Below are 72089 nucleotides of genomic sequence, written 5' to 3' on the forward strand. Positions count from 1 at the left end.
TGTTATTACTATCCCCATTAGTTATACAACTATGTGTAAGTCTTTGAAAAATGGAACACAGGATCCTAGGATTGCCTTGCTGTGGACGAGTCCACACCCCATCAGTGGATATGAGATGTCTTCTGGAAGGTAGAGGGTTTCCCTTGGCCAAACTTTTATCCAGGACAGAAAATGAGTCACTCTTTGACCTTATCTTCATAAAAGAGGACTCTTCCTTCTACTCGGGAATGAGGTGAGGTTTGGGGGGAGAACACAGTCAGTCCTCCTGTGAACAGAGGTTAGGGGTCCCTTCTTGGCAGGATGTAGGGAGCTAAGGAATGACACAGCCTATGAAAGAGCCAGGTGGAAAACCCCAGGAAGGTCTTCTAGGATACATCCTCTCCAGAGTTTTTATTATTTTCTTTTTGCATTTTAATCGTCTCCTCTTATGCTCAGCACCTCAATAACCCTTTACTAAACATAGTCTTAACTGGTAGTTCAAGGCATTGCCAGTGTCCATATGGGACAGCCAATACCTATACCTCAGGAGGGAGCAAGTTATGAGGTGGCAGTGACTCTTGAATGATGTCTCTTCTTTTTCCCAAATGTTTTTTCATGGGGAAAGATTCAAAACTTTCAACCGGCATTAAGAAAATCTTTTGGAAAGCAAGAAGCTGAGGTGCGATTCCTTTATTTTTGACTAAATCTAGAAAAGGGGCATCAGTCCAGAGTGAGAAAGCTGGCTGAGGGGTCCAGGGATGGCTGAGTCATTTAATGGAACATAAAAGCATTCCTACAAGAATTCTCCAAAATAGACTAGGGAGAGTGAGAGGGCCTAGGAAAACTTGGCAATCCCAAATCTCTATGTCACACAGAATGGAACTGTTACTGTGTTTGTTTGTTTGCTTGTTGTCATTCTTGTTTGAATTAAAAGGAAAAATTATCCAGAAAGCTCAAGAAAGAGTTTGTTGACATTAGAGCTTAATTCGTTTTCTAGGGCTATCATAAGAAGTACCACAGTCAGTGGCTTAAACAACAGGCATTTATCTGCTCACAGTCCAGGTGGCCAAGGAGTCCAAGATCAAGGTGTCAGCAGGTTTGGTCTTCCTGAGACCTCCATGGCTGTGGATGGCCACCTCCTTGCTGTGTCCTCCTCACGTGTGGCCTTTTCTCTGTGTGTGCAACCTTGGTGTTTCTTCCTCCTCATGGAAACACCAGCCATGTTGAATTAGAGCTGACCCTGATGGCCTTACAGCCACCTCTTTAAAGACCTTATCTCCCAACACAGTTACATTCCAAGGTACTGAGGGTCAGTGCTTCAACACACAAATTTGGTGAGGGTTACAATTCAGTCCATTAATAAGGGTTAATGCATATGTCAAAAAACGATAACATTTTGGCCCTAAAGTCTAGAAAATATGACAAGAAGATGGGGCTGACAGCCTCTTTCTTCCACCTTATTCAGAGCCTCCCTCTCCCCCATCACTCTCAAAGCATGACGTCATCTCGAACTGGCTGCCTTTCTGGGAATGAAGTCTGTCTCCTAGAGCTAACAGTTCAGAAGATTTTAATAGAAAGATCTCCATTAAGGATCAGTAGCGGGGTCTGATGGAAAAGACTGCAGGGTTAACATCCGGAAAGCTTCCAGTCGCTGAGAGTGCGGTTAGGAGATGACAGGTCGAGCCCCGGGCAAGTCTGCTTCCCACACCCGACTGCCTCCGGGGCAGCCCATACTCCCTTCAGATGCACTCAAGGCAAAGCACTCAACCCGTTGCCGAACATTTCTCTGGCAGGTTTCCAGCACTTCATTCTTCTTGTTAATGGTGACAGAAAAAATTACACAAAGCATCCAGGGCATTGACGTGCCATTTGCCTTACAGTTGACTTCAAAGTCCCCTCAGAGTTTTAGGACCTTACTGGCATAAGCATCAATATGCCGACACAGTCTTAGTGTGCCTGGCAAGCACATTCTGGATTTTGGGGTCAGAAGCAATCTCTCTTTTAGCAAGTAAAAGCCAATGGTCCTGGAGTCACAAGCGTAACTGGCCCAGACTTATTTCTCCAACTCACTCATTCTCCTGCATCAACAACAGCAGCAAATAGTTTAAAAACGAACATTTTGCTATTGAGACATCTCCCTGGGTTGTAACTGCACTGTCACCGTTATCACCCCACGTTCTCCTCTAGTCTCCTTGGGTGAAGTTGACATCCAGGGAGACCTATCTGATTCATCTAATCATAAGCGAGACAGGACCACATGAGATTGTTCAGTTAAATCTGCCAGGAAGGCTTCAACGTGGCACAGCCGGCAGAGCTTTTGCAGGGAAGAAAGGCAGCATTTCCTGGACAGTTAGATGTAGGAAAGCTTTTCCTGTGTCAAAATGTGAATTAACTCTAAATCTTATAAGATTCCCTGTCCCACATCCAGTCGCAGGGAAAAGGCTTGGTATTCCAGTATTTTCCTACAAAATACACAAACTGAACTCTCAACTGTGGCCCTGGGTCACTGGTGGAATCGAGATTTCCAGCAGTGGTCATGCCACAGCTAGAAGGGCACTTAGGCTGCGACTGATTCAAACACTCTTGCTTAATGATGACTCATACGGTCAATCCTCGCCATCTGGAGGTTAATACTGGAGATCATAAATCTGCATTTCCAGGGGAAAACCCTCTGTAATTTTTGTCTGAAGCCCAGTTAGACTTTGTGAGAAACTTGGCTAGTTGCTTATTTCAGGCTATTTGCTTATCGCTTTACTGTGCCTCTGCTTGGGGGATCAAAGCACACTTTGCTGTACACCCTCCTTCTGTAGCCTCTCTGCTATCTCTCTCAGCCTTCAGCAAGGATCCACGTTCTCGAGAATATATCCACCCAAGAGTGCCCTCTGCCTCCCATTTGGCAACTTGGCAACTTGGCAGTGGAATCAGTCAGTCCTGGCTCTGGACTCCCAGCTTGCGCTATTGGACTAAACAGCTAGTGAGATTTGCTCAGTAACATGCTGTCTGCAAACAAAGAAACTAAGGCACATGATGGCTTAGTGGCCCTGGTTAAGGAGGGACTTGGACTGTGCCATGTTGTCTGTTACAAGCATTGCTATCAACCCAGAAAGCCAGGGTTCCTGAGCCTACAGCCCCAGTGAAAATGCTTCAGGAACCATCATCACAGCTGATCTGCATCCCACATCACTGCCAAACCTGGCTCAGCGCAGACCCCATTTCACAGGTGGGGAAACTAAGACCCAGAGACACCTGGTGCTTTGCCCAGGATCATACAGTTTAGTTCATTGCTACGAAGCTGGACGTAACGCCTGGGTCCCCTGACTTCAGCCCCAAGTTCATCACACTGTACTGTGTGGCTGTCAAGGACTTCTTTACAATTCTACCTCTGCCACCCTCGTCGTACAGCCACTGAAGCTCTCTGTGCAGCAAAAAAAGCCCCGGGGCACTCCTCTCTTCCAACCTTAAGCATTGTCAATGTTCTTTACCAGCCAGTCCCTAAAATAGCTGAATGGCACTGTGGTGGCTTTGCACACACATTCTACAGAGAACAAAAGAATACAGATGACATCGTCTTGGTGGCCTCCTCAAATCCCACTGTTATTTTCCTACAGATGTTCACACATCTTGGCTTAATACCAGCGAAGCTTCTTAGCCTGTTCCAAACCTTCCTGCCTTCTTTCTCCCTGGTTGCACTTAAGCCATTCATTCTTGGAGCTGTATTTTTGGCCCCTTGTATACAGAGTACAATCCCCACACTCTTCTTCACTCAATTGTAGTCAGAACTCCAAGATCCAGATTCTTTTCCCTAAGCTTTGCTCAAGAGTGACCCCCTCATCCTATTCTGGGGTCATCTAGGCCCTCAGTAGACAATAAATATGTAGGGTCAGGCATGGTTTTATGTACATGCCTTCCAGGTTTCTCCTTTTCTAAAGGCGTCCATGCTTTTTAATATTTTTAAAACTGTGGCCTTGATGCTTTCTTACTTGAAAATGCCTTTTTCATCTCCGCCTATGAGAATCCTATCTATATATCAAGGTTCAGCTGAAATACTGCGTCCATGAAGCTTTCTCTCTAACATAGCGTATTCTGTGGTGGCTGTAACAAATTACTATATATTCAGTAGCCTAAAACAACACAAATTTGTCATCTTACAGTTCTGGATGTCAGCAGTCTGAAAGGGTTTCAATGGCTAAACTCAAAGTTTAGACAGGGCTGGTTCCTTCTGGAGGCTCCAGAGGAGAATCTATGACCTTGCCTTTCCTTCCTCGAGAGGCCACCTGCTTTGTTGACTTGTGGCCCCTTTTCCCGTCTTCAAGACCAGCTGGGTAGCATCTTTCAATCTCTCATCATTTGCCTTCTCTGTCTCTCCCGCCTCCCTCTTTCAAGGACCCCGGTGATAACATTGGGTCACTCAAGTATTCTAAGACATCTTCCCATCTCAAGATTCTTAACACAATCATATCTACAAGGTCCCATTTACCGTGTAAAGTAACATACTCGCTTTCCGAGAACTAAAGCCTCGGTGCCTGTCTACCCCATCTCTTGGTAGGGAATCTATCTTTTTCATTTCTACTACTTCATAACATCCTGTTGAGCACCTATAGTTTAGCATTTACAAGGAACAGTTCTGAGGCTGTCTTTACCCCTATATTCGGATAAAATCTGTGAGACTAAGAGTTATGTGTTATTATCTTTATATCCCTACCATATTAAGCCTGATGCCTTGAACATAGCAGGTTCCCACGTTTGTTGAATTGCTAATAGCCAATAATTTTTTCTGTTTCATCTTGCACCTCCAAAGATGATTCTGGAAGGCAAAATGCTTATAAAGCAGACAGTTAAAAGGGATGTGTAGAGAATAATGGTTCTGGAGAATTAACATGCTCAGTGGGCACTACAGACGCGCTCGCAGCATCATTTTAGCCACAAGCCTTGCTCCCCACTCACTCCCTCTTCAGCTAGCACAGTGCCCGGCACAGAGAAGCTTAGTGAGGGTTTGCCAGACAGATGGGAATGGCGGAATGAATAATGTGCTTCCTAGGTCACAGATGCGTAGGTGTGGATGTGCGTGTGCACATGTGTCTGTATGAGAGGGTGATATCTTGACGTTTGAAAGCTAATAAAGCTAAGATGCTCTTAGGTTGCTCCTTAATGAAACTCAACAATGAAAAAAACGAAGTAGAACAGAAGCTTCGGTTTGCTTAAGGAAACCACACCCTGCTCTATTCTGCTTCCCTTTCAGACCAGCCTCCTGAGACTTCAGGCTTAGTATTTCACCAGTAACTTGTACGTGGGTACAGAAGCTCTGAGTCAAAGATCCAAGCTTAGCCAGTAAAATGCCACTCCTGAGCAGGGTGGTGGTGGCTGAGCCAGGGAGTAGAAATACCTACCCTCCTGCCAGCGAACTCGTTTGTATTCCAGAGCAATTAGGCTGCACCTGTGGCCCTGTGAACTCTGCAGGGGACAAGTATGTAGTTCCATACGGCATCAGGTGCCTGTGATTTAGTATCACACTGTCTGCAACGGCGCTCACACATAACAAATATACCTGAACCCTCATATTCGCTGTTGGTGGTTGTATAAATTAATGCAACTATTTATGCAGGGAGTTAGGCAAAAGGTCTGAAAACTTGAATTTTGCCTCTCCTTTTTCCTTACAATTTCACTTTTAGGAATACACTAACCTCCCTTCCCACCATAACACCCACATGTGGGCATAAAGGTAATTTATGAAAGTGTATTCATTGCAGAATCATCTACAATTATGAATGACTGGAAATAACTAAGTCTATCAGTATGGTACTAGTTAAATTATAGTATACTCAAGAGAACGAATACTAAGCAGACATTCAAAACAAGAGAGAGATGCGTAAACTAGCATAAAAATGTTCATAATATGTTAAGTTAAAATACTGTCAGTTGCACACAGCACCTCTAAAACAATTTGACTTTTGAAATCAAAGTCGTAATATTTGTGTAGTACGTTATATATGCAAATAGAACGATCAGGAAGATAAAGATTATCTCTTGGTTATGTGATTTGGGGACATTTTCACCTTTGAACATTCACACTTGTTTTCCCAGTTATGTTTTGCTTTTATAGTTAAAAGAGAGAGAGAAAAAAAAACAAGCCAGCTTCTGAGAAGCATAGTAACAGATGCTATGTGAATTCTGGAAATGAGAGAGGTCGATCCTGGGCATTTGGTAAGAGACTGAAATACAAGACACTCTTCTTTTAGAGAAAACTAAAAGCCAAAAAGGACATAGCAACCTCATGTTTACTTTATTAAAATAAACTACTTTGAATTTGCTTTCACGTGCACAAAGTGACAGCAGTCAATAAAAGTATTTCTCAATGACATAAGAGAGTCAGGCCTCCACTGCTGTCCACCCTCCCCTTTACGGGTGCTGCCCCAGCTTGACAAGGAAATCTCCCAGAATCCTCAGGGAGAGAAGGGAGGGGGGAAAGCCTCTCTGTCATTGAACTGAACACGGGATTACAAGTAATATGAAACAAAAGGATATTTTGAAAGGAGATGTCATTAGAGTGTTTTAAATTTCATTTAAAAGTTTCCATTCATGAATTTAGGGAGGTTCTAGGGACTTCTCACTTTTGTTTTAAGCCCTTGTATCTCAATTTATTTTCTTCTATTCTCCAGAACCTAATCAATTCAGAATATTTTACACATGTCAATTCTTAAATTGAGTTTGGCCTACAAAATAGTAACATGCCCTCAGCCTTATTTTTGTGCATGATTTTATCCATTTAAAAGTCAACGTGCAAACACTGTATGTACAAAATTTCTAGTTGTTTGTTTGTTTGCTTGCTTGTTTTTTTATGAGAAGAAACATCCCCCTGAACTTGAAATCAGGCCTATGGGTGGTTCCAGGTGTTACAAAGTGAGGTAACTCACATACCTGTGTGGGCAAGGAGCGGTAGGCTCCACCTTCATCCTCTCCTTTAGAGCTGCTAAAAATCAAATCTCCAGGAGACGAAGAGTCATTCAGTGGGTTCTCAACAATGATTTTTTAATTCATAGTTTTGTATTGATGCTTTTTCAATGAACATAGTTTCATTGACTTTGGTCAACAATGCTTCCACTGTTATCCCTGGAATGAGAACCACAGACTTACACCTTTATGCTCTGTCTAGTAATACAATTCCTCTAGTACAGACTGCTAAGTCCAATTATCCATTTATTCAGAATTTCCACTTAATTCAAAATTCGGAAATGCTGCTGCCTTTTCTCTGGGTCTCATTTCCAGCCTTTCCATCGTTGGCATCTTTTGTATACAAAGTTTTCTGCGATCATGAGGCTAGAATTTCAAGACCTCGAAAAATTCTCTGTTCTCTGTCACAGGGAGGGTACAAAAACCTGGCGCCACTTTTCCTCCAGAATCAGAGAACTCTTATCAGTGAACCAAGCAAAGACTCCAAGCTTAAGGGAGAAAAGAAGGAAGAAACTTTACGTGGTTGGCTTGCAAACCATGACAGGCCAGAGAATTCTAATAGGTTTGACTTGGCTATAGGTGCCCTCCCTGCTCTGGGCAGGCCCTCGTGTCCAGAGCGCCATGCACACTGTCACCTCCTACTCCCACATGTTCCCGCCTTCCACCCAGGCACCCCGCTTCCTCTGATGCATGCACTTTCCCACCCCCTACCACCCCCCTCTCACCACCTGTCCATTCATCTATGAAGGTGAGCTGGTACACGTGATTCAGACTGCAAATTGAACTGCTTTGGGGATACGATCTCAATTCATTGTTTACTTTTTGGCACATTCTATGATAAAAAGTGACCAGGATGAAACTCAAACGTCCCCTGTTCATCAGAGCAGGGGATTGAGTGATTACATGTTTGACTAAGACCTACTCACATTGGTGAAGTGGAGTCAGTATTTTTGATGGTGAGGATTTGGGCTCATGTTTAAAGTACAATCAAGTCCTTTACTGATATGATATTAAGGTCTTTAGTGAGAGGAAATTTTTTTTTTTTTTTTTTTTTGTAGAGACAGAGTTTCACTTCATGGCCCTCGGTAGAGTGCCGTGGCCTCACACAGCTCACAGCAACCTCCAACTCCTGGGCTTAAGCGATTCTCTTGCCTCAGCCTCCCAAGTAGCTGGGACTACAGGCGCCCGCCACAACGCCCGGCTATTTTTTGGTTGCAGTTTGGCCGGGGCCGGGTTTGAACCCGTCACCCTTGGCATATGGGGCCGGTGCCTTACCGACTGAGCCACAGGCGCCGCCCGAGAGGAAATTTTTTAAAATGAGCTTTTAGATAAAGCAGAAGTTGAAGTAAAGTCAGGCAGGCTGGGAAGAAAAGGAAAGGAAGAGAGAGTGGAGCTCTGAACCGAGAAGATGCTATCGCTGTTGGGGTACCAGGCAGGGGCCCAGAAGAGGACCCGATTGAAAAGATGACCGTTCCTGTTGTTTTGTAAAATGCGTCTGTCTATCCAGCCCCACGCATTATGTGTGCAAATGAACCTTAATACATACTGTAGGGGTGTTAATTAGCATATGAAACACCCTAATCAGAAATCCACATATGAGCAATAGCTCCAAATATTGCTATCTAAAGATGCACCAGAGAATGTTTAATTAGAGTAAAGCGTATTAGCAAATACTTTCTCTGTGTTGGAATTAGAGATTTTCAAGACAAGTGACTGGTCAGGGAAATTCGGACAGGTTTTTGCTCTGTGTGAGGGATAGCGAAAGCAGCAGCCTAATATGGCTGGGGACGGTGCCCTTGATGTAGAACATCATTTGGTCCTGTGGATACTTAGAAAATTATTACCTTCCCTAATTCTACCTGAAGTTCAGCTGATTTTTGTCAATACAGTAGAACCTCTGTAAGTTGACCACCCAAGGGACTGTAACAAACTGGTCAACATAAGGAACTAGGCCTTAGAACATGCAGTACATGTCCAGTCTATGAAAATTAGGTCAACTTAAGGAGGCTGCCGTGCAGAGAGGCGGTCAGTGGGGGAGGTTCTCCTGTAAGTGTTGCTTCTGCTGCAGCACAAACCTTTCTGAGAGAGTGTGTGCTAAGATACCAGAGAAAGCAGAGGGTGAGAACCGTGGCAAGTTCAGAAAATAAATTATTCTCATTGTTCTGGTAACCATTTGCTCAGAAAGGTATGTAAGCGAGGCAGCACTGATTCCAAAACTATGATTCATTATAATTTATAGAGTTTTATTTACTATAATATACCCATAGAGAGAGGTTATTCAGAGAGAGTGCATGGCTCCCACCTGCTCCAGCAGTGGAAGGCTATGAATATTTAGAAACTTGCCAACTGAGAAAGGCCATACTGGCTTCACTGAGTTTTCAGAAGAGGAAACTGCTCAAGCGCCGGGAATGAAGTGAAAACAGAGTCCCTGCCTGTCAATCAGCAGGCTCCATGCCACAGGGAGCCCCGCTTCCCACTGCCAGTGCACACCCGCACAGCACCGTGGACAGGGAGGAACATTCCGGAACTATCGTGACTCTCCTGCTGACCTTTGTATACCGACTGTCTAGGCCTGAAACTGCCACGACCCCAGAAGTTTTCACGCAGGCTCCTCCAGCTCCTGGGTCTCTGGGGTCCCCCATTCTCCAGATCTAGGAAGCAGCCGCTCAGGCCGGTGTCTTGGACTGGTCAGTTACATGTGACCTGTCAGGTAACAGAGGACCGGGAAAAGGTACCCCACCAGAGGTGATGTTCTGGGACAGTATTTTCCACAAGATAAAATGCACTTCTCTTATTAATGTGTAGATTAGAATCATTAAGGGAAAAACAGTAATGGGGGAAGACAGCGTATCTGGAGCGGGGTCGGGAGAGGCTGGCTGGTGGGAAGAGCAAACACATGAGGACACAGGGAACAGGTGTGTCATTGCCAGTCAGAAGGGCAGAAAGACCATTTTGCCAAGTTATTTTTTAAGTATCTAAGATAACTAGAGTAACTGACTGGCAGCCTAATTTGTGTATCTTCGTGCAGGAATTTTCTCTGGTACAGTTTTATTAATTTTTAAAAATACTTAACTGTTTTGTCTGTGGGAATACTCATCTCCGTGAGTAGGAGAAAGCTGACTGTAAGACCACTGATTCACCACAGATAACTGTTGCGAAACTAGCCACGGAGACCAGGGACAGTGCTGGGACACTGCGGGGGGGTGGGGGGGGGGACGGCACAAAGGAGGAGATGACTTAACTCTGGAAGGAAAAAGTAAGGCATTTACTGAAGTCTGAACACTCGCGGTTGTGCTGAGCTCAGGGAGAGGCAGATGATCTTTTAGCACCTGTCTGTGTGGTAAGGGGAACTCACGCCAGACTGTTGTTTCCTCTAAGGCTGTGGTTACTCAACAGGTAGCTGGGGGCACTGCAGCCCTGGTGAATCCAGACATCGCTGAGACCATCGGCAATGTCTAATTTCTGTCCTGGTTGTCAAGACAGAAATAGAAGCAGTCGTTTGAAAGCTAGCCTGTGGACTAGTGCCAGACAGCAGCTTGAGAGTCACCTGGGGAACTGGTTAAATAGCACGAGATGCCTGTGCCACAGCCCGTTAGCCATGGCGTGAAGTCCAAAGTCAAGTTTTAGTAAGTTCTACAAATGATTCCCATGTGCAGGTGGGTGTGACGTTCCTGAGGGAACCAAGGACTATAAACAGAAAGGAATCTTCCTGAAGCGCCAAGCAAGGGTTCTGTTGCCGTCAACATCTTTATCAGTGCCTTAGATAAGGATGCAAAGTTTGTCAAATTCAAGGATGATATGAACCTGGAGGGAGCAGAGGAAGCATCCAAAATGAACTCAGCATATTCAACCAGATAAAAACCAAAGATTAGGTTTAAGAAAAAAAGAAAGCCCATCAGTAAAATGTTCATATCAACTATGACTTCAAGTCACCTGGGAGACATCCAAAATGCATTTCAATGTTTGCAATGTTAGAAAGTCAGTGACAAAAGCAAGTCAGGGATGTAGCCACAGTCAAAGATCTTCAGGGTGGACAGAAAGGCCAGTCACCTGCCTTGAGAGACAGAGCCAGTCATGTGACCACTTTGGCAGGAAGGGGGGACTTACAAGTTTCTGTGGGTGGACCGAGAAAGAGATAGGCAACGTGTCTGGCTTAAATCCAAAGACATACGTGACAGGGCGCACTTCCCTTGAATTTCTGGAATCAAGTATGAATTAGGCTTATTGCATCTGAGTTGCATCCCAGACAAAAACTCTGGTCCTTAGTACCCAGGTTATGTAGGGCGGCACTTTCCCTCTAACAGGTAAGCACCTTTCAATCAGAATTGAGAATTCAGCAGAGAAAAATTTTAGAAGATTGAAACTGGAAAAAAAATTAATATTTTTTAATTAAGGAAACTTGCTTTTCAATGTTTTATTTCCTTGAAATGTTTAGAAATTGCATTTGAGTGACCGTATTGAACTTCAATTTAAAATATCTAAGTAATTGATTTGGACTTGTGGTTCGCAGTGACATTCTTACTAACTACATATAAAATATAATATGGCAACACTGTAACACTTAAGAGAACTCAAAGTTCACAAAATTTATACTTTAATTTATTAGAGTCATATGAATTGCTCAGTCCTTGGGAAAGTTTGCCAATCAGGCAATCAAATTACTGTGAAGGGACATAAAACACATTAAAGTTATAAATGCAGCATAAAATATGTGAAAGTATTTAATTGACTAGTTTTTAAATGGGATTAAGTATTGTTCAAAGGCAATTAGAATGATTGCTACCATTGCTAGGCATAACTAGAATAAGAGGATTTGTAAAGTGAACCTAAAGCTTAAGGAAAAATGAGGCTATTAAAAATTGGTGACTTTAATAAATTAAATATCAATTTTTGAGAATAAAATAAATGCCTGGCTAGTCGTTCTACATAGAGAAGTTATCTTTGGGTACAATGAAAAAGTGGAAGCAGCTTGTCCGAGGTGGGGGTGGAACTACAAATAGTAAAAAGGTCAGGCTGGGGGCTGAGTTCTCAAAGCTCCAGGGCAGCTCACAGAATGCTGAGCCCACCAGGAGCTGCTACGTGTCCTGAGCCAGCGTGATCATTCACTGACCCTGAGGTTCCTCTTTGTTTATTTTTGTGAACCATGGTAGATATTTTGGTAGATAATAGTGAGGGTGCGTTAGCAATAGTAGTCACCCCTCTCACAACCCCCCCCCAGTCTACGATAGAATCAAGTCTCCGACCAAATTTTGCCACACACCTATGAGACGTTTATTAAACAAACAGCTATTGTTAAGCAGACACTGAACAGGTCAGACAATCTCCAATCCCAGCTGGCTGTTCTTTTATGTAATCTGACCATATTTTCATGAAGAAATCACTAGAAGCAGACGTGACACTATTTCAGCAGCAGAAATATGTAACTGTTATAGAAGAGCTGGCTTCCAAAACTTAAGAACTCTCACAATGATACAGGCTTGTGAGGCACTTTAGCAGAACCTAACAAAATGCCTAAGAGAAAAGGGCCAGAGTCACAGAGGGGGCTGGGTTCCGATATTGGCTGTCCCCGTGCCCTGACTCGGGAACATTATACACCCCCTTTTGCCTTCTATTTCCTCAGGGGAAAGGCAGGGATACCTGTTTTACCTGTTTTTAAGGTTATTGTGGGAACTAAAGGAAATCATGTACACGGTCACATCATCATAACTTTTAAGATATAAACTATTTTTGTCATTGTTTTGCGTGGCTCCAGAGAGAGAGAGTTAGCATGTATGAGCGAGAATCAGAAATAAGAAAATGAGTCAGTTTGAAGGAAGAATTTTCTGACAATTATAGTGTTATAGAAACAGATTAAGCTCTCTTGTGCTGGATACATTCCTATCAAGGACAGTCTCTAAGAAGAAACTGTTCAAGTTCTTATCAGAAATGTTTCCGAGGAGATGCACAGCCAAGGGGAGGACTACATGTACAGGGGTCTCTTTCCTCCTCTCCATCGTATGAGTTCTGGATTATTGGCCCATTTTTCTTATTTGCAGGTATAATTTAGATCCTGTTTACCCAGGAGTATTCTGAGGAGAGTTCTCTAGTCTTACTGTTGTGTGTAGACTGAGAATGTCAGTCTATGGAAATCACTTTTTCTTCATCTCTAATTCTGCGCCCTTTTCCTGAAGAACAGCCAAAAGCATTTCTGCAGCTTTACCCACCTCCCCCACCCCCCAGTGTGAAGTCTCTGCTTTCATTCAACAGTGAAAGTGCACACACCATGGCCAGTCTGACCCTCCCCATTCCCCAGTCTACAGCCCACTCGCACACGTCTTGAGACAACTCCCCCCACCTTCCGCCCCATATTTGATTTAAAGGGTAGGTCTCTGCTGAAACAATAGGTCCTTGTTCGGGGATTAAAACTGTGCCCTGGGCTGCCTCTCTAGCTTTCTGCCATTCGTATTTTTATGCAATTTGATTCTTGCACAATTTCTGTATATTCACCCGCCTCCCTCCTCCTCTCTCCACCAGGGAAGGCTGCAGTCAGCCCTCTGCTTCCAGGCCTCTGCTGTAAGACTGTCATCTGTACAGAAGTAGTTTCCCCACTCCCCCACAGGCCCACATTGTGTCTGGACCCCACCGCTCACCTTGCTTTGGTGAACTGCTCATCCTCCCAATTCTGTAGTTATATTTCATTTCAGGATTCCTTTGACACCCAAACTTGTTAGTTTTACAGTAACTTTTAACAAATTACCATCAATTTTTAACTAGCTCATAAGATTTCCTGTGCCCATTGCTTCACGCATGTAAAGTCAGAGGAACCCCTTGGTCCTTGATGAACGGAATAACCCTAACATGATACAAATGATTTGTAGACACTTAAACATATCCAGCTTTCCCCAATCCATGAGTGTAAATAGAGGCTATGAGATACTATTTTTCACCTACAAAATTAGCAGAAATTAAAAACCAGGCATGCACTCCACACCTGGTCAATGTACACCGGGTGTACACCATACCTATTCTGTCGGAAAGAGCAAAACTTGCTACAAACTTTTGGGAAAGCAATTTGGCAGAATATGAAAGAAAACATGATAGATAAATACAAAGCTTTGGGGTCATAGAGGTTCATAGTGACATTATTTAGGATATGAGAAATAGGAAAAAAATCTTAAATGTTCAATGTAAGCAATGGTTAAGAAAGCTTATACAATGGAATATTTTGCAGACATTCAATCTATTTTTTGTTTAAATTTTCTATTTTGACTGAGGTAATCATAGATGCTATACAGTCATGAGAAATAATTTGGTTACTCAATGGTTGCAGCTTATGAAACTGTAACATCATATCACAGTCAGGTCCCTCATATTATACTGTATAGTACGTTCCTTCCTGCCTGTCCCCCCTCGTCAGCTCCCAGTGACCACTAATCTGTTCCCTGTTTGTGTATTTTTTTCATCTCATCTGGGTTATTTCCAGTCTGGGACTATTAGATAGACATAAACATCCACTGTGTAGATTTTTCCATGAACATAACTTCATTTCTGTGGGAAATGAAACACCAGGAATGCAACTGCTGGGTCCTATGCTGGTTGTATGTTTGGTTTTCAGAGAAACTGCCGGATCGTTCCAGGACGGGGCTGCCCCGATTTACATTCCCACCGCCAAGTGTGAGCCTGGCAGTTTCCTCGTCCTCATCACTAGTTGATGGTGTCACTATTTCTCATTTAGTGATTCTCATGATACGTGGTGTCACTGTTTCTCATGTAGTGATTCTGGTATGTGTGTAGTGAGATCTCGCTGTGGTTTTTATTTGCTTTTCCCTAACAGCTGATGATGTTGAACATCTTTATGTGTTTATTTGCCATCTGTACATCCTCTTTGGTGAAAAGTCATTTGTCTTTTGCCATTTTCAAATTGGTTTCGGTTTTTTACTGTTGAACTTTCATAAATTGAGACCAAATTTTCATGTCATAAAATTTACCCTTTGAAAGGTACAACTCAACAGTGTTTAGCATATTCAAAAGGTCATATAACCTTCGCGTATTATATAATTCCAGAACTGTTAATCAGCTCCCCAAAAAACTGCTTATCCGTTCACAACCACTCCCCATCCCCCCCACACACACCCCAGCCCTGGGCAGCTGCCACTCGACTTTCTATGTGCATGGATTTGCCTTCTCTGGGCATTTAATATAAACGGGATCACATAATAGGTGGTCTCTTGTGACTGGCTTCTTTTACCTGGCACATATTTGCAAGATTTGTCCAGGTGGTAACACGCACCCTTGCTCATTCCCTATTATGGCTGAATTATTTTGTATTGTAGGGATAGACTACGTTTTTAGAATCTGTTATTTAAATGGTTTCCACATTGGGGCTGTTATGCATAACGCTGCCATGAACATCATATGTAAGGGTTTGTGTGCACATATTTCCAATTCTGTTGCTTGGAAATGCTGTTTCATATGGTAACTCTTTGTTTAATATTTGGAGATCTGCCAAACTGTTTCCCAAAGCCTCTTACCACTTTACATTTCTTCCAGCAACGCATGAGTATATAGGTAAACTTCAGAAGTTCCTTACATATTCTGGATACTATTCTTTATCAGGGAAGTTGTTGGTCAATTTTTCCACCCAGTCAATATCTTACCTTTTCATTCTCTCAGCAGGATCTTTCACAGAACAGAAATCTGCAATTTTGATGAAGTCTTACTTACCAATTTTTTCTCTTATGGGCCATGATTTTTTAATCAAATTTGAAAATTCTTTGCCTAGGCCTAGGGTCTACATATTTTATTTTCTTTGTTTTTTTTTCCTAAAATTTTAATAGTTTTATATTTTACATTTAAATCTGTTATCTGTTTTGAGTTAATAATCATATAAGGTGTCAGGCAAGTAGAATTTCTTTCTTTTCTTTTCTTTCTTCCTTTTTTTTGCTTATGGATGTCCAGCTGCTCCAGCACCGTTTACTGAAAAGCTGTCTTTCCTCTTTTGAAATCCCTTTTCATCTTTCCCTAACATCAGTCAGGCATATTTACGTAAGTTTATTTGGGTGCTCCATTCTGTCCCATTCATCTGTGAGTTTATCCACATACACAATCTTGGTTTTTATAGTTATATAATAAATCTTTTTATTTTTTTTTTATTTTTTTTATTGTTGGGGATTCATTGAGGGTACAATAAGCCAGGTTACACTGATTGCATATGTTAGGTAAAGTCCCTCTTGCTATCATGTCTTGCCCCCAGAAGGTGAGGCTGATTCCTTCCACTTTATTCTTTTTTAAAATTGGTCTAGTTATTTCACTTCTTTTGGATTTCTATATAATTTTATAATAATCTGTTTATATCTACAAAAAGTCTTGCTGAAATTTTCATAACAATTGTGTTTAAACAAAAATACCAGGTTGGGAAGAATTTATATCTTCACAATGTTGAGTCATCCAAGCCATGAACATGATGTCTCTACATTTATAATAATTTTTGATTTCATCATCAACATATTATAGCTGTCAGCATATAAATCCTATACATGTTTTGTTATAGTTATACCTAAATATTTTCTTTTGAGTGATTATAAATGATATTTTATTTTTAATTTTAGTGTCCATGGATTCATTGCTATGGTATAGAAATACACTTGAATTTTTTATATCTTTATCTTACATTCTGCATTGTTGCTGAACTCGCTGATTAGTAATAGGAATTTTTGGTGTAGATTCCTTGTGATTTTCTACATAGACCACTGTGTTATATGCAAAATATGGCACGTTATTTCTTCCTTTCCAATCTGTCAGCCTTTTATTTCCTTTTCTTGTTTTAGTGCAGAACTTCAGTACTATGTTGGATAAGAGCCGTGAAAGCAGACATCAGATATCCTTATGTTGTTCCTAATCTTAGGGGTAAAGCCTTCCTTCAGTCCTTCCCTGTTAAGTATGTTAGCGGTAGCTTTTTTGTAGATGCTTTTTGTCAAGTTTATTAATAGAGGAATAGAGAGAATTACCTGTATAACTGTTTCTTAGAATGCTTTTCATGAAGATCACGCTTAAGTTCTGACTTACCCTTGTATTTCTTAAGCCCTTGACTCTTTTTTGAGCACCCTGAATTGGCAAAGCAATAAAACCTTTTCTGTTCTTGACTCTTCACTCATCAAAACGGGAAGGGACAGAAACACCTATCAGTCTGAAACTGTGAAGGTGACCTAGGTGGTAGTTGTGGTATTGACGTCTGTGTCTGAAAAAGCTCTGGTCACCCAGCAGGACAGAGTTCCTCCCCTGACTTCACCACCAGGACCAGGAGGATGCAGGCTAAGTCGGAAGGCTGAAGCCCCAGACAACACCGCAGCACAGATGAAGTCGGGAGTGACCTCTGAGAACAGCTGCTTCCGCCATGCCTAAAGTCTGGAGACAAAGGCTGCCTCTCTTTTTAAAAAGCGTAGCATGGGATGTGGAAGAGCAATAAGCTGTCATTTCAACTCCTTCCTCTAAAAAGTAAAAGGTCATTTTTGTTCAGTCCACAATTAGTTTTTCAACAGACAAAGCAAGCCAGAGAAGCTTCCCTGTGTGTTGCCGATAGGTGCCCTTCATGAGGCAGCGGCCTTCTTCTACCTCTGATGGTCGTGGCTGAGGAAGAGATTTCTGTGGAGTAGTATGTGAGGAAGAGGAGAGCCACCCAACCAGCTAGATCAACTGAATCAGCCCTGCAGGTTAGCCCATGACAGATGTCCCAACCAGATGGTGCACACATCCACCGATCAATGCATAGAAAAGAGGCATCTAGGGGAGGAAGCATTTCTGCCATGAGGCCTCCTACCCAAGAACAGTTGGCTAACAGCCTGCTGGAATTCAGGCTCGGGGAAGATTGCAAAGGCCATGGAGCAATGAAAATGCTGCCCCATCTCCCTCAACTCCCATCATTGGTGCCTGAAATCTCACCATTAGCACCCCATTCTTTGGTTGAAGGACTTTTACTATGTTAAATACAAATACACCCCTGAAAACCAAGACAACTCTTTAGTGTTCATTCAGTTCTTAGTTTAACCAGACTATCCATACTTTTTGAGAGCAAGTTCATATATGAGGGAAGTGAGGTGGTTAATTTTATGCGTCAACTTGATTGGGCCATGAGATGCCCAGATATCTGATTGTTATTTCTGGGGTGTCCTCAGGGTGTTTCTGAAAGAGATCAGCATTTGAGTTGGGGACTCAGTGAAGTGGATGGCCCTTCACAACATTGGTGGGCACAGTCCCACCTACTAAGGGTCTAAACAGAACAAAACAGCCAAGGGAGTTTGGGTTCACCTTCCCTCCGCCTGACTCCTAGAGCTGGGACATCCATCTTCTGTTCTTGGTGTTCTTAGTCCTCAGGCATTCAGACCTGGGCTGGAATCTACTCCATCAGCTCTCAAGCTTTTGAACCACATACTTTCCTGATCTCCAGCTTAAATATGACAGATGACGGCACTTCTCAGCTTCTATATAGCATCAGCGAGTGACTAATATGGGAAGTAAGGAACACCATGAGGAAAAGAGAAGTTGGAAGTGGCAAGATTAGGCTTCCAAAGCCACACCAAGGTCAAGGTAAAGATTGCCCTGCCATCTTAGATAAGACATTTTACTGTGAACAACTAATCATCCCTCAACCGTTGGGGACCTCACAGTGCTGCAGAGGAGACATATGTGAAATGATATATGGGACAACTCCTCAAGTGTTCTACACAGACAATGAGCAAGCGGCTATTTTTCACACTCTTCCGGGGCCTGCTACCACACTTTTTTTATAATGTCCCTCTGAGCTAATCACCCTCCTCCACAAGAACTCACATCAAATGCTCCCTCATTATCACATCCGGCACAGCAGATCCCAGCTGTTAATGACAAATTAGAGTGTTCTAGTTACCCCTTCTCTCCTAGAAAGCGGTGCCCCTCTGCTCCACAGGGAACATTTGCTTTTCAGAAGCCAGCCTTGGGATCTTGAAGAATGGGAGCCGGGCCCCACAGAGCGTTGGTGAGGCCCCTTGCCTGTACCCCTCTCCCAGACATCCAGCAACTTAGTCACAAATACCAGGGCAACAAGGAAATAGGAAGTGGCCCCCAAGAAAAAAATGACTGTCTCCCCTCCCCTCTGGGTGCCAGGGGGACAGCGCTGCAGCAAGGAACATAGTGGAGACTTGGTTCGGGTTGGGGATGCCCACAGTGCCAGGTGGAGCCAAGCCTGTGTGCATGTTCACTGGGACTTGTAACTCCTGTCCCCTCAGCTGTGCTTCAGGAAGCCCTAACCCCCAAGAGCAGGTGCAGTGTGCAGCATCTTTAAAAAGATGCTAGGTCATCACAAACTAGGGTTTGTAGAGCAGGGCAACAGGGGTGGTGAAAGTTCCAGCAAACAGGTCACAGGAAAACTGACTAAAGGAACTGAAATTGTTCAGCCTGGAAGAGAAAAAGACAAAGGGGAAGGTCATGAACGATTGTCATGAAGGAGAAAGCGCCACTCGCTCTGTGCAGCCTCTGTGAACTCAGCCAGCACTGCTTGTTGGTGGAAATTAATAGGAGTGTTGGACTCGGAAAGGTTCCAACTAATAATTAAAGCTGCTCAACTTGAAGAAATGAGCAAATGAATGCATTCTTAAAATTCTCTTTCCATGAGGTTTTCACATAGCTGCATGTTTCTTGGTTAAACAGCTAAGCTGCCCACCAGTGGTGCAGGGAAGAGGTGAAGTTCATATTCTTTCTGTGTAGCTATGTTCAGAGGTAAGACAATGGAACGTGCAGGAAAAGAAAAGATGCCCCTCTCTGCCCTAAGTCACGAGCCTTTCTAAGGCATGCTGGGATCTCAGAACTTTGGGGGTGTCCTAATCCCTCTCCTCTCACTGATCTAGGCTGTCCTCTCTTGTAAGAGTGACCATTGACCCACCTCTTTGGGATATGCTGGATAGAGATATGATGAAGAGTCTAGAGGAAAAAAATATTAGGTCTAAAGAGACTTGACTTGTGTTAAAGGAGGATGAAGTAAAGGCTCTAAGGAGAAGGGCCTTTTATCAACTCAGAGAGTTTTCAACCCAGAAAGACTGATCTCCTCTGAGACCCTCTTTGGCCACTCCGTATGTATGGTCAGTGCCTCAGTGGACCATCCACTAACAATCTGGACCTTTCTTCTTTGTCCTCTTCAAAATTCACTGATGCTCTGTTTCCCTGGGGTCTTGTTCCCTGGAGGACGGTAAGTTAATGGCCAGTGACAACCAAGACTTCAATTAAAAATGAATGGGGATGATTTGGGCATTGAGAGTAGGTAGGGGGTATTTCTGGCCAAGAATGGCCTCCTCAAAACACAGCACCTAGGTTGTTGCCCAGCTCAGAGGTTTTCAAACTCCTTTGTCATATATCCCTAAACGAATCTTCATGAAGTATGTATCATCATGCAATTTTTAAGTGGATTGTAATAGTTTTCATCATAAATTTAAATACTTTCTCTCTTTTTTTTTTTTTTTTGTTGCAGTTTGGCCAGGGCTGGGCTTGAACCCGCCACCCTCGGCATATGGGACAGGCGCCCTACTCACTGAGCCACAGGCGCCGCCCGATAAATTTAAATACTTTCAAAGGATGTAAATTTGGGGTACATTATGAAGGTTTCTATTTTTAAGTGAAAGTTGAATTTCTTTCATAAATGTATACAGCTCAATCTAAACACCACCACAATGAGTAAGTCCCCATTATTACAGTTTTAAAAACAAATAGTTCTTTAACTTTTAGAAATTTGACTTTTCTTTTTCCACTTGAACATCAATTTTTATTCCACTTTCTCCAAAGTCCTTTATCTTACTAAGATTTTCACTGAAAAATACTTTGTTGACCACCATACCACATTTATCTGCAACTGAAATGTGCCCAAATTTTCTATTTTCTTTTCTTTTTTTTCTTTTTTTTTTTTTTTTGTAGAGACAGTCTCACCGTACCGCCCTTGGTAGAGTGCCATGGCGTCACACGACTCACAGCAACCTCTAACAGTTGGACTTACGCGATTCTCTTGCCTCAGCCTCCCAAGCAGCTGGGACTACAGGTGCCCGCCATAACGCCCGGCTATTTTTTTTTGTTGCAGTTTGGCCAGGGCTGGGTTTGAACCCGCCACCCTCGGCATATGGGGCCGGCGCCCTACTCACTGAACCACAGGCGCGGCCCTATTTTCATTTTCTATATTATAAAGCTCTAAGCATTTAAAAAATTCTGTGATTAAATTATCATTATTAGCATTACTCTACTGATTAAACAATGTAAGTATCTTATATCAATTATTAAATACAAAAAGTGAAATTATATTGATGAATCCTTTTCAATTATTAATTATTGACAATCACCTTCGTTCAATTAGTTCATGTATGTTTCAGTAGATGAATATTACTTATTGGTAAAATAAGATAGAGTCAGCGTCAGTTCTATTTTTATTTTATTTTAATAGATATACACTGTAGAAATTAAAAGCATCCTATCATAGCCATGTAATGCAATTCTTCTAATTACTTCTGCATTAAGCACCAAATTCACATATTGGTCTATTATCAAAAATGTTTTCAATCTTCTGTCACCTGACAACTTGATAAGGTCCCTCTTCATTTTTTTAAAGCACTAAATTGGAAAACACTTGACTAGCAAAGAGACTTCTTCCTCAGTCATTTGAATAATTCACTTTCCCAATTTCTGGGAAGGATACCAAGAGAGCTTAACTAAGACTTATCAAATTATTGTTAATTATGTTGTAACACTTTCACTTTGGTTCACCTTTTAAAACCCATATTGTCAGCAGTGCCAGGAGAACACACATTTTAAATTGTACTGCACTTTCGCAAAACAATATTTCTTGATAAAATGCTTTGATCTTATTTCTTATTTTAAATATATTATCACCCCTCTGAAGCTGCAGATTTAGCTCATTTAGGGAAAATGTCTGTCACAAAACTTCTTTGGCAGGGCCAATCTTTACTGTCAAACCAGTCAGCCAAATCAGACACACTTTCTGTCAAAAAAAAAAAGCTTAACTTCATCTTTCAATTCAAATAGCTATTTTGAGCAATATTATACAAATCAATGAGAACTAAAAATATGTCTTGTGAAACTAATCACTAAAATCAATACAAATTAAAATCATACATATATAATTAAATGTTCCATGTTTAAGTTATAAAAACAAGATTCTCCATATACTCTTCCTCATATAAAATTAGAAAAATGACTAAAAGCATGGTGTATCTTTAGTAAAATTGTGTGTGGCTATTGAGTATTGCTGACTGGCCTGAAAGAATAATGTAAATAAGAACCAGCATACTAATCAGAAACGCCACAGGTAATAGCAAAGTTCTAGGTGGCTCATTAGTTTGGCAGCACATTTTTTGGTTGTTATGATGAAAAAGATACTAACAATTTTACAAGATAAAATATGATGAGAATTGCAATGGTTTGAACGTGTTCCCCAAATTTCATGTTAAGAAATATCATGTTTGGAAACTTAATCCCCAAATTCACATGTTGATTAAAGGTGGAGCCTTTGAGAGGGGATTAGAATTAGATGAGGTCATTGGAGTGGGGTTCCCAGGATGGGACTGGTGGCTGTCTAAGAAGAGACCTGCACATCAAATCCGAAAGAACCCACATGAAAACTTTTCAGACGTGGGTTTTATCCATTATAACTTGTAAAAGTTTGGTATTCCCGGGAGGTATTGTATTTACACTTAAAATAATCAGCATTGCAAACCTATACTGGTTTTAGCTGTTCCAAGTTACTTTTCTTCCCAGGCAAGAAACATCCTAGGGAAAGATGTTGAGGATAGCAGGAAATAGCTCCTTACATTACATGAAGAAGCCATTTGGGGTGCTCAGCGCCTCCTAATGATTTTCTCTGTGTTTTACTCTTTTAGGATGCTCCCTGTCAAAGCATTCTTTGACAAGATTCAGAAGGAGAAGGAGAAAAAGGTATTAAATAAAAATTATCATTATTTCCATCACTATATTTTACCAAATAGCCATCTGAATTCTGAAAATTCATTTATGGGTCGAAATGGCTCATTTCCATCTTATTTAACACCATAATCACCTTTAACATTTGTACAAGAAAAGAAAGTCCAAAGCTCTATGGATTTATGATTAATTATTAATGGAATCTTTCTGTTTACTACATCTGAGGTTTTGGTGAGATATTAAGTGTGTCATTCTACGATTTGGGATGGCTGAGTCCTATTTTGGGGTTTCTTTTTTTTTTTAGTAATGTGGGGAAAGGTCTGTTATAAACAAAAACTCATTCTCTGCACATCAATTTTAGGGAAAACTGTAGACAGACACCTGGCTCTTTGTTGGTGAAAGTAAGTACAACACCATCCCCCACAAATCAGAGGATTAGCATTGCAAACTGCCATGCCAACTGAGGCAGGCAGGTGATGTACATGAATAGGGCAGACAGGGTGTAAGGAAAGAGGTGGCTAGGACCGGAGCAAGGACAGGGTGGGCCCTACAAAGATGAGGAGGCCACTCAGCTCCACGTCCACCATTGCTAGATCTTCACTTGGATTTTCAAGGGAAACCTTCCAATTTGCAAATGTAGGCAATTCAATCGTTTTCATAAAACATGTCATAGGCACCAAACAAGTCTACAGGTTGTATCTGGTCCACAGTTGGTGGTTAGGGTTGGTGGTTAGCAATCTCACCCACATGTAACACGGTATTTTTGCCTTTGGTGAGAGGACATAACAGTCTTCAATCAATGTTTGGGTTTCCTATCACGTGCCTCCAAATAGCTCCCCAATTCTTAGCTCTGCGTTAGTAGTTGTTAACCCTGAAGAAGACCACAGCTGATCTTCACACGTGCATCCTACGAATTTAAAGTGAGGTGCAGGGTCAATAGTCCAGTATTTCAAGTTTATGGAGGCTGAAAGAGTTGTCGTCAGCAAAGTCCACAGTCCATAGATTTGAATGGAACTTTAAACATCAATTTACTCTAGCTTCCCTGTTTTTACAGCTTCCCTAAATATTCCTCTGGGGGCTCATAGCACTTGTATTAGCTAATGGAAGCGGGGCAGCCCAACACTTTAGCTCCTGAATTGATCTTTTCACATATCTACAGTCTCTGGAGCTTCAAAGACCAAGAACTTTTTGAATCTGTGGCTCAAAAGAGTAGGGCACCAGCCCCATATGCCGGAGGTGGCAGGTTCAAACCCAGCCCCAGCCAAAAAAAACTGCAAAAAAAAAGAAAGAAAAAAGAAAAAGAAAGACCTAGCTACAATGCCAGTTTCAATCCTTCTTACTTCCAGCCCCTGTCCTACAATCACCCTGAGCTCTTTAACTTCAGATGGTATGACAGTTTTTAAAAATGTCTGGAAATTCTTTGGTGTCCACCCCTTCGGAAGGCAGAGCTTAATCCCCTTTCTTCTTGAGTGTGAGCTATACTTACTGACTTGCTTCTAATAGAATATGAGCGACAACAGTGGCTTTTGAGAATAGGTCATCGACATTTTGTCTTGTGCCCAGCTCTTTAACTACTTGCTCTTGAGGAAGCCAGACGTTATGAGGACTCAACACAATGGAGAGGCTCATATGTAGAGGCATCCTGCCAACAGCCATGGGAGTAAGTCACATCGGGAGTTCCAGATAAGCTTTTGGATAACTGGGGCCTCTTCTTACATCTTGACCACAACCTCAAGAAAGAGATTGAGCCATAAACACCAGACAAATTGCTCCTGAATTCCTGACCAACAGAAATGTTTGAGATAAGAAAAGTTTGTTGTTTCAGGTGTAATTTGTTATGTGGCAACAGATAACTAATACAGATGGGCAAAGCAACCCAAGACATACCACCCCCATGGCCTGGCCCCATCATCTTTCTCTGTTCCCTCCAGTTTAGCATTCGCAAGTAGGTAGGATGTATCCCTTCATATCTATGACAACCCTACAAGTAACAGGAGCCCATTAGGTGAGAAAAATGGGGATTGTAAAATGAAAGGTAATTAAATTTAAAGAGGACTTCCCTTACTTCCAGAGGTATTAACATATGCATGGCATTAACCAAAGATGCAGTGAGTGGTATCTCCTTAAAATTTTTCCTTTGGGTTGAACAAATTCTGATTATTTGGTAGGCAGTTGGAATTTAGTCCTGCCATAAGGCTCTTAATAAGATTAAAAGTTGAGGGTAAATACAAAACTTAACCAAAACCTGAGATTTGCAATAATTTCAAATTAAACTCCATAATCCCCCAAATTAAACTCCATAAGCCCCCAAGTCCTTCTGGGCACACACATAACACAAAGGTTTCTGAGAACAACTGATGCCCACTCTCCAGAGGCTGAGCTCCCGGTTTGGGGGCAACGTTACTTTTATCTCTTCTTTCTCCCTCCACTTTTCATCTTAGAGACATGTTTCTCAATTTCTGTTGAGATGAAAAGCCAGTATCTGAACCCAACCAACCAAATTAGCAAGTTGGGCATAAGTCAAATTAAACTTTCACTCCCATAAAGGATGAGATAGCAGCAGGCATTTCAGATCATCATCCTATCATGTGATCAGTTTCAGGTTCTTGGCTACATTACGTCTCAATGACTTAGAATTCTATCTCAAATTTTTATCCTCTTATAAGTTCAAGCCTTTTGTCTGAATAAAAAAGTGCAAATATCCCATAAAGATGTGAGTCAGGTCTCCTTTGCTGTGAACAAAGGATACCCCAGAATGGGTCTTCATGGCAAGGCGTGAGAAACAGTAAGTTTTGAGGTGTGTGGGAAGGCCTTGAAGGGGCGAGGAGGCGGGGGGGAGTGCAGAAATAAAAGGATCTTGGTCTAATTCTTCCTTGTGTCCAGGGACAGCTCTGCAAATACCATCTTAATGAGCCACTGCCCAGCCCCTAATCTCATAAAACCCTCAGAAGGGAAAATGCATGAACGGCAGAGCTGCGTCTATCTCTTTTGATATTTGCTGTTGGGTTTCCTGGCCTGACTTTTGGGGCTCTGGGAACACGTGAATGAGCATGAACCAGGGAAGGCATTCAAAAGCAGGCCTCTGCAATGATGAGCCGATCAGACCGTCACCTTACAGCTTGCATATTTATTGAACAAATACTACTAAAATAGCTAAAATACATTGGGTACTTGTCATGAGTGCATCAGTAAAGACCACGTGGTTACAAAAGCCTGCATTGCAGCAGTACACAACTGCAACTCTACATAAATGCCACAGATGCAGAATACTGTTTCTTGCTCTATTTACACAGCTGATATACCTATTCTAACGAAGGAGGAGGGGGACGCACAAGAAACTCAGGCCCACGGGAGCGCGGGAAGAGAAGGCCGAAGAGCAGCGCATGCGTGGGGGTGTGTAACAGTCAGAAGCAGAACAGTTCAGAACAAGGCCTGCCCTGTCAAAGGAAGAGCTAAAAGACAGGTATATAAAAATTAAGGTGGGCTTTCAGACTGGCTAACACAACAACATTCCATGAGTAGATGATATTTTATTTTTGTTTATCCACTTCATTGGGAGCAAGGACAAAAATGTAAACTCTACACCTTGCTTATCAAAACCACCAAAAAAGAGCGCTCTGCCTTAAAAATAAATTTATAAAGTCATCTTTTCCAACTTAATTTTTTTTTTAAGATATAATTGTCATATTCCTACTTCAACGTCGCTGTTTGGGAATTTTTTTCCAAGGGCATGTGAAAAAAAACGAGCTTGCCCCTTCCCCCCCCCCAATATCCTTTCCAACAGAAAGAATCCAAAGAGACACCTCAAAATGCCTGTAAAATTATTGCTTTTCTTTCTCTAAGTCAGGCAGGCGAGGCTACTACGTAAAGGAAGGGGGCTGGTTCAGTGGATTACAGTTTTGTGATTGCTCCCGCGACTGCATGCCTGTGGGCGCCAGCCAAGGAGACGACAGCCTCTCACCCTCTCTGGTCGGTTCACGCAGCCTACAGCACTGAGGAAGAAAGCTACACTGAAGACACGAGGAGAAAAGTCAGTCCAGTCTAGAGAACGACATTCAGGGAAACAGAGTACCAACACCTTCTTAGAACATGGAAATAAAAAAGAACTCCATCAGAGCTACCTCGCCAAGGAGCATGTTGAAAGTCCAAAATAGCACCATTCATCAGTGTCTCAGGTCCTGTGGCAGCACCTCGGTCACTTACCACAAGGAAACAATGAGTTTCAAACTACTTCTATACATCAAAAGAGTACATGGATAAAATAGAGAGATATACAGACAATTGATGAACATAAACTACTAGGCTTGTTACATCTAAATGAAAAAAAAAAAAAAAATGGGGACTCTCAGCCTCTGCCAGAAGCAGTCGGGAGCTGTGTGAGGGAGGCGGAGTGGACCGGTTGTGTGAGCACAGTGGGAGTTTGAGTTGTGGAAGACATTGTCGTAGCGAACCAGGCCTGAGGGCCCACCTGTAAGGGTTGTAAACGTGGATTCACAGTGTGAAATTCTGAGCGTTTTCACTTGAGTCAGGATGATTAAAAACTGGTTTGATGATAGCTATTTGTCCACTGTAAATTCTCTAAAGCAAGGCTCAGAGTCCCATAGTTTCTTCTTATACTTGATGATTTACACAGAAAAAAATCCCATATATGATACCATGACCTCATCAATACCCATACACCATATGTAATACAAATGGAGGTGTTACGATTAAAAAAAGTAGAGGTAACTGATTCTCAGGGAGCGGAGTTCATTGCCACCCAGTGGAGTCCAGGAGGCCGCGGCCATCTCATCGTCTTTCTTGCGGTTCACTTCTTTGGGGACAGGAAGTCTTCCCTGTGAGGCAGGTGGACCCACACACAAACACATGACAGAAACACAGACACACAAAAAGACAAGTTCAGTCATGCTTCTGAAACCATTTTTTTTTTAAATTTTGCATCTTCCACCCCGTTTTTTACCCTTGGACTCCTGCTGTTTTGCAACAGAGTTTACACATTAAACACAGTTCACCTGAATGTAAATATTAGGTCTGTGGAGGCATGAATTAACCCCGGCTGCCTCTGCTTCAGTAGAATCAAGTGCTTCTCTACCCAGTGATGCTGGCTGTGAGGTTTCTAGTATCAGATAGGGTCCAAGACCAGAGAGGTGCTTATAGGTGCTCTTAATTTATAAGAGGTGCTTATTATAAAAAATAATTCAGGGGCGTGATGGAGGGGATTAATAGTCCATTTTGTAATGCATAATGAAAATATTTAAAAGCACATCACGACTTTCCTACATCTTACCTATGTATGGTCCCAAGGTCAGAACCACAAGAGGGTACCAAAAATGGGAGTGTCTGGGAGGGATGTAAGGGGAGGCCCTGGACAATGGTTGCAGGGAGCCAGAAGAGAGTGGGACTCGGCTGGGCTGGACTGACTGGGGCTATTCTAAGTCTCTCCTCACAATCCTCATGAGACACTTTCGTGTTTCTGACTAGAACAATTCAACCTCAGGTGACCACTGGTCAGCCACCGTGCTGCTTCCACTGACACACTGCCAAGAGGGGTGACAAGAAAGGGGAGTGTCCCATCATGACCAGACAGCAAGAGCACAGGACAGTGATTCCCATCTGCCCCAGGGATACACATAAGCTTCTTAATTTACCACAAACACATATGATCTCCTGTTCAGATAGGAACCATTGGTTACTAGAGTTTTCTTAGAAAAAAAAAATTATTCCTTGTGGTTTTATAAACTTTCTTTTTTTTTCTTCTTGATCAGGTCATATGTTCTAACAGGACCATTTTAATTAGTCAGTTCCACTAGATGTAAATTCTTGGATGTTACCATATTTGATTTTTGTTTAGGAAGATTTCAGAAGTCAGGAACTTCTAAACAACTTGAAACTAAATAAATATTTTCAGCAGCCCATTCTGTTAAGTGCAACAGATAATTCAACTTTAAAGTCTTATCTGACTGTCCAAAATATAAAATTTAGGTACATTAGATGTTTAACGTTTAATGTTTAATATTATATTAAACATCTAATGTGCCTAAATTTTATATTTAAAAATCTTAGACTTTAAGAGCATACAACATTTTTTAAAACGTCCATAATAACCAGTCTTAGGTTGTGGTTTTATAAGTTGTTTTGGTATCATTAAATAGGAATATGACCAAAAGAGAAAATTAAATGAAAATATAATTCATTATTTACACCCTTAAGAATCCAGATAAAATTTCCAAAAGCATGCTACTCAAGGTTCATCGCAGTTGTGAAAATAATTTCAATCTTGAAATTTTGGTACACAATCCCAATATTAAAAAAAAAATCCACTGTAATCCTGATGTCTTTTAAATAATGCTATCACCTCCCCACCCTCTCCACCTCTCCAATCAAGCAGCTGGCATGGTATAGGGTATGACACACTTGTGGACAAATGAAGAGTTCAAGAGATGCTAATTGTCACAGGCCAGGAAGAAAGGGAAATCAAAAGTTCATAAACTTTATCTCACTCAACAATTACTCTTTACCCGGCTGGCCTTACAACTCTTCAGTGCTGACTTCCTCTGTTCAGGGGTGAACACACAGAACGTTAGTCTGTCTCTCTCTATAAGTCTCTGTTTCTCTAATCTTTAACCTTCCTAAAAAATATACAACAAAACAAAATGAAGAGCTGGGGATTCGGGAAAAGGTACTTCCAAGAAAAAAAAAAGTGAAGGAGATTACTTGAGATTTGAATTTACCATTTTTACTATTTTTTTTCTCTCTTTTGAGGTCCCCAGTCACAAATTTCTTCATTCATTATTCATGCTCTGAGTGCCTACTATGGCTTGAGCGCTTTATTAGATTTTAAGCCTACTGAGATTAAAACAGAAAGAAAAACAGTCCCTGGCTATTCTTCCCCTCATTAACCTACAGTACAGGAGACACCCAGTAACTGGACTCTAGCAAGGCCACGGCAGCAGGTCACGCAGAGAGGTGTACCACGGCAGCACACTGAGCCCCAGAACCCAACCAGGGGAGCTCCTGGGAAGATGGCGTTCTCTGCATCTTCCCCTCGGAGCCCTGGATTTACCAGATTTCAAACCTGCCCCCATGACTGGCTCCCTGCTTTTTGTAAAGAATGGTTTTTCTGCCCCCTACTTAAGGAATTTCATGCTTCTGTAACAAGGGAGGAAGTATTTTGAAGAAAGGACACAATGGCATATTATTTTACCTGAAGTCAGACTTTAAATGAATTCAGGCAAATACTCCATCCATGGAGTAAACGGTTCCTCCATCAGCCAGCACACTCTCTACAGGACTGACCAACCTGAGTACTCTCAGAAGGTTTGGGGGGTGGGGGGTGGAGAAAAGATGTGTCCAGTGGTTCCCACACACTGGCTGTCTAGGTGTCCTTCCAGCAGACCCACCTGAGGGTTGGGTGGCCATCCCTGCTGATGACCATCAGGAGATTAATTCTCAATTACTCAATAATATGTTTTGAACCAAGTGCATCAAGATTATTTTTCTTACAATTATGCACAAATATGTTTTCCAGAAGGAAACTGATGGGGAAGAAAAGGCAAATAGAGTATGCTTAAAATACTATTTTATATTTAGAGAGGGGAGAACTTAAAATAACAGAAGACCCAAATCCCACAGTACCCTGTGCCCCCCCTTGCAGCATGCCCAGCGTGGGCAGGACCTAGCACCTGGCCCAGCTTCCAAGAGTCAGGGAGGCCCCGCTGATCTCACTGAAGAACTTCACTTAGTCTTGCCCTTCTGGTTGATGTCAACAGTATCAAAGAGAGGACGTCTGGAAGCCTGAATGAGGCAAGAACTAACAAAAAGCCTATATTGTACTTTGTTTCCCATCTCACCCTCAGCTGCCTCAGGGGAACTGTGTCCTGATCTGGCACAGCAAAGATTCTAAGCTTAAACTGCTGCTGGTGCAGGTCGGCAGCGGGGAGGTGGGGGTGTGGGTGCACTTTAGGGAAGGCCCTACTATTTCAGCTCTCGTTCACTCCAGCTCCCTCTGTAAGAGCAGTGCAAGGCTAGCTCCAGCAGGGCCAGACCATTTTGTTCACCTACTTTCCTGCCAATGATTTCAACCTTGACCTTCAGAAATTCTCTGAAAGATTAGAAGTGACTTGGATTGTTTTCTTTCAGTGCAAACTGCCAGTTGACACAGCGTCTTCAACTTCTGCCTGTCAGGTTAAGACAGGGAATTGTTGAACCCATTCGGTGTAAACAAGACTTTCTTAAACGCTGAAGTACAAGCAACAGCAAGGAAGGCCTCGCTGGTGATCAGTTACACTTATGAAACTTTCACACAGAAAATTTATTTTCAATAGACTCTTATTTTGTTTTTTTATTTAAGTTTTAAATAAAGGGCATTTGGTGGGAGCTCACCTTATTTCGTTTATTAACTGTAAAATCAGTTGGTCTTTGATAATCATTCTGCTTGAGGTCAAATGGATGTTTACCCTAACAGGCAACATCCAAAAGTATGTACAGTAAAAACTGATAACTTTTTTTTGTTTGTTTCTTTGTTTCAGAAATAGTGCTAATGTCTAAAACACAAATTTTACAAAATTGAAGGCAGAGAAATTTACTTCCTACCTAACAAGTCAGAACAAAGAAACCATGATTATATAATTTTTCTTACACCTAAAAATTAGGAGAAAGAAATGCAATAGTTTTGTTATGTTTTTCTCATTTTGTTCATGGTTAATCTTATCAGGCATTATTAGTAGACAAATAGGTCATCATCTTGTACCTTTAAGAGATCTTTTAGCTTGACCATATTTGAGTTTGTCTAACCAGGATGGAACAAATTTAAAACTTGTGAAGTGTACGTCTGAGGTACTGATGCCATGATTCTTAAGTGAAAATTTGCTTTTGACTTATTTATCAAGAAAGGAAGATAATGTCAACTTTAAGAGTCACAGGACTTTAAGATATGTTTTTTCTTTTTTTTTTTTTGAGACAGAGTCTCACTTGGTCCCCCTTGGTTGAGTGCCATGGCATCTTTAGTTAACAGCAACCTCAAACTCTTAGGCTCATGCGATCCTCTTGCCTCAGCCTCCCACGTAGCTGGGACTACAGGTGCCCACCACAACTCCTGGCTATTTTTAGAGATGGGGTCTCATTCTAGCTCAGGCTGGTCTCAAACCTGTGAGCTCAGGCAATCTACCCGTCTCAGCCTCCCAGAGTGTTGGGATTACAGGGGTGAGCCACCATGCCCGGCCTTAAGATACGATTTTTTCTAAAAAAAATATATGTAATTTTCAAGGTCATTATAGTATCAAATTAATGGATTATTATAGCAGCTCATAATGAATATTAAAATGAAAAATAACTCTGTTGTGTTTTTAATTGCTTCTAAATTGGAAACAGTGTTATGACGATGTTGGCACGGATCTTACCTGAGGAAGCCTTCCCTCCATTTCCTTGTTTGGAAATGGTTCCTGACTGACCCAGACAGAGAGTTCTGGGTAATAAACCTACAGGGATATAAAAGAACACATATTCAGATTAAGGACAGGATCCACTCTAAAACCACATGGGATCAGCTTAATGAACTCAATTCCCCTCACTAGCTACTTATTTCCCGATTGCCACTTAGAGGGCTGGGGAGCCCGTTGTCTCTTGCAAACTGCCAAGGATGCTTCTGCCTCTACAAACACTCCGGAGGGCTGGAGCTCCCGGTCTTCCCAACCCAAGTTCAATAGAGCAGAGTTATCCATCAATGTTCTCTTTAGCAGGCATCGTAGCAGCTTAATGGCATGTGTGCTGAGTGCTCTAAGTCACCAGGAAGGCCTCATTTTCAAAGCCACCTCTGATAAGTATCCTTGCTGAAGTCTAAGTTTATGTTGTGTCATCAATCCGTCAAACTGGGGTTATCCTGATCATTTATTGTAAAGCTAAAGATTACACACAAAGTAAAGGGAAGGAAGCAGCAGCCTCAATTCTCCCCACATCCATGGACCCACTGACAACACTCTCTGCCCAGATGCCTGAACAGCCAAGCACCCGACAGAGGGGCGGGAAATGGGCCGCATTGCCATGAATGATTCGGAGAATACGAGCTCAGGAGTTGGGGTGGGAGGAGGTGGAGCGAGGGAGTGGAAATGAGTAACTCTTCTTTAAATATACAGGAGGTGATTAGCATAAGGTTGCTGACCAGCTGTTCCCCACCTCCAGTAAGATAAGATGGGGGAAAGGGCTTAAAAATTACAACTACGGATGTAGGTCAGCTGTAAGGAAGAACTCAGCATAAGGACTGTTAAATTACTGAAAGAATTTTCAAAGAAAAACTGTGAAACCTTCTTTAAAAAAATTTAGAAACAGAATCCAACGACCATCTGTCAGGGCTAATTCGCATTTGATGTCATCCTGCTGAAAGGGACAGGATGAATATTAAGTAAGATTCCCTCTAGATCTGATTCTCTAAATTCTGTATGTCAGCCTCACATTTAATAAACAACAATTAAGAGGCAACTCTCAATAGATCAACAAACAGGTTTAGATGCCACCTTTGGTGCTGGGAGCCCTAGATGAGGCAGCCTAAAGTCTTGTATGCCCCAATCTATGCCCTTGGTCCGGGGGTTGAGGCAGGAGCTGTGCTCATATCCCACAGGAATGGCTGTGCTCATTCCTTCGGATAATCCAACAGTAACTATTTTTGCTGTAGTGCATCCCAGCTTACAAAGCCATTTTTCAAACACGCTACCAACTTTATCCTGGTGATAAGTGTCTGCATGGGTCTTATTACCACTACACAGATGAGGAAATGGAAACACAGAAAGATCAACTGCCTTGCCCAAAGTCCCATGGTCAGTGTCGGGTAGGACTGGACCTCAAACTAGGTTTCCAGATTCTAAACTTCAGTTCTTTCCGCTACGCTGCTGCCTGCCCTCGCACTATCCCAGAATGAAAATCGCCTACCACCTCTCCCTCAAAATTACACCAGTCCACAGCCACCACCCACATTTGGGTCTTAAATATTTTGAGAGCTCATCCTGCAGCAACTGGAACTCTCATCTCACTGTGGACTGGGGCTGCTTTCTGAGGACCCCAGCCACCTTCCTCGTCCCCAGATTTCCCCTCCTTTCTCCACTCCTTCTGGAAGTATCCCATCATCTGCCTTGTTTGGGACAAGCAGCCACTCCCTGACATTTCCTTTAGCCAGGAATGGGGGAAGAAAATAAAATTACAATCTTAAATTCACAAGCTTCTTTTCAAGGGTTAAAACAAAGTCACAACACACAAAATCTCAGTTTGGGCTTAACTTAGCCAATTCCAACTTAAGACCAACTGCAAGTTCACTTAATATAAATGAATGTCAAATGATTAATTTCTATATTGCCATTTAAAAAGCATGTTTCAAGCACAACTTAAAACATTACAAATGTTAGTAAGAAATCATGGTCCACTGGAAACTAAAAACACTGATAAAAGTACATGTAAAATTTTAGTAGGCACAGGAAGCAGTAAAAAGCAACATCAAGTAAATGGAGTCATGTCCCTGTACCTGCGCTTTTCAGGGATATCCCATTTTCATGACACTACTTTAGCTTTTAACTTCCAGGTCAAGGCATTGATACTGACAATACCCGAGTCTAATTTGCAGGGGGAATTAGCTTGCCTCTCAGAATTATTACTCCCTTTCTAACCACTTGCTTTTCCAAGAACTCTCCTTCTGTTTAGAAAAACAGTGGTTTTTGCTAAAGGACTTGGGAAGATGAGTATCTGGTAGCAAAACCCATAACTAAGGAAACTTCCTCTTTTACGTCGTATTTGTTAAATTGATCAAGGGCGTTTCTAAAGAGTCACGTTTCAGTATTCGAATCATCAACTAATCATTGTGTACTTTAAGAAAAATGAAATGTTAGGCTGTGCCCGAAGCTCAGTGGGTAGGGCGCCAGCCACATACACCCAGGGTGGCAGGTTTGAACCCAGCTGGGCCTGCTGAACAATGGCAACTGCAAAAACAACAACAAAAATAGTTCCACCGTTGTGGCAGGTGCCTGCTTGGGAGGCTGAGGCAAGAGAATGGCTTAAGCCCAAGAGTTGGAGGTTGCTGTGAGCTGTGACGCCACAGCACTCTACCAAGGGCGACTTAGTGAGACTCTGTCTCAAAAAACAAGAAAATTGAAATGTTGTTGCTTTGGCCTTGTGGTAAATTCTTCCAATCTCCTTTAGAGTCAGAACTTTAAGCCACAAATGGCAGGAAAGAGAGTCTGTTACATTCTCAAATTGTTACATGCTGAGCACGGATCTAAGAACTCAGCATACCCATGGATGTGTCTGAAGGGGATACTGAAACCCCTTTATTTTAAGCACTGCTGGTTTTCAGAAACAGTGCTTGATAATAGGAAATATATTATTTCTGTACATTACAACCTTGTTCTTTCCTATACCGCTGGTATGTTGAGACTATAAAATGAAGGGCCTAAGAAAAAAGATCTACTGACAACCGATATCCTTGCTTGAATGCAACTCAAGTCTGACCTTTTGGGTTCCACAAGGTCCTTAGCCCTCCCTTCTTCCCCGTGCAGGACATGGGCAGTCGCAAGCACCAATCATTAGCCTTTCTGTCAAAAGGGATCTCCTTTAGAATGTACCGCATTTTCTCTGCACTTGTCTCCTCACCTGAACATCTCCTAGTCTCCTACCCAAGTTCTGTCCCTGCCAGGAAGGGACACAGTGTACTTTTCAACTTCAAATGTCTTCCTGACTTCCATGCATTCACTCACCAAGACTACATGAAAGAGACACAATGTGCCAAACACTAGGTTAGGTTCCAGGGAATTGCAAGAGAAAGAGAATTCCCCCCTTCTAGAAGCTCAAGTCTGGGGGCTTGGGAGTGGATACAGCAGCAGTGCTCAACCCGCCAAAAGATAATTTTAAAAGCGTGTGTTATAAGCTGATTGGTTACCCTCAAAATTCATAGGCTGCGGTCCTAACCCCAGCACCTCAGAACGTGACTGTATTTGCAGGCAGGGTCTTTACAGAAGTAATTATGTGAAAATGAGGACACCAGGGTGAGCCCTAACCCAAGGGGATGGGTGTCCAAATTAGAGATTCTGGTAGGGACACACAGAGAGACCAGGTGAGGACACCGAGGACAGCTGTCTCTACCGGCCCAGGAGGGAGGCCTCGGAAGAAACCGACACTCTGACATCTTCCTCTCAGACTTGCAGCCTCCAGATAGTGAGGAAACAAGTTTCTGTATAAGCCACCCAGTGTGTGGCACTTCGTTACAGCAGCCCTAGCAAACCAACAGTGTGGCTTTAAGTGACACGCAGGTTATGTGAAAGGTAATGGCTGCCGGGACGCACAGCAACAGGCTGAACAGCAAGTAAAACCAACACCTGGCATGACGTCCGGCGGTGCTGGTGACCGAGGACATGGGGAGTGGGGTAAGCACATCTGGGAGGGCAGCTGAGGGCTGTCACATAAAGCCAAGGACGACAGAGGGTGAGGAAGGCTGTTACGAGTCCCCGTGGGCATATGCCCTGGCGACCAGGTCTGCAGCTCCTGGCAGCCACAACAGTACCAAGACCAAGGTGACCCCGGAGTCTCTGTGCCTTTGGTTTGCTAACTAGCTCAAAATAACAGGAACTGACAATGACCCTATGATTGAGGGGTTTTGGTGTGATAACATGAGAGTCAGAGAGCTGGTAAGTTGATCTTTCTGGAGTCCATCTGTGCTTACTGGGCTGGGAGCAGCTCATTCTTCTTGGTACTAGATGGACATGTGGCTTTTACTGTGTTCCATTCATTCTTTTGAATTCCAGTTTGTGTTTCTCATGAAGACGAATTAAATTCACATTCTTTTTTTTTACACTTTTCTGTGTTCTTGTTGTTGGTGGTTTGTATCTTGAAAATTTAAGTGTTCCAGGTAACACACATGGAAATACCTCCAAAGTGCCGCTTTATTAATCAAGTAAACCCAAGTTTATGTCATCTTCGTAAGAGAAATGTATCTCCTTTTAAAATGTCTTCCATATATAAAATAAACAGTTGTTTGTTCTTGCATAAACAGGATCCTCAAAACCCTCTAGAATACTATTCTTCCAGAAGTTACTTAGGAAATCAGAGAAACAAGATGTACCCTGAACAATTAAGGACATATGGATGTTTGTGGTAAATGTAGTGGAAGGGAAAATTTTGGTATTTTAATTTCGGGTTCTATGCAAAGGTTCTGCTTGAATTTTGAGAAATTTTGAGTATTGATACTTGTCACTGAGAATACTGGTTAATGCATCTTTTTCTACAATGCTACATTTATCTCACTGATGACTCAGTTTAAAAACGAAACAATATAAAGAATCACATTGGTTTAAATATAGTGGTCAGGACTGATGTGCATTTAGATATCCATGAGCGACTCTTAGGTAAAACCAACTTTATGCTTTCAAGTTTACTAAATGTATTTAAATGCACCACATATTTTAAAGTGATTTATGGTGACTATGTACTATTTCTTACTGATTCTTTTACTTAAGTTTCAACAGTCTGTCACAGAACACAAGCTGAGAATAAAATATTCCTATTTCCTTCCTTTCTTCCCTTCTTCTTTATTCTCTAGACCATGAACCATAAAAAGTAACTTTATTATTTTTTTTTACATCCATAAGGCAATTAGCTTGCCAGTAATTATTACTTGGTATAAACTATTAAAAACAGCTGACAATTAGGGCTCCAAATTAGAAAAGAAAATGTGGCGAAAATCAGAGACCAGTCCTCCCAGGTCCTAAATAATATGCGAATGAAATTATTGGTTAAAACCTTTTTTTAAACCTCTTTTAAGCTTTTCATTTCAAACTTGCTATTTATTTTCAGTAGAGCGGCTCGCACACAGAATCAATGTAGAAGTTGACATGTTTCCTATCATTTCTACTGTATTTTACAGGTGAAATCTGAGTTATCATTTATTAACTTTATATTTTCCTTTGTTCATTTATTGTCTTTATCAATTATTTCTTTAGGGTATGATCCTTAATGGCAAGGTAATATCTTATTCAGAGCCTAAGTATACCACATACATAAATATTACTTGATTAGTTAACAAACCTTTTCAGAAATCTGCCAAAAAACACGTTTCATGGCTTGGTTGTTAATAATCACAATGTAATATTGTTCTTTATCCTTGACAGGGCCTATATGTTTAAAGAATGCACAGTCTTTCTATGACTTAACGAGGAGGATGCCCACTCTCCGCCATGGGGAAAGCAGACGAGGGCAGCAGGGGTCCAAGAGGCACGATTAATTCTTTGAGCAGCAAAGGCACATGTTCCGTCATCTCCTGCCAATTAAATGGTGTGTATCTGTATGTGTGTGTACATGTTCTATTCTGCCTATTGTCCGGGAGGCTGTGAAACCTAGTACTGCAATTCAAGGGAATTTATGTGTATATCCATACCCTTTACTTCTGCAAATACCCTTTGATGTAGCTCCTATTAAGAAGCTCCCTCAAAAGCCACTCCGCTCCCAGATGTTACTGATCACATGAGAGGGCAGAATGTAAACGGATACCATAAATGAGCTACAAGGATCATTTTCTCCGAGCAGCATTACATCAAAGATTAGATGGTGCCAAAAGATGATACACTCCTCTCTCCAATGCCGCCTGGAGAGGAAGCACACAGTGGGGAAACACACTGTCCCCGGAAGCCAAGCCACCCGCATGCAGAGGGAGCCCTGCACTCAGATGTGTGCACAACCTCTGCACAGTTTGGAAAGCAGAATCAAAGTGTTAGGGCCTAGGCTGGCAACCATCCTGGCTTGGGAACTAAATGAAACATGCATCACTGACCTAATTTAAACACACACACACACACTGGAGCTGGCTGTGGTAACAATGAGTAATTACAGGGAAGCATTATGAACACTTGACTAGTGCGCTCTACAGCCAGAAATGCCATCCCGCTAGAAAGGAAAGCAGGGCATTTTTGGCTCTGCTGTATTAGAATACCTGCTGAGACTCCCAGAGCTTCTGTGGCCCAACAAGTCCTCACTACGTAGAAATAGGCGTTGGGGGAGACAACTGTTTCCATCCTGGAGACAAAGTTAGCTCACGATCTGGTTAAACTCTCCGGCCTCGGCCTTGTTCAGGTGCGTGTTTCATCACTGGCACAGGGGACACTCACGTTCTCTGACATGATGCAGCGGGTGTCACCGTCCAGTGGTCCATGTTAGGCAAGCAAAAGATTTCTAATTCTTTGCTTTGTGAGTCGGGGTGTCAGAAACGAGCCGTGTAGCCTTGAACGGTGGAATCCCCTACATTCCCACCACTCATTGCCAAGCCATCTTGAGAGGCCGCTCAGGAGCATGTGGGAAACTGACAGCTGTGGAATTTTATTTCTAGACTTCAACTAGGCAGAGCAAGGAAAAGGAAACCTCCTCGCTGGCAACAAAATGAAAAGTGTTTATATGTGAAATTAATCGTCAGCACAAAGAGCTTTCACAGTCATCCTATTCCACAATGGAATACTCTGCTTGCTGGGCTGCCGAGTCCTTCAAAATTTGATTTCTAAGAATAATAGCAAAGACTTTCAAGAGGAGTGAACAAATCAAGTCAGGAGAAAGCCATAAAAGGTTAACAACATTATCTGATTTTTTTCACCACTACTTAAAACCACTCATTATGAGAGTTTCAGGGCTCTGAGGGTGTCTCTGCTGGCTATCTTGAGCATGGTGAGCTCGGAGTGCAGCTGCAAACACTCAGGTTACGCAAACTCCTCCTCTCAGCCTCATTCCTTTCTAATGGGAACATGCTTAGCACAAAGCAATCCACCTAAAGACTCCATAAATCCAAAAAAGGGAGTCACTGATCGAGGAATTTTCAGATTTCTGCCAAAGCACCCTCCCCTGGACTGGAGGTCAGCCTGGTACAGTCATCGGAGCCAAACTGTGGACTGGAGTCAAGGAATTAAGTTCAGCACTTCAAATCTTGACTTTTTAATGGGTGATTTTTCTTTTCAGCAATGAAGACAAAACAAAGTACAAACTGCTGATAACAGCCCAAAGTAAACCAGGAGAAAAAGTACAAGAATAAAGCTTGGAAACAAATCTCCTAAGTAACATCTAAGAAGAGACTTTCCAAACACAAGAGGGAAAAAAATAAAGCAGTCTTTTAAAACTCTGGTTTGAGATCAAGCAGTGGTGAATGAACAAGAAAGTAAAGGCCGCAATACAAGAAGAAGAAAAAAAAATAGCCTTTGTTAACGCGAAGCAAAAAGGCCCCTCAGGCACGTAAGCAGGGCATAAGCTTTCCCTGGGCCCCCTGGCCTCAACACATATGTTAATAAAATCCTTTACCACCCTGGAGCGGAACCAGCACAAATATTTACTTAACAGACTCAGCTAAGTCTGGACCACCTTATTCCATTACATAAATTGGTTTTCATTTGGAAGTGAGAAGTTAGAAACACTACATCTCATGATGTCTCTCCTACTTTTAAGGTACTTTTAAAAAGAAAATAAAGAAAACTTGAATACTAACTCTACTCTATGCTCCAGCACACCAAACTGTACTTGTTAACTTCAGAGTGTTATTCTCCACCACAAATCAGAGTGATGCTATTGCTCTGCTTTCCAGTACTAGCCATCTGGGGTAGCAGGACTTTGTCCAAGCACATTCCAAGGATAATAGCAAACATCTAGACTTGCTTTTATTAGCTGCTTTGAATAATTTTAGATATGCTGTGATGGGTTTTACCTTCAAATAATTATAAGAAGCCTAATTTCTAGTCACCAAGAATGTTATTTTTTCTTTACTCCTGTCCCAAAATGATTGTGCTATACATTAATATCGTATGAAAATTTTCACCAATAGCATGAGAAAATAATTGCTCAAAATTCCTATTCATTCTGTTAAATCCTTCAGTCAAGGGCTAGTGAGATAAGGAGTTATTTATTTAGACATAGGATTTTGGAGTTTTCTTGGTCGGGGTGGATGATGAGGTAGCCAATTGCTTCTGAAGAGTCTGAAGCCATTTCAAAGCAGCATTCTCCTTGACATGTGCAAGGCGTTTCCAGAAAGTCTGCATTTTCTTCTGAAGTGCTCATCCAAAAGAAACTATTCACTCCTTCCATCAATGCATCCTCTTCTGCCGGCAGCTGCAAACCCCTTGGCATTTAGCAAAAGTCATTTCACAGTTCAGTGCTTGTCTTGCACTGTCCCCGCCATTTAATGACTGATATCTCTTGACCAGCAAGCAGCATCATAACAGACCACTAAGGTCGGACAGAAGTGGTTTCTATAATTAAAATCGGTTTAAGTCAGGGGCTAGCTTACCTGATAAGAAGTTTGACTTAAATATATACACACAGAACTAGATCGGTAGGAACAAACTATAAATGCTAGGGTCAAACAGAGGCCTCTAGGAGGCTTTTTAATAACTCATCCTCTAAGGAAACTGGCAAAAAAACTCAAAAGTAAAGAGGAAGAAGAGAAGAAGGTTAGAATGGATATGCCCCTGTACACCAGCTGGGGTTTCCACCCCTCTGGGTAGCGCAAGGTCTAATCATAGAGAAGGCGTTTCTCGCAGAAGACAGAGAAGACCCAAGGGGACGAGTCTCCAACCCAAACAGATAAAGTGTTTCAGGGCTAGATGTCACCAAGGAAACACAAGCTGCAAGAATTGTAAAAATAACTGCAAAAGGAATGCAGAATTAGAGGCCTAGAAAAGGAATTACCAGTATTTTAATTAATAGGAAAAAGACAGTATCCAGTACTGTTAACTCAGACCTTCATTCCAAATCCTGACTGTATTCTCCAACGGAAGACCTCAACCATGTATTTTTCACCCACAGTCTTTATTGTAAACCAGACGTCAAAACTATACCTCAGAAAGAAGAGAGGTGGGGGGGCTTGCTTTTCTGTAGAAATGCATATTAGAGCCCCTTATGATGCTTTGTTTTGTGAATTTTAGGCTTGTTTTCCAGGTGCACTCATTTAATCCTCAGTGTTACTGCAAAGATGAAATAAACCAACACATGCTCCGCCATCTAAGTGGATCTGTCTTAGCTGTGACATCGCCATTATCACCACTTTACAGATGAGGATGAGGGAGAGTCGTCAGGAAACCTGCACAAGGTTACACAGCCAAGACGCGGCGCAGAGAAGATGCAAACCCAGCCTCTCTTCTTGCAGAACTCGCATCCACATGCATCTGCTTTGCGTCCACATGCATCTGCTTTGCGTTTCTGCAGAGCCACCTGCAGAGTCCCCGGGAGGGCTCCCTGAAAGCTGGGGCCCATTTTCAGCCGCCAGGGAGGTACTGCGCATCTCTTCTTAGCACCCTTGTGATAAGATTTAGATGGATTTCTGACACTGACTGTCAAGGGGAATTTTCTCAAAAATATTTGTTGCTCTGCTGAGTATGTTTCCCATATATAGCTGTCCTTCAAAAATAACTAACCTTAAAAAGAAAAAAAAAGCAATGTCTGAGGTTGTGAGGGTTGCTCTCCAGAGTTTACATGTCCCTGCACTCATGGAGGAAAGACAAGTCTTAGAGGAGCCACTCGGGCTTGGCCACATTAAGACGCTGAATCTAATTAAACCCAAGCAATACTGGTAATCACAGTTTTGTCTTTTTTCAGTTTTCCCTGGAAGGAAATGTTCAGGACAATACAAATATCTAGCAATCACTACAGCTAATTACAAAATGCATTTGCTGAGAAACCAAATGGTTATAATATGACCCCCAAATGAACTCTCAAGCGGCTCCTTTGAGATGCCTACCAATGGGCAATCTAATTCAGTGCATCTTTCTCTTCACCAAATGCATTTGAAATCCTATTCCCTATAACTCTGCTTTTCAAAATGGTAGTCAACTTAAAAATAAGCTTAGTTACTTCTTAGTTCAAAGAAAATTAAAATCTTATCTTTATCAATGATCTGCAGATACAGAAACCCATACACTGCCTAAAAATACAAAGTGATCCTAATTAAAGAAGAAGAAAATAAACACTTATCAGAGAGGCAGTGAACAGACTCCTAAAAATAGTAGACTCAGAAAAAAAAGAATAACCTAACTCCATTTGGAAACTTTTCATTAATACATTAGAAATCTAGATAGTTCCAAAGATAAATAAAAGTATGGAGATGGGGTACAAGCAAATTATCAGTTATTAGAATCAGAAAGGCACCAAATAGCAAATGATAAGGGTGCCATATTTGATTCTGACATTACAGAGTACTATGTTCAATTACAGCCAAAGATGTGATACCCCTCTGGCTTTGTCTAAACAACATAAAAACAGCCGTTCAATTTAGTAAAAGTTCACATTAATTATCAGACAAATTGTTTCTATGATGCCAAAGAACAAATTTAATTGATTTCTGATTGAATGGATTATGACAGTATAGACCAGCAGTTCTCAACCTGTGGGTCACGACCCCTTTGGGGATTGAACAACCCTTTATAGGGGTCTCCTAAATACATCCTGCATATCAAATATTTACATTACGATTCGTAACAGTAGCAAAATGATAGTTATGAAGTAGCAACGAAAATAATTTTATGGTTGGGGGTCACCACAACATGAGGAACTGAATTAAAGGGTCGCAGCATTAGGAAGGTTGAGAACCACTAGTATAGACAGTCAAGCCTCATATAATAGAATTAAAGTTTAAAAAGCAGTCCCCATCTAAAAAAAAAAAGGAAAAGAATGGGCTTAATAAAGATTAAAATGAAAAGATGCAGAGACTTGGCTCCTAGACCTTAATAACAAGATCAGAACAATTTAAGATGCTGTTATCAGGAAGTGAGAAAAACGCAGAAGGCCAGGGCATTTTGTGATGTATAACCAGACCCAAGACCCCACAAGGCAGCGGGAAATGGAGACTCAGTTCTGGTCCACAGCATCCAGGTTTCAGAAAAGTCAAATCCAGGCAATTAAGGATTAAAATTACTAAGATGAGAAAGAGAGAGAGAGAGAAAATGAGGGCAGAATTTTTGATCCTATAGTAACCAAAGTGGCCAGATATATTTATAATGTTCATTACCTAATCAATTAATCAAGAAATATTTACTATTTCCTGAGAGCTATTGAGTATTTGGTAGTTTTCAATTCTATATAGTGTATATCTTATCAAAGAGTATGCCCCATTACTCTGGGCTGGAAATGCCAAAGTCCAAAGAAAACTCATTTATCTTCAGAAAGATAATTTTTTAAATTTATGCCACTGGGCTGGGTGCAGTGGTTCACGCCTGTAATCCCAGCACTCTGGGAGGCTGAGCCGGATGGATTGCTTGAACTCAGGGATTTGAGACCTGCCTGAGCCAAAGCAAGACCTTATCTCCAAAAAAAAGAAAACTAGCCTGGTGTTGTGGCAGGCGCCTGTAGTCCCTGCTACTCAGGAGGCTGAGGCAGGAGGATCACTTGAGCTCAAGAGTTTGAGGTTGTTGTGAGTTATGATGCCATGGCACTCTACCAAGAGTGACAAAGTAAGACTCTGTCTCGAAATAAATAAAACTATGCCACTAAATCCCAGGAAGTCTATTCAGGAAATCAGTGGGCTGGCTCATATAATTCACCTTTTCACATTTTAATTCTGTTAACTGCACAGCTGGAATTCCCTGATATTGCATGCTTTCGAATACTGTGCAGGTCTGTTCCCTGCACAGTATTTTATCAGCTAACACTAGCTCAGTGCCCACAGAGCAGCAGGCACTAGGCTAAGCGTGCGACCGTGTGCTCTGAAAGCCACACAGCACACTGGTACATTGGGGTTCAGCAGCTGCCTCGCAAATGTGCACAGAAACTAGACTTCCAGATCATGGACTCCGTAACAGGCTTTTGGGGTGACTTCCACTAAAACTTCCAGTTACAGGCATAAAACAGTACTTTCTGGAGGAAGTACTTAATACCAAACCCCTATTTGGGTCACGTGTGTAAGTACCTTAGTCCATTATCCTACTGACTTAGCTTTTCCTTGACAGTTCTCCATGTTGGCTGCCAAAGAGGCGCTATCTTCTAATTTCTACTCTTTCCTGGCCAAGAGTAAGTTCTACATCAGACACTAAGTTTATCCAATGAAAGTGTCCCCAAAATACCTGGACTCATTTTAAACAAAACAACTTTTGTAGATTTCTCTCTGTTCGGCCCCTGGACTACAGTAATTTTCCGGACTGGAATTGTATCAAACTCAATTCATCTAGGAAGGCTGTTACCTGCCCCAGTAATCAAAGGACGCGGTGTGTGATGATGATCTGAGTAAGAGCTGCAGTGGAGGAGAGAGAAGAGCTAGGCTTGAAGGCTTCTCTCTGATGAGATTAGGCCTTTAGTCAGGTGGTGCTGGGAAGCAGCCACACCAAAACTCAAATGCTCTTTGAGACACCCTCTTATATGAATTGCCTATTAGTAAGTCTTTGGCTTGGTATTTTTATTGGCAATAACTATTCAGCTCTTCCTCCTTCCTTTCCAATCAGTGGCTCTGGTTCCCAATTTCAGTCTAAAAAGGGCAAACAGACCTTCCTTTCATTGGCCACACTCTAGTGTGCCTTTTCCTCCTCCTTGTCGAACATGAAATATATTTATATTTTACTCTATGAAAGAAAGGATGACCACTGAACCATGCAGTATAAAAGCAAGGTATAAAATGTCTCCAACTAGATAATCACAACACTTTTAAGGCAAGAAGCGCAGATCAGCAACCATTCTACAGAAATGGCAGGCAGTGGTTTACATAAGGTTTCATTACCCCGTGAAACCCGGGTAGGTTCTGTTCTACTGGCATGACTGCCTCAATCAGACCGCCGAGAGCTCAACGGTGGCACCTGCGGAAAAAACACCATTAACAACGTCATGCGTAAAGGCACTTCAACAGCCAGCGTTTGGGATGAGTTGAGCGACTCTGCCCTGAAGGATAATCCTTTCAGCAGACCAGCACAACCTAGCTTTCTGGACTCTCAGAACCTCTTTTACCTCAAGGAGTATGAAGGGAGCACAGAATTTAGCAGTTTTTGTAGCGTGCTTAGACTTCCCTTCACACTCCCTAACACTGAGTGTCTAAAATGTTCAGTGAGAGGATTTTGTCAGCAGTGAATTTATAATCAGTGTATGGTCATCTCACTGCCTGGACCACACGATTCATAATCTGAGCTATCACAACTGTGCAAAGGATCTGGCTGTTACTGGTTGTAAATCCCAAAATAGCCCACCTGGTCAGCCCACCAATCTGTTATGTGAAATAACAGACTGTCATGTATCCACGGCCACTGGCTCCTTCATTTATTCCAGGGCATTTACTGATCACTGTCTGACAGCAGAGATCAGCCTGCTTCCCGGCGTGGGATCTATTCCAAGATCCCATTAGAACATGTCAGTGAAGGTTAGGCTTTCCTCCACTTTATGCCTAGCAAATTCTAAGTGTTTTGTAGTTCCCTGTCAGTGATGAGACTTTTCCACTTCTGAATTCACCTACTGATAGAGGAATAGAAAAACGAAAACAAAAACAAAAAAGGCATCACACCCTCACTGCTATCAAGAAGGGAGGAGTAACACTCAATTGACTAGGGGGGTCAGTGTTCCTTGTCTCATGTTAACAATCTTGGAGGGTAGAAAACATGCAGAAATAAGCCAGCTGCAAGCAGACTGTCAGAGGGTTGAGAAGCGTACACAGGTGCATAAGATAATTCCCGCTGTGAGCACCAGGGTGAGTTTCATAGAGGAGATAGCTTTTAAATTCAGTCTTGAAAAATGGCTTTATTTTGTCAGAAGGGACAGTCCTTCTAGAATGAAATAAGCAAAGGCCCAGAAGGAGGGAATCCTGGGGCATGCTTAGAATAACAAGTGTCCTGGTCGCTCTAAGAAGATATATTCTACTACAGACTAGAAAGAAAGGATTCACATAGTTCCTGGTATGTCTGCCTACCCAGAGAAATTAAACTTATGAAAGCCTATCATAGCAGTTGAAAAAAAAAATTATTTGAAGATCTGAAGTGGAGAAGGCATAAAGAATTCAAGGAGGAATGGTCACCTATGTCACTCTGAGAAATTCACAGATAAATCCAACCTCCTCTGCAAGAGTTAAAAGACCTAGTCAGATCCTCTCCTGCGAAAATCCTGCAGCTGATGCATTCCAAGGTGAGGTTCTCTACCATTTCTAAGAAAAACAGGCAGAAAAAAAGTCCCCCTTGGATTCAGCTTTCCCCAACTTTCTTATATCATGTGATGAGATTTCCTTTGGTTGGTCACTAGATTGTTGACTAAATGAGTAACAGCCTGTAGCCCTCAAATCGTAAACAATTTTATTATGATGATGTAAGTGTTGGCTTGCATTCTGAATAAGTAGGTCTGCTTAATCAGGAAGAAATGCAGGGAAGAGGAGAGCTGGGCATATGTGGTTGCAAATGATTAGCACGTGCCTGCACCAGTTAGCCTCATGGAAAGGAAGCAGAAAGTCCCAGGTACTGCCACTTTCTTGACTTGAGATAAGCATGCTCCTTTGACCCTTTCCAGTTCCTTCTAGCTGGAGACCTTCCTTCTCTCCACCCCTCTCCCCCAGCTCAAGGGGAGTGAGAGGTAGTTATAAAAAAAAGCTGTACCTTTAATCAGAAAGTGCATGAGTGTGCGTATAAGTTCTTTTCTGTTAGGCACAATCAAAAGGCAAAGAACCTGGGACAGGCTGGTAACCTGAGTGTGAGCCCATCTCTAAGATCCCTGCTCCCTGGCTTCCTACGCTCAGCACATCAAGTCTTTGACTTCTAGTTCTAGTTTTTGAAGTCCATCTTTGACAGCACAGAAGCCCTAACAGGGAGAAGGATCTTCCCTACAGTACTAAAAATGCATCCTGCTCACCCTCTGATGTATTCCTTTTATCTGGAATACTCCTTTCTCATTTAAATCCACCCAAATATTCTTAATTCTTCATTCACTCTATATTCATTAAGGGCTGATGCTAAGTCCTGGGGGTAAAAAGCTTAACAAGGCATAGTACTTGCTCTCAAGGAGCAAACGGTCCACGTCCAAGTTTCAAATTTTGGCATCCTGGAACACTGTCGTGAAGATTTGGAAATTATATTGAGGCAGTGAAATAATAATGAATGTCAAGGTTGATTAGCAATGTCTGCCACATGTGTAGCAGTTAGTGCTGGCAGGCATGCCATGTATTTGCCATCCCAGGCACCAGCTTAATTTCTACCTCTTTAATAAAAGTTTCCTACTCCCAACCCCAGGCTCCAGTCCTTAATACTATCACTCTTCTATTCTCTTACCATTTAGCACTAGACTATATGGTCTTAACATTGTTAAGTTTGCCGTGCATCACAGAATCTCAAAATCAGATTACACTGGAAATAAGTGAGGTCATTCTAGTTCCAATACTGTGAGTAAAGCTCCTCTTGAATCCAGGTTGGATCCAGGAAAAGCTGCCGTGAGCTTTGAGAACCACAGCCGCATCAAGCCCAGCAAGATCACACCTCACCACATGGCTCAGAGCGCAACTCTGGAAGCTAGTAAAGGTGAGCAATCACAACCACAATCTTTCGGTAAATGCCATACTCATAGCTCCACCACAATTTTTTTTTTATCCTTTTTATAAATAACAAAAAAGATTGTGCTATGGGGCGGCACCTGTGGCTCAAAGGAGTAGGGCGCCAGCCCCATATGCCGGATGGTGGCAGGTTCAAACCCAGCCCTGGCCAAAAACTGCAAAAAAAAAAAAGATAGTGCTGTGTAAACTAAAGTAATATTCATTTCAGCTTCCTCGCTCTTCAGAAAGAGAGGTTAAGGATAAAAATTACTTTTAGTTCACAAAAACTAAATGTGAGTAAGTCATTAAGAATGAATGACATAATCCCAAACTAATAATCGCATGCATGGACCACGTATTTATTGAGTTTCTACCATATCTTTAATACTTCACCAAGCACTGTGTATGAAGTTTATAAGTCTTCCTGGAGGCTATAATTTAGCTGCACAGTTAAAGAAAAACATATGATTTTACTAACAAATACTATCAGCCAAGTTAATACCACCTCATTGCTATTAATAACTGAATTGATATCTGGAATTTAGCTGAGAGCCATATTAATATGTGAAGGCTCAAACCCAAACCATTAGGGCTGCTAATACTTGACATGCAATCCCAGATCAATTTCAGGAACACTGTTATTTTTTAAACCACTGAGATGAAATATTCTTGACGCTTTCCCTAGGTGCAAAATACATCTAGAAATATCCATTTCAGATAAATTTAGACCCAATAAATGATATTTTTAGCAATCATAATTTCCACAGATGTGGGCTGAGATTTATGATTAACCCATTATCCAGTTCAAAGCAGAGGAGCAGTTTAAAATCGGAATCATGAAATACGTCTTGATCAACCAAGATGATCAACCAAGTACACTGGATACATTTGGTATATTCAAATTGAATTTGCTGGTAAGATCCCCTTATCCTTGGTCTTTTCTTGTATAACATAGGAATTTTACAGATAATTCGGGCAAATCTTTCCTACTACTAAATCACTCCAGCAACATTTTAAATTACCAAGATGAATCATAAAATCAAGTGTTTTTTTTTAAAGCATAATTATTCAGATTATTATTTCAATCCTCCATTTCAGTTTGGCTGTGAAGATATGGCCTTAAAAGACTTCCCATCCAACAACAGCTATAAAAAAAATTTCACTGGAAAGCTGCAGGGCCAGCCCAGCACATCTGAATGCCCCTTGAGGTCTTTATGTGATCAGGTAGATGAACAGAATACACAAATGCATAAAATTCATGATCTGGGGATTAATCATTTGGTTTAGCAGAATATCCATATTTTAGAAATCTATTCTCCTATCTTATAAGTATTCATTTTAGGATTTAAAATAAAGAAAATTCCTTCAGGGTAGTTATGATGTTCTGATTTACATCTAACTTTTGAAGAACTGTATCAGCTAAAAATGGAATATTTTCAATAGCTTTTTATTCCAAGATTGCTGCTCTAAAACTTTCTCCTAGCTAAATTACCTATATAGCTCAAGAGGAAGCTGGGCTGTGGTTAAACCTAGATAGACTATCTCCACTGTCCTAATTCCCCCAAACAATTCCCAATTCTCCCCTTCACTGTCCACTGGAAGGCTTGGTGAAAGAGAAGATAGCACCATATAAAATTACCCCCTAGGTACTCTTTAATAAAGAATCACTCTACAGTAAGAGTCACTGAGCAACTTCCAATGGCACAAGCTACAAATAGGACCTCATCCCTCCCCAATCTTTGTCTTTTTCTTTAAACAAGGAAACCTTATGTTAATGGAGGGATTATTGAAAGAGTATTCTGTAAGCCCATGAAAGCCACTTCACAGACTGTACAGAAAGCAGAGCTCTATGAAGGGTACAATGGAGTCAACTCATCTTTTTCAAAAGCTCAGCATCAGTCTTAAAGAGAACTTATATGGCTCCAATTTCTAGGCCTCTGTTAATACACAATGAACCCCTACTCATACCACTGCAAGGCTGTGGCACACACATACTCAGAAGCCAGTTTACTGCTAGAGAATCATCATATTGAAAACCAGAATTTAACCTTGACATTGGATTAAATAATTTATCTTTGCAGACTATTCAACAGTTTCATCTACTAATTCAGAAAGGTTTTCTTCTCACTGACATATCTGAAACAGGTACCTTTAAAATAAAATGCCTAAAAAAATAATCACAGAAATCAAAATTTGACAAAAAATATACATTAAATAAATACTAATGATCTCTGTAGAATCACAATATACTGCTGATTGCAAAAAAGGGGGGCGGGAGAGGAAAGAGGCATATTTACCAGAAAATTTGAAAAATGTGGAGATTGAGTTATTGAAAAAAACATTCTAGTCAATGCAGATACAGCAAACTATACTCAAAATTAACACTTTTAACAGTGCATTTGAGCTACACAACCACAGGTGCCACCATGCACACACACTGTGCCACCACGCATATCCCCTGCAGTTGTACTCAAAGAGGCCCATACACAGAACAGTGTGATCAATGTCTCCTAGAGCTGCACAAGTTGTTGGTGTGTTTTTGATAATGCAAAAGGTGCCCTGGAATTCTTCAATGTCTCTAAATTATTGCTGTCAAATATTATCATTTTAGCATATGTAAGAAGTCTAGATATTGAATGACTCTTTTGGAGTCTACTAGTTAATTTCTTACACTAAAATAAGCTGATTATAAATTTGTATCTGGAATGAGCATTTACTCAACAGGCTAAATACACTGAAATTAGTTTTTCTTTAGTATTTTAAATTATGTAAATGGAAATACAAATTTAACAGAAAACCCACATATGTATTTTCTAGAGATGGCCAGGAGTTAAATCTACTCTTTCCCTAGTAGTTTCTATTGTATATGGGCAAAGGCTTTAAGTAAGCCAGTTATAGAAACCCTCAAAGTAATACCAGTTTTCATCAAGGAAAGAAATTTAGCTTCAATCTGCCAAAAAGGAAAGATGAGGTGCAAGACACCTCCAATACCAGTTCTTAACAAAAATAACTGAAACATTTTTTTTTTTACATTAATATGTGCAAAGACTTTTAAGAGCTCTGACTTTCCAAAAAAAGAGAATTGCTAGAAAGTTACTCGGAATCACCCACAGACAATAACTTTTCAGTGGTTTCATTTCAGGCAATGGGCTTGTGCCAAAAGGGACTGACATCTTGATGAAAGGATCTCCAAAAAGTTGTGAGAATTTTTTCATGAGTAAAAATCTTTCCAAGAGCAACAAGTTGTGATTCTGCCACCATACAGAAACAACTGTAAGAAATTAACATGTAATAATAATTTGCACTTGCTTCTCTGTATTCATGTGGTTCCAACTTCCATTCTCAGCTTTGGCATGTATATGTGCCTTCTATAAAACTCACTCTGCTGATTGCTACAGAACTATTATCTTAGTCTTTAGGCCTGATCTACAGGGCTAGTTTTAGCACAGCCCACGGCTGTATTTATGTTTAACCAAACTGGTCACCTGACATACTGCAACATACATGAACCTTCGTGATCTATGTGATAGAGAATGGTAAGGTTCTGGGATTAAAAGCTAGGAGACAAGACCATGTGGTCAGTCAGTCACAGCAAAAGATAATTAAAGTAAACACGAATACTTTGTACCATTCCATTTTATTACCATTCTATTAGTCTATGACAAGGGCTAATAGGAATTTAATATGAAGTTTGGAATCATCAGCATAAAACCCATTGATTAGCTTAATTTTACATCCACTTCTTTTGTCTTCCTGCCTTAAGTTCCTTAATTTGATCATTATCAAACTAGGTCCATGCAAGACCTACTTTATGTGGTGCTTTGATACGCACTTGATGAAATGACAGGTGAGACATATATAAAAAATAAAATGCCTACTTGTTCATAAAAGTCAATCTGAGCTCATTTAATTGCTTCTGATTCATTTTTCTCCTTGCAAATTTATACTTGGGTTGTTCTCAAAGAAAACATCAAATATATCAGATTCAATTTTCATTTATTAAATTCTACCCTGATGTAAAAAAAGAAAACTCACACTAAATTTGGAAATCACACATTATTTAAGTGGCAAAGAGGTGTTTTAGAGAGTATGAACACAGGCAGTAGAACGTACTGTACTTCCCTAAAAAGTTTTATGACATTTCTATTATTTTTTTTTCAGTTCAACCTTTTTTCCAAAGAGGAAAGTTTTCAGAGAAAATAAATATACTTATTCAGTTGCTTTTCATGTATATTCCTTCTACTCATTTAATTGGTGGCCTAATACTAACTACCTTCTCTGTAGATCATAATCCTTGTCAGAAAGAGCTGCACTTTTTTTATTTAGAGACTCACAGGCTTGACTTCTAAAACGGGGTAGGTTATGTCTCATAAATGCAGGTCTAAACAAAGAAAACGTTAACACTAACTATACTGGGATATAATCCATGGGGTATGTTAATGTAGAGATTGGTGCTTTTCATCTCTATTGCTCTTAAGGATGCCCATACAGTAGCAGTTTGATTAGCTGGACAGACTCCTAATTGGGGGATAAGTCCTGGACCTCTCTAAGACCCACTGCTTTGAGTCCGGCTGCCGTCACCGGGTCCACGCATGTCACAGCACATCACTCTATTCCTAAAGAAAAGAGTACTTTCTGATACTCAAATAACTAACTCTACACTTCTGAAAGAGGAATTTTAGTTTTCTATTTAAAAAAATTCCAAGTCAAAAGATTTAATTCACCACATCCAATTCACATCAATTGCTGTACTGCAAAGCTCCCACATGCTGGAGATAGAACCTTTTAAAGGTCAGATGGGGTAGGAACAATGAAGGGTTGGGGCGGATGAAGGTGGGTGGCTGATAATTTCTATGTAATAAAGACTGATACGAAGTACTGAGAATTGCTCTGATGACCAGTTCTTACCATTTTGAGAATCTTAGTCTTGGGCTCCTATTCTCCCTCTTCAGTCCAGGGAGACCAACCTGCAAAATACGTTTAAATACAGTAGACACATCACCTCACCACAGGTCAGCAATGAAAACGACTTCTTTAGAGGTTACAAAGAACCATTTTCTGTGGTTTAGGTAAGTTACATGCAAATGATCGTAACCACTCTGAAAGAGCTTCCCAAGTGGTCTATAGGCTTAAACAAGGGACAAAGGAATCCCTGGTACTTGGCTTTGCAGAGTCCTGGGCTATTCTTGGTGTTTGGTTTGTCTTTAAATTGCAGGAGTTCAAAAGGTTTAGCAACTGAAAAGTAGAACCAAGTGATAAAAATAGATTGTTTTCTGGCTGCTCTTTGTTCCCAGACATACTACTGGCGGTATATTTGCAATCAAGACGACAGAATAGGAACCAGCCTTCCACCGTGTAGTGTAATGCCTCAGAGTGGATATTTTTGGAAATGGCACTGCATTACATAACCTTCTGTGTTTAAAAAAAAAAAAAAAACCTACACGGGCGGGGGGTGGGGGGTGAGGGGGTGGGAGGTCCAGAATATACACCATTATGTCCTTCTCCCTAAATCAAATAAACATTAATGTACATGCTGCAGTGATTTGCCCTCAGCCTTCATGTCAACAGAACACAGCTCTTTTGTTAACACAGTTATGACAAAAATTAAGATGAATGGAGAAACTAAAAGTTCTCTAAAAGGGTATCATAAGCTCTTAGAGTTTTCCTATGTTATTATAGATACATGTAAATGCAAATCAGGTTATTACCCTCACCAAGAAGAAAGAAAGCAGTCATTTATTTTTAAGCTCCCTCCCCCCAAAGTTCAACTGCTTTATTAAAAAATGCAGGAAAAAAGTGTTGCAAGATCTAATGCATGAAAAGACAGACCCTCGGCGGCGGCGGCACTGAAAGGAGCAATCAAGTGCAAGGATGGAGGGGCACAAATTCATTCCACAAAGCGGGGGTGGGGCCTTGCACGCACCAAAGTGCATTGAATGCAAAGAAACAAAACAGTTTCTAACAATTCTTTAGGAGCAAGAAGAACAAAATTAATCACACCAACAAGCAAAAAAACCCCACCCCTTCCCAAAAGAATTCATTTCTCCCTCTTAACTTGTGCATTTTAGAAAAAGCCCAAGTTAAATTCCAGTCTTAATGCAGCAAGACGAAAATGCCAGAATTTCTCCAGCTCTTTAAAATTTAGAAGGAAGAAGCATGAACTCTGCAGGGTTGAAGGGTCCAGCCAAGAGCAACGGCAAGGAACCAACACAAAAGAGAAAGCCGCGCTCCCCGCCGGGGGATAGGAAGGGCACATACTTACAGACAAAAGCCCCGCTCCCCGTTCACTCTCTCTCCTCTCTACACCTGAAACACAAATGTGGATGAAAAAGGGCATCATGCTAGAAAGACAGATGGGGGAGTGGGGAGAGGGAGGCGGAGGGGGAGGGGAAAGGGGTGGAGGAAGAAGAGGGAGGAGGCAGGAGGGGGAAGGGAAACAAAACCCAAACCGGCTTCACTTCCAAGAAGTGCAGCCTTGGAAAAGAAGGAGGGGAAGAGCTCCCTGCCTCGCGCGCGCTCTCTCCAAGAGTGTGTGTGTGTGTGTGTCTCCTTCCCTAAGAGTCACTCTCTTCCTCCCTCTCTCTCCCGCTGGTGTGCTAGTGAACAATGAGCTAATTCTGATGGAGCTGGCGCGGAGCCAGGGCCCCAGCCTTGCTGCCACTGTGCAGCCGCCTAGGAGCCAGACTGCTTACTCGGCAGGAATCGGCGGCTCGGGCCCCGTCAGCGGGCGGCCAACGCGCGCGCGCGCCCCGGCACTCCGCACCCGCACCGCGCCCCGGGACGCCGCTCCCCGCGCCGCCCCCACTGCGCCGCGCCGGTCCCCGGGGACAAAGGGGATCCGCAGGTCCGCGGGCCGCCCCGGCCCCGCCCCGGTGTCCGGCGCGCACGAACCCCGGGCCTGCCTCCTCCGCCCCCGGCGAGCTTCTCCGCCTCGACGTGCGGTTGCTTTTCAGACAAATAAGGAGGCGGAGGAGGCGGTTTGGGGGCGCGCCAGGCGCGAAGGCGGCCAGGGTGCTGCACAGCCCGGCGGCCAGCCAGGGCCGCGGGGAGAGGCGGCGCGGCCCGTACTGTAATAATAAACCTGCAGCAGAGGGCATCTGAGGGAAAGAGGACGGCGACGGGCGGCAGCCGCCTTCCCTTTTATGTGCCTGTCCTGAGCGCAGCAGAAAATGGTGCCCGCGGCGGCGCGGAGCCGCACTCGGACACACAAAGAGCCCGCGCCGCGCCGTGTGCGCACCGCCCGGGCCCGCCGCCAGCCTGGGGACGCGCGCCCCGCTCCCGCCCGCGGGGAAGCCCGGGGCGGGCAGCACCCCCAGGCCGGGCGGCGAGGCCCTGTGGCTGTGCGTGCACACACACGCACATGCACAGGGTCACACGCGCGCACACGAAGCGGGAGCCGCGGCCTGGCAGGGGGATCGGCCGGAGACTTACTCTCCTGGGCTTCCTTCTCCTTCCCTGAAGGATTTAACGCGTTCCCCACCGCCTGCCCCTTTGACGTTTTACTTTTTTAAATTGAGAATTGCTTTAAAAAATAAAGTGCCTTGCCAGTTCTGGTTTTTGAAAATCTATAGTTTCGTAGTAATGTAATAGCTCAAAATTTTGCAACAAACTCAAACAACCTGGTTTTGTTGCCAACAAAGCCGGGTATCATTTTATGGTAACTGTCAGATGTTGGAGGAGCAGATTATTTCCTAATTAAACTGCTTTGCCAAGAAAAAAAAAAAACACGTAGGATCATAATGTCTTTTAAATTTGCTATCCACATTTTACCCAGGATCAATGAAAGCAATGTTTTCTATTGTAACAAAGAAAATAAGACCAATTTACAGAATTCAGTTCTTAAACATATGTTTACAGACTGTCTTATTTTTTAGATTTAAATATATCATGTACAAAAATAGAAAACCTTAAAAAGCAGTACTTTACACTCACAAATCTAAAAGAATACATTAAGTTCTCCGCGAGCATGTTCTGGGACTGTGGATTTCCTTTCAAACTACCAAAGCCACTGTAGCAACCAATGTGTTAGGCTGCACTGGGTATGGTATTGAAGGAGCTGGCTAAGAGTGTTCCTGAATTACTACTCTAAGATATCAATCATTTTCCTGTAAAAAAAAAAAACTTATTTGAGAGCCATGGCTAAGAACAAAGGGAAAAAATAAAATTCAACAGATTTCCTGATGCCTTCACTTCCAGTGCTCACCTGCCAGGGAAGTGCTGGAAGGAAGGTGTAAGGAGCAGGCTGGGGTAGGACAGGGGGGCGGCCTAGGGGCTTGTTCTGCGCGTCTGAAACCCAGACAAGCCGGTTAGGGGCACCTCAACAATGAGATCTTTGGTGTTCACCTGAAAATTCAGGTTGGACAGTAAAGCCAAGGCCGTACCACCACATCAAAGGTACCAAAAATCGACCCCAGGGTTCTGCAACACCTATACACATATACACACAGGGACTTCAGTGTGTATGCAAAACATACAATGTCCTTTCAAAATACAGGGAAACATAGGATTTAGTCAATGTTAATTTTTCTTCATTGCAAACATAGACCATCAGGTGACAGATTTTTTTTTTTTGAGACAGAGCCTCAAACTATGGCCCTGGGTAGAGTACCGAGGTGTCACAGCTCACAGCAACCTCCAACTCCTGGGCTTAAGGGATTCTCTTGCCTCAGCCTCCCAAGTAGCTGGGACTACAGGCGCCTGACACAACACCCAGCTATCTTTTTGTTGCAATTTGGCCAGGGCTGGTTTGAACCCGCCACCCTCGGTGTATGGGGCCAGCGCCCTAATCACTGAGCCACAGGTGCGGCCCAGGTGACAGATTTTTAAGAAATAAACACTGAGTATTTCAACCTATTCATCTGTTGTGCTCTAGAAAACACTTATAATCCGATGATCCAAGAAGCATTCTTGAGTCACTTCTAGGAGCAGCAGAAACTGTAGCATTCGCTGTTTAGGATCCTCTCTGTGGCCCTGCTCGGCCCCACTCCAACCTATCCTGCAGGTTGTGCAATAGACCCACTCTCCTAAAATTCCTTCTGATGCATTGCAGAATAAAGGCACAATGTGACCACAGTCTAACTTTCTAGCCTTCTCATCCATCTCTCTCCCAATCATGGAATGTCAGTCCTTCACATCAGTCTGATTGATTACTTAGGGCACATATTTATCCCTGGACCGTTAATAGTCAAGAAGCAAAGCCACTGAAGATTGACTTAAACCAAGATGTCTCAGCTGTTCAGTGATACTGACATCTGGGACTGAATAATTCTTTGATGGGGTGGGGGTAGAAGGGCATTGTCCAGTTCCTTGTGGGATATTTATTTAACAGCATCTCTGTCCTCTCCCCTTTGGATACCAGTAGCATATATCAGGTATTACACCAACACACGTTGTCCAGACACTGCCCAAGGCTCTGGAGTTGGGGACATGGAGTGGTAGAGAGACACCTCTGGCTGAGAACCACTGGCTTAAACAGTCAGATTCGTTTCTTGGCATGGAAACAGGTAGCTTCACTTGAGTCACTTGAACTGCATGGAAGATTTCAGAGACCTCCTGAACCAAATCAGTATTTTCTAAGAGAAAAGGAAAAGGAAGTAGGCAGTGTCCTTATCTTCATGGACTTGTAGTCTAAGGGTGAAGGGGTGGAGAGACAGCCGAAGTGAGGAGCAGTGTGATAATAACAATTGCAGAGTTCTGAACAGGGGTGCACTGTGGGCACAAAGGCTCCTTTCCAAACCACACCAGAGTTTCAAAGAGTTTCCTAAGGGTGGTGATACCTGACTGAATTTGTGAAGTATGAGCAAGAGTCAGAAATTGAAGGAGGAGGAAAGGAGTGGGAGAGGGGCACAGAGGCAGGGCAGACTCTGAGCTAAGGAATCTGAGTGGTGACTGATGACATCAGATGATAAGAGAAGGTTAGACCCCTGGGTCAGAGTGGGACACTTGTGTCTTGCCCTTAGCAAGTATACCCAAGAATATCCCATCCAGAGTATTTGGTCAAAAAGAGAAGACACACTTTTGATTCAAAGTACTTTGTTCTCTGGCATTTCCTGGTATAGCCAAATATATCTCAAGTATACATTCCTGCAACTCTACTTTCACTTTCAGTTTTGTCACTGCTTAGAGAACCTGTTCCAATAATTTGAGTTTTAGGTGAAAGGCTATGTGGGAAAGTGTGTAGAGTCAGCTTGAGGTGACCTTGGATAAATGATTTAATCTTTTAGTCTCAGTTTATCTTTCAATTGGGGTTTATTCCACAGTACCCACGTGCCTTATTATGTAAAATTGGACACATAAGTTAGAGTTATACGTGTATATATATGGTAGCAGGAGGTATTACAGATAGCTTTATAGGATAAAATTTCCATGGTGTTTCCTGGCCTGCCTCTCCTTCTGGCCTCATCTCCTGCCCCTCCCTGGTCAGGCTGAATGATCGCTGCTCCCCAGTGAGTCACAGTGCTGCACAAGCCAGAGCCTTTTCACTGGCTATCCCCAATGCTGGAATGCCTCTTTCCCCCTTCTTCAATTTGCTAACTCTTGCACCTCTTTTAAAAATTCAGTTTAGGAATTACCTCCTTTAAGAAATTTTCTTTATGTATATAGGCTATGATTAAGGAAAGAGAGAGAGAGAGAGAGAAGGAAGGAAGGAAGGAAGGAAGGAAGGAAGGAAGGAAGGAAGGAAGGAGGGAGGGAGGGAGGGAGGGAGGGAGGGAGGGAGGGAGGGAGGGAGAGAGAGAGAGAGAGAGAGAGAGAGAGAAAGAAAGAAAGGAAGAAAGAAAGAAAGAAAGAAAGCAAGAAAAGAAAGAAAGAAAAGAAAGAAAGAAAGAAAGAAAGAGCCTTTGGCTCAAGGAGTAGGGCGCTGGTCCCATATGCAGGCAGTGGCAGGTTCAAACCTAGCCCCAGCCAAAAACCAAAAAAAAAAAAAAAGAGAGAGAGAAAGAAGGAAAGAGAAAAAGAAATTTTCTTTGAATCCGTGATCAGTTTTGGAAGGAGCCTGTGTTCAGAATGCTCCCTGTGAGGAAATCTATGCATGTCCTTATCCCTCTGCAGCATCATTTTAACTTTGTTTCAGTCTTCACCACCAGACTATAAATTCCATGAAGCAACAGACTGTAGTAGACATTGTTGATTGTTTACCTTACATTGATTGTCACTTTCCTCTTCTTTAATGAAACTCTGATTTTACCCTGGTCTCCACCCCTACCCAAGATCCAGGGAAGGTGATCCTGAGGAGTAGATCTTCATCATTGTAGCAAATACTGAATTATTTGGATCTGAAAATGATCTGGGGATGCATTTAACCTAAATTTAACCAGTCAGACTGAAGAGAATTATATTGCATGTTTAAGAAATTTGAATGCTATTCTTAAGGCAGTACAAAACTATTGAAGAAATTTAATCTGAAAGTGACACGACAAGATTTTTTTTTTCCAAGAAAGATTATTCTGGGAGCAAATTGGAGGATGGATTTGAGTGGGGAGAAAGAAGAGAATTGAGGAGGTAAGATCAATTAGATTATCAGAGTAATCCAAGTGAGTAATTATGAATGGCCCAAAGTAACATAGAGACCAATGGAAAGAGAAAGAGGAAAGGGATTCAAGTTACATGATGGGGGTAGAATTGCAGGAGTCATTACAGGTCCATAGAGCATGGGAGATTAGCTGGAGATAAGAATCTAAGGTGATTCCAAACTTCTGGCTTTGTGACTGCGTAGATGATGATGGCCTTTCTTGAAACAGAAAATACAGAAAGAAAAGTGGATTTGGAAGTTGGTAACGATTTCATTTGTATACCCAGTGAATGCAGAGCTCACATATTCATTTTCCAACAGCTAACCTTGTATAATATTCTTATCACCATCCCTCTTTTCTTCTTGGTACATGCTGAATTGTGCCCCTCCCCAAATTAATATGCTAAAGTCCTAACCCTCAGGATCTCAGATTGAAACTGCATCTGGAGATAGGGTTTTTAAAAAGGTAATTAAAATAAAATGAGGTCATATGCTTGGGCCCTGATCTGCTGTGACCGGTGTCCTTCTAAGAAGAAGAGGTTAGGACACACACAAAGATAAGACCACAGGAAGACACTGCCCCTAAGCCAAGGAGACAGGCTCCACAAGATACCAACCCTGGTATCTGTTTTCTGAGTCTAAAACTGTAAGCAAATAAATGTTTGTTAAGTCACCTAGTCTGCTATGGCAGCCCCAGCAAGCTAATATGCTTTCCTTGCACCCAACATGTAGAAGAGTAAGGGATCTGTAATGTTCTGTTTCTTAGGAGATTTAGGATATTGTACAATGGAAAGTCTAAGAAGGAGCCTGAAGCTGAAGAAATGATATGTCCACCAAAAGGAAGGCCTTATCCAAACCCACAGGTCACTTCAATATATATATGAAAGTTGAAGTCGTGGAGACTCAGCTAAAATCCATTGCTCATTTTTCTCAGAACAGCATTCCAAAACACATAAAGGAAGGGAACTCATTTACAATTGACCCTGTCCACTTGCAAGTTTCCAGCTGTATTTACACAGCTGCTGAAGGCAACAGAGACGAGAGATTCTCTACTGCACCTCCGAGAAACCCACACTGAGAGTACGTTCAGAAAATTGCCTTCATGTTAGAGAGGCCAAAAGTCTCGGGAAGGAACTGAACCACTGAAAATAGGTGTCAACTTAGCCAAATGTGAAATACGAATGCAAAAGTGAACACAGGAGGACTTACAAATACATCGCTCTATACAATGTGATGCTGAGCAGAGCATTTAAAAGATAAAGGACAAATGTAAGAAGTGAGGAACTTTTTGAAAATTATGGTGCTCGCAATCTTGTATTTCATCCAACATCTGAAAAATTGAAAATCCCTGGAAAAGTCAAATTAGTCCTCCTGGAGGTGAAGAGCAAGGAGGCTGTTGCAGAAACAGAGATAAATGGAAAGAATGTCTCAAAGGAAGATAGATCCAGATTATCCTACCACGCAAAACAGACCATATGAAACACATTTAAAAATCATCCTTCTGCTTGCCTTAAAATTGATCTGCACCATGGTGTAAAACTTTAAAAATAATACTGGTGGTTAATGCTGTTCCAAAACAAGTTTCCAAAAAAAAGGAAATTATTTTAAAATGTGTGTGTGTGTGTGTGTTAATTCAATTGCTTTAACAAAGAAGAATGTTCTTATTCTCCTGGGAAAATTTTGAATTTTACAACTGAATAAAGTAGTAAGTGGATATTTTCCATAACACTGGAGAAATGCAGACATGTGTTCTAAGACCCAGTAAAACTTACTATTTTGTTACAGCAAGGTAGTGCTGGTCTTATCAACCAAGAGGTGGATTAACTAAAAATACCTTTTGATTAATCCCCTGACATGGTGCCATGGTTTAAACAAAATTCTGTAGATACTATAATCTTAATTTGAAATTAAGTCAAGCACCTTGAGAGCTGGGCAAAGTTCTGTCCTATCATAGTGGACTGAGCCTCAGACCCATCCTAGGATTCAACAGAGCTTGAGTACACAGGGTTACAGTTTCCGGCACTCCTATGAAGGCACCTTCTTCACCTGACCACCAGATGTGGAGCTGCTTCCGTGTTCAGCCAGAATTGGAAAGAGAAGGAAATTGTCCAAAGAAAGAAAGAACTGATTGGAAGGTAAAGATTCTTTATGTTTAGAATAAGGTTAAAGGAAGGAAGGGAAGGAGAAAGGGAAAGACTGAGGTCCTTCTTTTCAAATGTTAGGGTAATTCACCTCCTTTCCTTGTAATAATACTCAAGAAGCCTACTAAAAACTTTAGTCATTAGACATTATGGACTCCTGGAATTCCTGGATATATGCATATAGGATAATGAAGGCATTTGTATTAACAATAGTAATATCACATGTTTGTTGTACTCTTTTCCAAGCTGTAAAAATCCTTCAATATGTATCTCACAAGCTAAGATTTTCTTTTTCTTTTTTTCCTTTTTTTTTGAGACAGAATCTCACTCAGTTGCCCTGGGATTGAGTGTTGTGGTGTAATATCTCACAACATCCTCAAACTCTTGGGCTCAAGCAATCCTTCTTGTCTCTGTCTCCTGCGTAGTTGGGACTAAAGGGGCTGGCCACAATGCCCAGCTAATTTTTCTATTTTTGGTAGCAATAGGGTCTCACTTTGCTCAGGCTGGTCTTGAACTCCTGAGCTCAGGTGATCCACCCCCTCAGCCTCCTAGAGTGCTAAGATTACAGGCGTGAGGCACCAGCTCTGGTGAAAAAGATTTGCTTACTTCTCTTTAATAGATGAGGGAAGAGAGGTGGAAAAATGAAGGGAGTGGCTTAGGATCACAGCTCTTGTTGGTAATGCTTAGTGGACTGTCTAAATCATGACTAGGCTACATTGCTTTTCACCATAAGCTCTCACTTCCCAGAAAATTGCATTTAAAATAATCATCCTCCAGGTGCAAGTACTGTCGGCTCCAGGACCATATAGTCCTGTATCAATCCTGTGACACAAGTGTCATCAGCATTTTCATAGGTGAAAAACTGAGGTAGAGAGAGGTGAAGCCACCAAATTACTTAAAACAGTGTAAGCAGTGGGGCTGGGACTTGAACCCAGGAAGTCTGGCTCTAGAATCCTGTCCCTTACCCATCATGCTCTTGTACCTCCCTTACTGTGCCTGAAAGTGCAGGAACTTGCAGGTCTGGTGGGCGTGATTAGGCCTTGCTCCTTATCTTCTCTTAATTTCTTAGTTTCACTCTCTGGTTTCTTCTCTGACCACTCCTTCGTGATTTTTTTTTTTTTTTTTTACAGATCATATTCCTTTTACTACTCCATAAATTCTGATATCTTCCATGAATGAGATGGTTCTGCAGGCAGAAACAATTTGTAAAAATGGCTCCTAAACCAGCTTGTGATTTCCTTGAGGTAATTAACTTATTTCACAGATAGTTCTGAATCACACCATTTGCCAGCTACTCCACCGAATACTGGTAAAGTCATATTATCAAAAAGCAGAACTGAAAAACTCAGATTGCCTTTCCCCACTGCACGCACATGTACACTCACTCAGAGACCTGTCTCTGATCTGTCCTTTCAACAGCGCCCGGGTTTTATAACTTCATTTTGATTGAGGTGCTACATATAGCCTTTTTCTTTTTCCTTAACTCCCTCTTCCACTGGTCCCCGATTTGTGTTAATCCTATATTTTAAAGGGGATCCTTTGAGCCTGAGCTCAAGCATTACCTCCTATATAAAGCTTCCCTGATGGCCTCGATCACTCCCTAGGGCACCATTCATTTCTCTTCACCAAATACTAATGGAACATCTACAAGGCAAAGTGGTCAGCACTGGAGTTAGAGCCGTGGACAAGACAGTCCCAGGTACCATCCTAATGGAACTTAATTCTACAATTACAATCACAAATTCTAGACACAAGTGAACAAATTAGGAAGCAAGCCATTTCAGATAGAAAAAAATTTTTTAAAGAGACTAATGTGGCAAGGATTGCCTGGGGTGGCGGGGGCAGGGTGAGAGAAGAGGCATTCAGGGAAAGCCTCTTGAGTCAACACTTGAGCTGAAACCTGAATGAGGAAGAACCAATAATTGAAAGATACAGAGATGGGGAATGAATATTCCTATCAGAAGAAGGTAAGAGCACAGGTACTCAGGCAGGAATCCGAGGCGTTCAAGATAAGAAGATGTAAAATCTGAGACTTCACATCTTTTATGTTTACCTTGATAGAGCTGGAACATATTCTTAGTAAAGTATCTCAAGAAGGGGGGAAAAATTATCCAATGTACTCAATACTATTATGAAATCAATATATAAACACTTACAAATTCATATGAATGATAAAACACAAATATAGTCCAGAAAGCAAGAGAGGAGAGGAGGGGGAGGGGAGGGGAAGGGGGCATCTGGAGGGATCTCACCTAATGTGCACAAGGCAAGGGTACATTTCAAAACAACTAAGAGTTATATTAGAAATGTCTTACCACAAAAAATAAGTAAGTGAGGGGATGGTTTTGTTAATCAGTTTGATTTAAGCATTCCACATTGTATCATCACATCGTACCTCATAAATGTGTACAGTCATGATTTAATAAAAATTAAGTTAAAAAAAGATAAGAAGAGTGTGATTGAGATCTCAGGACCAGAGTATAATGAGCAACGGAAAAGAGCAATAAAGAGAAGATGAGAAAGTCAGACATTTTTCTAGTTTGGTACACATTGTCCCTATTTTAAAGCTTGTGCTGGTTTGTTGTCCTTATCACCACACTTTGGGGATTTTTTTTTTTTTTTTAAGACATAGTCTCACTTTGTCTCCCTTGGTGGAGTGCCATGGAGTCATAGCTCACAGCAACCTCAAACTCTTGACCTCAAGTGATCCTCTTGTCTCAGTTTTTCTGTTTTTAGTAGAGACTGGGTCTTGCTCTTGCTCAGGCTAGTCTCAAATTCCTGAGCTCAAGCACTCCACCCACCTCAGCCTCCCAGAGTGCTGGGATTACAGGAGTGAGCCACAGTGCCCAGCAACCTTGGGGATATTTTTGATTTTTATACTCCTTATGTCTGACACAAAACCTGGTTCAAAGTAGGTAAAATACCTGTTTAATATTTCATTGTATAAATATGAAAGAATTCATGTTTTTCTTCTTTAAGAAAAGTTGACAATGGCTAAATTGGCTCAAGATATTGAGGTTTTATTGACTCTTTAATAAATTAAGCCAATATTCAATTTTAAAGATACATAGAATTTGGGGAGAACTATAAAAGGGAGCTATAATTTCTCTCTTTAGGTCATAAAAGCAGTTTCTTAATTCTAGAATTCATTTAAAGTGTTGGAATTAGTTTTCTTAATCCTCAACCACACCAAACTCAAGCTTGATTTAGTACCAAAGTTGAAATTAAGTTGATGCTAACTTGACTAGACTTTAGGAAGAAAAATAATGAATTCTTTCTAATTTCCCCTCCCAGAGCAACCAAGAGAGGAGGCACTCTAGCTTGATTTCAATGAGGTCTTTCAAAATGTTTTCCACGGTTCATACACAGAAACTTTCTCTCAAGAAACAAACTTCAATATAGAAACTTTGTTTTCTCCTGAAGGATGAAGTGTTCAAACTTATTCTTATCATTCACTTTAATATATTTTGTAATTTTTCCCTACAGTAGTTAGAAGAATTACACGGATGCTTCCTTTGGAAATAATAAAATGATGTAAGATGCTTTTGCACAGTAGTTAAAGACCTGAGTGATGGGAGGGAAGAACAAAGGAGCAGGTACGTTTAGGAAGTGCTGCATTAAGCATTCTCACCTGTACGCTCTCCCTTAAACTTGACAAGTTCTTGGAGTTAGGCATTCTTTCTTTCATTTTAACAGGTCTGTTATTGCTGAGTAAACACTCTGCCAGAGAGCGCACACAGTTAGTAAAAGGCACGGATAAGATTTGAAAGTGAAACAGTCTGACCAGAGGTTTCATGGTCTTTTACATATACATACTGTAGTGTGTGTATATATAGTATACATATGTAAGGTATGCGTGTATATATATATACACACAGAACTGAACATTTATATATATTTAAATATATATACCACTACAATGTTTAGAAGCTAGATTTTATTATGCTATCAAAATGTAGTATGTCCTTGTACCTTGTATGGGTCAATAAAAATAAAATGCACTATTTCCCTATCCTAATGCAAATCAAAATTGTAACAAAGTCCCTAAGAACATTCCTTATGACTTCAATTTTAGCTAAAGAATTGACATAAAAGAATTGCAATTACAGAATGATTTTTAACAATTTGTTAAAGTCACTTAGGTGACTAGCTGTTATGAGCGCCACTATGAAATATTTTCATTAAGAGAAGTTTTAGGGAAAATGTAATTATTACTGGGGTGGGAAGCTGGACTGGAAGGTTTTCCAGAGCCTGTCTGCTTCTAACTCTCTAAAATCCTGTAACTCTAGAGCTTGGAACGTAATTAGTGTGTGAGAATTTACAAGCAAGGTCTTGTACGACTTAAATGCAATTCTATAGTTGCCTTCAAGCTGTGATTTGCAAAATTATATCAATCACAGTTTATTAGGTCAAGGGCTCACTTTTGTGCTCCTAATAAATAAGCAGAGGTGGCTCGGCGCCCATAGCACAGTGGTTACGGAACTAGCCACATACACCAAGGCTGGGAGGTTGGAATCCAGCCCAAGCTAGCTAAACAACAATGACAACTGCAACAAAAAATAGCTGGACATTGTGGCTATCGTAGTCTCAGCTACTTGGAAGGCTGAGGCAGGAGAATCTCTTGATCCCAAGAGTTTGAGGTTGCTGTGAGCTGTGACTCTAACGAGGGCAACGTAATGAGACTCTGTATCAAAAAAGAAAGAAAGAAAATAAGCAGAGGTGAAATAATAGAGGTGTTTGTGGGGTTTTGGTTTTCTTTTTAATTCTTCCATTGTTTTAAAATATAATTTCTTTTTAATATTTGTTAATCCTTCTTTTACTAAATTTATAGAAACCATTTTGAGATTTTCATTATTAGCATGTAAAGCTTTTGTTTAAAAAAGGCAATTACATGTTGACCCAAGAAATATTCTAGTCTCTGAGAGTCTGGAAGTTCAGCTGAAATAATAAAATCGTAGTTTGGTTTAGGTGAGCATCTTATGTACCTGAGAAGCATACTCAGTCTTGCTGAGCTGAAACGAACAGGTGTGCAGCTTCAATTGCAGAACCAAGTTCTCTCCTTCAGCCCCTCCCCAAACATACCCTTATAGATGCTTCTGGTCCCATGGAAACTATAATCATGACCTTGGACCAGGGCAAGCAGTGTGTTTCCTGTGAGAACACAACTGGAATCATTTTTGACTCAGCATCTGAAAGGTGTTATTTTCTTGAAATGTTTCTTTTCATAAGTTTTCTTTATTGTGTATTACAGGAGTTTAATATAAATGATGCTGTGTTTCATAGCATGACAGCTTTGGATTAGGTAGTGTTATCGTGTTACTAATGGTTACTGCTGCTTAGTTTCTCTTAAATAGCAAAATGATGATATTCAACTTGTCTATTTTAGGTTCTGTGTTTATCTGTGTTCAACTGAAGTCAACATAGTCTATTCAGAATTTTAGTATAAGCTACACAAGCTTTCTTCAGCTGTTAAGTGTGTTCATGTGTCATCCATGTCTTTGGCTGCGGGTCCCAACAAACAGTAGAATGTACAAGTCACAGTGTATATAACTTCCTTTATTTTATCTGAGATTATTATGTGGAAATGTGCATACATTTTGCTACATAGTTTGCTTTTCTAAGGCTAAAGTGAGATTTACAGGTGTGTACTTCACCCAGAAAGTGCACAATATACCTGTGCAGTGTACCACCTGATGGGAATTTACCCATCCCCTTCTACCTCTCCCTCCTACTTGAATTTCACTGAGTTTTGCTTCCATAGGAGCATTTAGGCATTGATCAACTAGTTCTGATTTAGTACTGAGTGCATGTGGTATTTGCTTTTCCCTTCTTGTGATTCTTCACATAGGAAAATGGAGTCCAATTCCATCCAGGTTGTTACACAGGATACTATATATCCATATTTTTATGGCTGAATAATATTCCATGGTGAAAGTATACTACAATTTATTGATCAATTCATGTATTGAAGGGCACTTGGATTATTTCCACATCTTTGCCATTGTGGATTGTGCTGCTATAAACATTTGAGTGCAAGTGTCTTTATAATAAATTGTCTTTTTTTCCTCTGGGAAAATACCTAGTAGTGGGGTTGCAGGATCAAATAGTAGGTCTGCTTTTACTTTCATTCAGTTTCTGAGCCTTTCGTTTGTTTTAGATTGTTTTTTTCTTTTTAAGAAACTACTATTTGCTCAGCACAGTACTATGTTCTTGGATTAAAAATGAATCCTTTGCTCAAGGAAGATATAGTCTAGGACAGAGATAGAATCATAAACGTACATAAAAATCCTAGTAAATACTGAATTCCCGCTAACAAATATAACAAAAAATGTATTTAGAGGTTACTAATTGGATCTTGACACCTCTGAAAAAATAGTGGTGACGGAGTGCTATTACGTCACATAACCAAGAAATAGGAGCTAGAATATAATAGTCAAAATCCCTTTGCCCAAGATATTTGAAGATGATTTTTTATTTTACTGAGAATATTTAACAATGAGGATTTATCTTTAATGAAATATATTGGGAGAGTTGGGGATCTGTTGCATTCAGTTGTGCAACAAAGATCAAAAAGAATTTGCCTATTGGTAGATTATAATCAATATTTTCATGCAAAGGTGTATCTTTACTCTCTACAAAGAAGACCCCATTACCGAAAATGAGATTTGAAATCATTGAGGGTTCTTTCTTTACTGCAATGAAATATTTATCTTTTCAAAAATCTAGTGCCTTTTATAGAGTACCTACTATTTCTTACCTCTTTTTAAAAAAAAAACAAAAAACAAAAAAAAACACTGTCAAGTTCAAATTTGGCTTCTGTTATCACAGAGTTCTGTGTATTCTGTCTCTGTATCCCTGTATTGCACACCAATCTTGAGGTGCTTGGGCACCCCCAAGGGTTTAGCTTAAACTAAGAGACACAGAATCATATTCCTGGACCAGCAGACCCTTCAAATCAGGCTGCAGGGAAGATGGCACAAAGCAAGCTTATGCCTTGAATTCTTCTACCCTGATCTTCTGAGGATTCATTCACCACCTGCAAACTCTTAATTCAATCTGTATTCCCAGAATTCAGACTGAAGCCTTAGGATAAAAAAAAAAAAAAAAAATCATTCAATTAATTAGTATTTATTTAGTTTACCTACATTACATGTCCAGCACTGTGCTAGGTGCTGTGGACAAAAGAGAGAGATAGATAAATATAGAAATTTGAGAGAGAGGAAGGGACAGAGGGAGGGAGAGAAGGAAAAAGAAAAATAATAATACAGTAGGCAGAATGATGCCCCCCACCCCAAAGATGTTCATGTCTCAGCTCTTACAAGTTCTGAATATGTTACCTTACATAGCAAAAGGGACTTCGCAAATATAATTAAGGTTACAGACCTTAAAATCGGATGATTCTCCTGGATTATCCAATTGTGCCTACCTAATCACAGGTGGGCTCTTAAAAGAAGAGAAATTCCCTTTATCTGTGGCAAGGAGAAATGCCACAGAAAGGGGAATTCAGAGAGAGTCATAGTGTGGAAACGAGTCAACGCTTTGCTGTGAGTTTGAAGACGGAAGGAACAACGTGACCAGCAATGCGGGTGGCTCAGAGGGGCTCCTGGCCGCCAGCCAGCAAGTAAATGGAGCCCTCCTTATAATGGCAGGGAATTGAATTCTGCCACCAGCCCAAGTGAGCTTGAAGTGGATTCACTGCCAAAACCTCCAGAATGAAGGCAGCCCTGCTAACACCCTGAAGATCCGGCTGAGCCATAGCGCCCTGGACTTCTATGCTGCAGAACCGTATGAAGATAAGGGTGCTGTCTTAACTGCTGCATGTGTAGTAACTTGCTATGGCAGGGATACAACTGATACCGATAATAAATGCCTCTGGCTACAAAGATTCTAATGGCGGAGAAAGCAAGTAAAAGATGTGATAATGTAAAGAGAAATTCTGAAGAATTCCACTACTAGTTTGAGGATTTTTGTTTTGTTTTTGCTTTTCTTTTTTCTTTTTCTTTTTTCCAGGAACAAGCTCTAGCGCTGTTGCCCCAGGCTGGAGTGCAGTTGTGCTATCACAGCTCCCAGCAGCCTCAGACTCCTGGCCTCAAGTGATCCTCCCACCTCAGCCTCCTGAGTAGCTGGGACTGCAGGTGCAGGCCACCGCACTCAGCGTTACTGCTAATAGTTTTAAGCATCTCAGAGATATGACTTTTTAGAACAATACCTTGGGTCCCTTTCTATACTAATCCTCATTTAAGGACATTTTATGAGATATTCAACTTGACTGAGTATTTGGGAAACAGTGTTAAGTGTCTGGCAAACTCTCTGCAACTTGCAGGTAGCAAAAGACACTGATTACCACATACATATATTTTTCCAAAGCTGAGCACATAATCCTAATGCAAAATCTTGCTAAGAATGCAAACCTTTTGCTTTCTTGAGAAAATCGTCCACATAGCAGCCATATTTATGCTCTGTGTGTCTGCCAATAGCTTTCATTCATGCAGGCGTCCTGTCAATTCTCTGTAGTGTATAGCAGAGTGAGATTATTTTTAGTAATCTGGAACTCTCCAGATTTATGGCATAAATTATTTTTACTTATTAGTAACAATTAAGACATACCTTATGGGTGGTGGAAGAAGGATAGACAAGGGCTTTGTAAAATAGACTTTGGAAACGTGATATTAAAAAATATTTCACGGCCAGCGCCTGTGGCTCAAAGGAGTAGGGTGCTGGCCCCATATGCCAGAGGTGGCAGGTTCAAACCCAGCCCTGGCCAAAAACTGCAAAAAAAAATTTTTTTTCTCAGCTTATCCTCTCAACTATTAATAGAAGCAGAAGACAAACAACAATTTGGGTGAAAATATTTGTAACTGATAACACAGAGAATGAACTTAACTTCTTAAGTATAAAATGAGCTCCCCTAAATCAATAAAAGACCAAGAAAATAATAGAATAATGTGCAAAAGATATTGAAAGAGAAGTCACACACACAAAAAAAGACTATGAAAGAACTTGTGACAGCTAAACGGATTGTGGTGGATACCAGGCTCAAATTAATCCAATCAGATTGGCTCTCCAAGAAAAGGGTATTGGCTTGTGGCATTTAGCAACAAGAGTGTTTTTGTTTGTTCGTTTTTTGGTTTGTTTGTTTGTTTTAATTATTTTTTATTAAATCATAACTTTGTACATTGATGCATTTATGGGGTTCAGGGTACTACTTCAATATGCAATGTGAAATGTTTACATTGAACTAAGTAACACATCCATCACAATTATACTCACTTCTTAATAGTTTTGAAATGTACTATTGCGTCATGCACATTAGGTGAGGTCCCTCCAAATACCCTCCCTCCTTCCATATCCCTCCTCCTCCCCTCTCTCTCTCTTCTCTTGTTTTGAGCTCAAATTTTAAATCCAAAATGCTGTTTATGTAACTTTGAATGATCAAAGAAAGAAAAAGCAAAGCTTTTAGATAAATGCCTTTAACTTGTGAAAGGATCGTATCATTTATAAGAGACTTTCAAATTGAAAACATAGAAAACATAATTTATACCTCTAAATTAAGTGAGCAAGTTCAAAACATTTGATGATTTTTTTTGTGTGTCTGTAAATGTGAAGTAAAATAGCCTCAACTATTTCCAGTAGGTATGCATTAGCAGGAACACTTTTGAGAGCAACTTGGTCATATCTATGAAAATTAATAATGCTCAGATCCTTGGGTCCAGCAAATTGACTTTTTATACTTTTTCCTTTAGATAAAGTTGTATGTGTGCAAAATGATTTATGTAAAAGGGTAATGTTTGAAACCAAGCAAATGTTTGGAAACAAGTTACCTTTTTATTAACAGTGTGGGTCAGTTTAAATAAGTCATGGAAAAAATCCATATAATTCTGTGCAGCTGTTAAAAAGAATAAGAAAAAGTGGAACAACTATTTTGAAAACATGTTTGACAACATATGCCTAACTCATGACCCAGGGTACCCTTAGGTATATATTCAAGAGAGAGAGTGCTTATGTCCTCCAAAAGGCACACATGAGTCTGTTTATAGACTCTGCTTTATTCAAAATAGCCTAAAATGGAAACATTCCAGATGTCTATCAACAGGGGAATGAATAAATAAACAAATAACAGTCT

General features: G+C 41.3%; 1 protein-coding gene across 5 annotated transcripts; it reads right to left on the reverse strand.

Annotated features, from left to right (window-relative positions):
• Nucleotides 1-25960: 25960 nt before the first annotated feature.
• NREP (neuronal regeneration related protein) lies at nt 25961-55134 on the reverse strand. 5 transcript variants are annotated; one of them, XM_053567378.1, is made up of 6 exons: nt 55009-55134; nt 54579-54622; nt 53225-53283; nt 45545-45620; nt 32250-32327; nt 25961-27686 (listed from the first exon to the last, which is right to left on the reverse strand). In XM_053567378.1, the coding sequence occupies exons 4-6, from the start codon at nt 45578-45580 to the stop codon at nt 27561-27563; spliced, it is 240 nt and encodes a 79-aa protein (XP_053423353.1). In that variant the 5' UTR covers nt 45581-45620; nt 53225-53283; nt 54579-54622; nt 55009-55134; the 3' UTR covers nt 25961-27560. The 5 variants fall into 5 exon arrangements, with proteins under 5 accessions (XP_053423353.1, XP_053423354.1, XP_053423352.1 ...); XM_053567379.1 differs by lacking the exon at nt 55009-55134 and adding an exon at nt 54766-54965; XM_053567377.1 differs by lacking the exon at nt 55009-55134 and having other exon boundaries at nt 54579-54965.
• Between the last annotated feature and the right edge of the window lie 16955 nt (nt 55135-72089).

This window comes from Nycticebus coucang, chromosome 17, assembly GCF_027406575.1.
Source record: "Nycticebus coucang isolate mNycCou1 chromosome 17, mNycCou1.pri, whole genome shotgun sequence".
NCBI lineage: Eukaryota > Metazoa > Chordata > Mammalia > Primates > Lorisidae > Nycticebus > Nycticebus coucang.

What these genes read in the sequence shown, in the direction of transcription:
- NREP (XM_053567376.1), bottom strand. Translation starts at nt 54,656, where the DNA reads ATGATGCCCTTTTTCATCCACATTTGTGTTTCAGGTGTAGAGAGGAGA. An exon ending in GGGGAGCGGGGCTTTTGTCT is followed by an intron (nt 32,328 to 54,578) that starts GTAAGTATGTGC and finishes ATATCCCTGTAG; the next exon opens with GTTTATTACCCAGAACTCTC. An exon ending in TGGAGGGAAGGCTTCCTCAG is followed by an intron (nt 27,687 to 32,249) that starts GTAAGATCCGTG and finishes CCTGCCTCACAG; the next exon opens with GGAAGACTTCCTGTCCCCAA.